Source organism: Oxyura jamaicensis, chromosome 1 (assembly GCF_011077185.1).
Source record: "Oxyura jamaicensis isolate SHBP4307 breed ruddy duck chromosome 1, BPBGC_Ojam_1.0, whole genome shotgun sequence".
NCBI classification, from domain to species: Eukaryota; Metazoa; Chordata; class Aves; order Anseriformes; family Anatidae; genus Oxyura; species Oxyura jamaicensis.
In genome coordinates this window covers 147,627,686-147,699,306 of record NC_048893.1, presented here as the reverse complement: position 1 = coordinate 147,699,306, position 71,621 = coordinate 147,627,686, and the positions used below count along the sequence as shown (strand labels likewise).

The 71,621-nt window shown below is 38.2% G+C and overlaps 2 protein-coding genes across 4 annotated transcripts; one reads left to right on the top strand and one right to left on the bottom strand.

Moving 5' to 3' along the window:
* Nucleotides 1-16,829: 16,829 nt before the first annotated feature.
* TPP2 (tripeptidyl peptidase 2) lies at nt 16,830-63,279 on the top strand. 3 transcript variants are annotated; one of them, XR_004748402.1, is made up of 31 exons: nt 16,830-17,035; nt 21,987-22,115; nt 22,606-22,701; nt 23,070-23,174; nt 23,836-23,960; nt 24,654-24,817; nt 25,858-26,012; nt 26,394-26,470; nt 26,989-27,116; nt 28,990-29,089; nt 30,809-30,957; nt 31,094-31,209; nt 32,743-32,911; nt 34,726-34,883; nt 35,274-35,350; nt 36,866-36,972; nt 37,740-37,894; nt 38,935-39,051; nt 40,311-40,411; nt 41,380-41,476; nt 41,743-41,880; nt 43,360-43,604; nt 43,803-43,881; nt 45,734-45,772; nt 50,849-51,000; nt 51,120-51,216; nt 52,141-52,271; nt 53,575-53,782; nt 59,636-59,726; nt 61,609-61,728; nt 62,347-63,279. XR_004748402.1 is itself a non-coding variant. In XM_035318433.1 (30 exons), exons 1-30 carry the CDS (start codon nt 16,874-16,876, stop codon nt 62,434-62,436), a joined length of 3,786 nt encoding a protein of 1,261 aa, XP_035174324.1. In that variant the 5' UTR covers nt 16,831-16,873; the 3' UTR covers nt 62,437-63,279. The 3 variants fall into 3 exon arrangements, 2 of the variants coding, with proteins under 2 accessions (XP_035174324.1, XP_035174334.1); XM_035318433.1 differs by lacking the exon at nt 59,636-59,726 and having other exon boundaries at nt 16,831-17,035; XM_035318443.1 differs by lacking the exons at nt 45,734-45,772; nt 59,636-59,726 and having other exon boundaries at nt 16,831-17,035.
* METTL21C (methyltransferase like 21C) lies at nt 63,229-70,768 on the bottom strand. The gene is made up of 5 exons (XM_035318526.1): nt 70,535-70,768; nt 67,015-67,175; nt 65,952-66,094; nt 64,295-64,412; nt 63,229-64,034 (listed from the first exon to the last, which is right to left on the bottom strand). Exons 2-5 carry the CDS (start codon nt 67,163-67,165, stop codon nt 63,640-63,642), a joined length of 807 nt encoding a protein of 268 aa, XP_035174417.1. The 5' UTR covers nt 67,166-67,175; nt 70,535-70,768; the 3' UTR covers nt 63,229-63,639.
* Between the last annotated feature and the right edge of the window lie 853 nt (nt 70,769-71,621).

The following is a 71,621-nucleotide window of genomic DNA, read 5'->3' as shown; positions in this document are numbered from 1 at the left end:
AATCCAGAAGACTTGTAAGTACACCGAAGTTTGAAGGAGCAGAACTTGAGGCCTGGCAAAAAGCACTTTCTCACAGCAGTCTGCTTCTCAATAAACGTTTGGGAAGCTCACTCTTTCCAATAGACTTGGTTCCTTTGAAAACCCTCCAGCCTGGTATGGTTTTGAATAGAGGTCTGGTGACCTGCAACATTTAACTTTGAAAAACTGTTGGTTTCTGTAGTTTCTTGGAGTCATGGAGGCACAAGTAAGCCATTTTACTTACCTTACTCTTCAGAGAGCCATGGAGATCCTCATGAGATGGATTATTCACCTCCTGCCTGTGTAAGTGTGCCTTCCTGTGAGCACAAATGTTTCATGATCCGTGAAATAGCTAGCAATATTTAAAATCAAACCTTTTATGCTTAATGAATATAAAGTGCCTAACTTTAGGTACCCAATATGAGTATGTAGAAATGTGCTTTTGTGCATAGCCTGTTGTAATTTCATGTTCTTTTTTACACTCTGCTATTGTTGTCGGTAATTTGGGGTAAAATCAAGGGAGAAGGGATGATAGGATTAATCAAACAAGCAAAGAAACTTCCCTGGAAGCACATTAAAGTCATTAGACACAATTTTATTTTATATAAACAATGAGCCAAGGGAACATGATGGGCAAGACTCTGAATACTGTTAACATCAGGACGATTGCCACTGATTTTAACATTATGTAAAGTTACCTAGGCTCCTGTGGGTGATGAGCACTGCCAACATTTTCATGCCTAATGTTGAAAGACAAGAAATTGAATTTTATATATGCAAGGCTGAATGAAAAGGAAGTATACCCGAAGTCTCAGGGTTAAGAAATGTGCACTTATAGCTGCTAATTCATTTTACGTCTTTTCTCAGAGAGCAGGCAAGCGGTGTGCCCACACAGGTTGCTGGCGGACTACACTTGACGAAGGAGTGTCATGCCTGCATGGTGCGAGCTGGAAGGCTGCCACGTGCCTATGCGTCAGCTTCGAGCCATGAGGCAGCAGGCAGAGATCTGAGCGTGTTTCTACCAGAAAGTGACAGTCCTCAGCCCCTCTAACACAGCCGGCTGGTGCCTTACATTTCTTTCTCAGCCTGTCCAACTCACAGCCCAGGTTTCACTGCTCCAGGTGATGAGCTCTGGATATTTTAAACATCCAGCAGTGCTTAAATAATTCATTCAAGCCTTTTAACACTGTTAACACTGATGGAAATTTGCCCTGGGTTGTGAATCACCTCAGTTCTAGTAGGGCTTCAGAGGGCCCAGTCTGCAAGACTGAGAAATGCTATAAGAAGTGCTGGGATTATATTTGTTTTCTTGCTGGCAGAAAAGGCAAAAAGTCTTGACCTGGTGACAGAGCAGACCTCACTGCGCACAAGGTTGGGAGATCTTCGATGTGACCCTTGAAAAAGCAGTTGTAAGTGAGCCCATAAAATGGAGAAAGGAATTACTGATGTTACCAATGGGAAAACAACAGTACCTCTTATTTTTGCCCACATTTCTGAATGGCAGTGGACACAGGAGCCTACATGATGTGGAAAGGAGAGACTCCTGCCTCTTTTGGGTATGGCTGTTCCAATGTAATGGCTGCCGGGACACAATTAAACCCTATGAAAGTCAGGGGTTTGGTTTTAGATGTTTTCTAAGAATACCAGCATAACAGTATCTAAAGCTGTGGCAAGATTTACCTGAAGAACTGATCTCTTTATATATTTATTTATGACAAAACTACCATAATGATTCATATTTCCAGCATGCTAATAATGGCTTTGCCATTTGATTGCATTCCATTTCATATTAAATATTAGTGTAATATTTAACAGGAACAAAAAACAACCACTTAGCATTATGCAAAAGCTGGAGACAAACATGGGTATTTCTCCTGAGAAAAAATGGTTCTAGGGTTGACAATTCTTCACTGGTAACATAACATAGTTTTAATATTTGATTTGCATTCCAGCTAGGCAAACTGAAATACAAGAAGATTATGAGATAAAGAAATGTAATAACACTGTATTTTAAAAATCTGACTAATGTCTATAAAGAAGTGACTCCCTGAGGACAGTAGACAATGTAAGTTCTCATATGCAAGAGTGCATAAAGAGGTAAATATTGCAAAAAATTATGAACAAACATTGATGTGAACAGGTATTATATTGCATTGTTTAAAGGACAAATTAAATGTTCAAAGAAGATATATTAAAAAAAAAAAAAAAAAAAAACTGCAGTTAAAACACTGGAGGGAAGAAGAAGGGAGAATTGGATCAAGCAGTCACTTCCAATTGAAAGAGCAAACAGGGTTTTTTTGGTGGAGAACCAGGAGAATTGCTTATTTTCCTGTAAGGGGCTTTGGCAGAGGTCTCAGAAGCCACGTTCTTGTATGTAATCAGTAACATCTCTAATACTCCATCACAATCTTCCTTTAACCATATGGCTACACAAATCTTAATTCTAAGGCAGGTAAGTCATCTGCATTTAGTTCTTTGAAAATTATTAAGATTTTTTGTATTAGATTAGTAGTTACTTGTCATGATGTTAATATCATATCCTATTTTTAAAACAAATTTATATTTTACAATTTCGTTACTTTTTTTTTCCTCTAATGCCACTTTATGGGGTCTTCAGTATTCACATAAGTAAAACACTTCAAAATTTTACTGAAGTAGGCTATATCTACAGAACTCCCTCTTCTAAACTTCATATTATCCATATTGCTTAAAATGATGAAATAAGAGCGGCCACATTGTCTCAGACTGGAGGTCCCTTCAGCCTGTATCGTGTCCTTGGCATGAACCAGAGGAGGATGGCCAAGGAAGTACCTAAGAGCAGGACAAACATGTAGGAAAGATCCTGCAGCTTAATTATGCTGTGTGCCAGGTTTTGTACTGCAAGTTAAAGAGGAGAACTGAATCTTATTCACCTTCAGCCTACACCTGTTTATAGAGTTCTGCCTTATCCCCTTCATTTCTCTTTCAGAGACTTCCAGTCACATTTTACTAAGAAATCTATGAACTTTCTCAAGCTTGTAGCTCTTCTCAGAACTTGTTCCAGTTCCAGTTTCTTATTTCTTCTGTCTGAACATTTTTTGCATTCTTCCCTTTTTGAGGTGAAGCAGATGAAACATGAAGCAGATGAAGCAGAACTGTATGTAGATGAACCATGGAGCTGGGCATAATGATATTCTATCTTATTCTCTGCTTCTTCTACTAAAAATTGTTGATATTTTACCTGTTTTTTGAACCCAGTCAGGCATTGATTTGATGTTTTCATCAATGTATCCACAATAATCCAAAATGGCATCTTTGGGTATATATATGTACATATAGATATATATGTATATTATATATAAAATATATGTGTTACAAAGCAATGGGTTTTCCACACATGTACATAGCTCCACAGTCTTCCCTTGCCTTCATTTTCCTGTATCATCTGAAAACCCTTATCTTGCCATTCATCTCTGTGACCCCCTTTTCAAGGCACATGCATGTGTCCCAGCACAGATGTGTGCAGGACTCACTTATGACTTCCTCCCATTTAAAAAGCTGAAAAATTATTTCTGTGCTGTGTTTCCTATTTCAACCAATTGCTTGAACATGAGCCACCAGCATCCACTGGTAACAGAGATGACCAACAGCATGCATGGGCAGAGCCAGGAGATCAGGGGCAGTGGCTATCCCCTCCTGCTCAGCACTCACTAGAATACATCTAGATACTGTGGGCAATCTGGGGCCCCCAGTACAGGCAGGATGTTGATAAAGCATGGCAAGTTCAGTGTAGGCTAAAGCTGGAGCTGTCACCCTTGAGGAGAGGCTGGGGCACCTCACGGCCACTTCAGTGCCAACGGGGATGTCATCAAGGAGATGGGAGCTTGACGCTCCAAAGCAGTGTATGGTATGGGAGGGTGAGGGACAATAGGCATAAATTTAATCTTGTATGAAGTTTCATCTTTTCTGTCAGCCAAAAACAGTTTAAAACCTGTGGATTGTCTGCACAGACTTAAAAATCAGTATGCTATGCCCATGTGTGAAGGTCTTTTCATGTTCACCAGCAATATCTCCTTTGTTTTTGAGGGTTCAAAAGTCTTGGATTACAATTCCGGACTTTTTATCACCTCACTTACACCTTCACTTTGTGGTTCCGCTTTCCTGATCATCCTTGTATTCCTCATAAATTCATGGGCAAGCATAAGTAGGGGACATTTTGGACTAGTTAACTGGACAGGATAGGTGTTAGGCATCCCACTGATGTGATATTGGAAAAAAATCTCTATATTTATTGAATTAGACCTATTTATAAATTAGATATAATGGTTATTTTGAAGGAAGAAAAGAAATCAGTAATCAAAAAGACATACTTTCTAATACCCCAGTGTTATCTGATCTGTAAAATATCTGAGTGTTAAATCAAAAAAATATCAAGTAGAACTTCAGTGCAAAGATCTACTTATTTATTTCTACTATCAATTTATATTTTCTAGAGAAAATGTATTCATTCTAATAAAAGGTCTAATTGTTAGACTTCAGAATGATGAATTCATTGCTCTGAAATTTCTAGGGTGTAATTTTTAAAATAAATAGTGAACATTCAATTTATAGAATTAAGGACAATGGTAGAAGATAGAGAGTTATCCCACACAACGTTTTCAAAGGACTACAATCATAGCAATGAATGATGCTTCAGCTGTGTTTACACAGAGCAACAGTCACATCTAGTGGCCACAAAGTTAATTATTTCTATATATTTTGCATGGCTAATCTAAAAGATTTTGTATATTAGCAGATGTTATTTTCTATTTAAATGGTATGCATCTTTATAAGATTTAAAATATCCATCTAAGAAAGATGCACATATCTGAGTACAAATACCTACTTTACAATTCTGAATTATGTTAGAGCAAAAATGCTACAATTGTAAGCGATGGAAGAAGCAATTCAGAAGGCATTTAAAGATGTTCATATAGGCAAAGTGAACTTGATTTTGCATGGGAGCAATGGGTGATGCTACTTATGAACCCACTCAAATAGGACAGATAAAACGGTCAGATATAAAGAAATATTAAAAAAATGGGGTTTAAAATCTTTGAAAGCAGGAGCACCACCCTGAGGCTTGTGGTATATGACAGCAAGCAAATATGTACAACGTTTTATTGTTTTAATCCTTCTGGGCACATAATAGCACATGGACAAAAACCTTTCCTCTCTTGGCAAGCCAGGATAAGTTGCTCTTCTGGTGGAGTACAGATATGCCTGGGAAAAGAGAGGAAACCTTTCCATAGATCAGACAGGAGTTATGTGGCTAAAACTCCAATGGACTTTTTCAAAGCATAACAAAGGCAGGAAGGATTCCACATGATCCAACAACAGAGCCGTACAGACAAGAAAGAAACAAGTTGAAATGCCTACTAGTGAGAGTCACCATCGCAGAAAGTGATGGGACTAAGTCCAGCCATGCAGATGGATGCAGTGTTAAATCTCATGCTCTTTCACCAAACTGAATGCAGTTTACCCTGCACACCACAGAAAATAACCTGCATGGTCAGGTCTCCTTCATAAGCCTGTACTGGGTTTACATAGCAAGGTTTTGGGGGGCTGCAGGGGCAGCCTCTGTGAGTACAGAGCCGTGTGGGAGCAGTGCTTGGAGAGCTGCTGCCTGTGGGCAGCCCCCTAAGGTCAGTTTGGGAAGGACGGCATCCCGTGGGAGGGACCCTGCGTGGAGCAGGGGCAGAGAGGGACCGTGAAGGAGCGGCGGGGATGAAGCATTAGGGACTGACCACAGCCTCTTTCCCTGTTCCCCTGTGCTGCTTTGGGGGAGGACATACAAGAGGGTGGAGGGGGGAAGGTGTTTTATTATACTTTTAGTTTTTCACTGCTCTAGTCTGTTATTAGTAGCGATAAAGTGCATGAGACTCCGTTATGCTGCCCATGGTGGTAACTGGTGAGTAACCTCCCTGTCCTTATCTCAACCCTTGGGCTTTTTTCATCGTAGTTTCTCCCCATTACCTTGAGGAGGGGGAGTGAGAGAGTGGTTGTGGTAGAGTTGAGGTAGCTGTCAGTGTGAAACCACCATAAGCCTCTGGACAGCCTTTCCAGGAAAGGCATGCAACATTCACCACTGTTCACATAATCATGAGTTTCATTCTTTTGGACTGCATTGCATTCCTTGAGGATGACTCTCCCAAATTTCGTCTGCCTTATGACAAACTGATCGATATCACCAAGAATGCAGTACATGTATATGACTTGGGGATTTGAGATAAAGGATTTGTGTAACACATCTAGACTCTTGTTCTTGTTCTAGGACTGCAAGTACTCCTGTAGTGTGTAGTTCAGTGTAAAACAGCCACACCACACTGGGAATGATATTCAGCTTTTCTGGGAACTGGAATGAAGCCACAAAAAGAACAGAAGGCAGTCAAACTCTTTCCATTGTTCCTGTGAGCTCTGGTTTGAGGGTATTATGTTTTCTAGCACATGAAATAAGTTCAAGGGAAGCAGGTCATTCCTGGGTCAGGCTTACTTTCTGGGTCAAAAGCAAAGAAAAAAGATCTGAATCACAGTGGCTATTAATAAGATCAATGTAACAGTAACATGAGATATGCCAATGTACATTTGTAGCATTGGCAGCATGAAACGTTACGCTTAGATTTGCCTAATTTACTCCGTTGTCTAGCTTCATTCAGTGATTACACAAAAGTCACAGTTGTCTGAAGTCGTAAATACAGCACTAGTTCAAACATTTCTTGATTTTTATTTTTTTACTTATCACATAAATGAGGAAAGGAAGCTTGTTCCTTTTAAGCTTGCATTGAGCTTGGTATGACATTTAAGAGAGTTTGCCCATCACTGGTGCAGTACATGGCACTAGCACAAGAAGTAGCAACAGCAGGCGTTGCACTGAGGTGCAGAAATATGTCCTGAAACACGTGACAGACCTATTGATTCCTGCAATCATTTCCATTTACTTATTTTGCAGCATGAAACTGTACAAAAGGATGAAGCCACATGGGAGACACACAAATAATACACAGGCAGACCCAGCACTTGTCAGTAGTTTTTATTATTTTGTCTGTAGTTCTTTCCTTTTTTCCATTTTAAGGCATTGCACTATGTTCATGATAAAGACATATTAGACAGAATACAGCCCGAGAGGTAATTTGTGAATGTCTGAAAATTTGAACACGTTCATAAATCACCAGTGCTGCCGAAAGCTGGCCCCTGAGCTTCTCACACAATGTTTGGTTGAATTCTAAAATTACAAAGCCATATTTTAAAAGCTCATTTTAAACTTTACCGCACGCAGATGGCATTAGTTGCAACAATACACAGAAAAAGAAAACTGCTTAATTTTTAGTAGATTTTTTTTTCTCCTGACCTTACTAACAGTGGGTATGTTTCTTCTTCTCAGTTACTCTATTCTCAGCTGGTTTTTAAGGTCAAGCCTTGGTTTCATAAGCTGCATTTTTCACTTAAGCTTTCAGGCTTTTTGTCCTTTAACGTAAGAGCTGTAAAGCTGCTGGCAGAGCCTTTGTGCTGTTTTTGTCTAGCATAGAGTTAATTTTCTTCATATAGGCTCATAAGGTGCTGTTTTGTATTTATGATGAAAATAGTATTGATAACACACTGATGTTTTAGGTGTTGCAGAGCAGTGCTTACACACAGCCAAGAACTTTTCAGCTTCCCGTGCTGCCTTGCCAGAGAGGGGGCTGAGGGCGCACCAGGAGCTGGGAGGGGACACAGCCAGAACAGCTGGCCCGGACTGGCCAGAGGGATGTCCCATACGAAATGGACGGCATCATGCTCAGCAATAAAACTAGGGGGGAGTTAGCTGGGGGGCTGTTATTGCTCATGGACTGGCTGGCCATCTGTTGACTAGTGGTGAGCAATTCTGTTCTGTATCACTTGTTTTTTTGCCTTTTTTTTTTAATTTATTTTTCTTGTTTAATTTCCTGTTAACTTGTCTTTATCTCAATCCACAAGTTGTCACACTTTCTGATTCTCTCCCTCTTTCTGATTCTCTCCCTCATCCCACTGTGGGGGAGTGAGCGAGCGGCTTTGTGGGGCTGAGCTGCCTGCCACATTAAATAAACCACAGCAGATACACGCTCAGCTGTGGGGTCCAGTGGCCAAACTAACCCTGGTGTATCTCAAATTCAAGATATTCTTTATCCCACCAGTAAGAAACATGAACAACTTTTAGTTCTGAATGTTTGCTGCCCTCAAGAGGAGAAGTTTAATAAATATATGATTTGTGATACTACTCTGTTAGAACTAATGACTGAGGGGTGTTTTTTATATTTTGCAAAACAAAAGTGCATCCCTGTCACTACATCACTGGCAGAATATGTCTTTTCTGAGTTTTCAGAATCTGAAACAAGTAGCTCTGGAGTTATTCTTATTTTTAAGCCAGATAAAAAGAAAATCCATATGCCATGTAGCTGAAACCCCACCACCACCACCATAGAGTTTCAAGTGGAGCCTAAATAGGCATGTGGAAGACAGATCCATGCAGGGTTACATAATAGGCAAGCCTCATCACATTTAGGAAATAACCTGAACTGAAAATAGTAAAAGGTTCAAAGAATATTCACAAACATCACTTATGTTTGTCCAAGCTACTTGATCAGATGGACATATTAGCCACTCCTAGGTTCTGAAATATATTCTTCAAGCATAGGCTAAGTAACCCAGGAAATGACCCTGAGGAGCTGTGTATTCACAGTCTTCTGGAAGGAGTTCTGTGCTCTTCAAAAAAATATATTTCCTGGAAGTACTCGATTTTTTTCCTGGAGATTCTTGGCATTTTGTTCTTTTAGCAGCATTCTACCAGTAGATTTCTAAATTTCTTTTGGATCCCTATTTAGTGACATCTTTGTTTTTCCAAGAAAATGGAAGAGCAATAAACAAAAAATGGAATTAGAGAGTAACTTAAGAAAAACAAGCAAACAAACAAAGGATTAGTTTGAAGATTTAAGCTCCTCTATTCATTTATTTACTGGAGACAGTGGCAGGTCTTACATTTTTTAGTTCATGGGGACCTCAGCAGAAAATGTTGTATCAGACATGTGCATCTGTAAATCATGGAGATTAAGTTAACAGTTCCATAAAAGTCAAGAACAGCGGAGTTTATGCTGCTCTTTGTCACCCACCAGAAAAGAGGGGGGAACAAAAAAAATCCATTACCTTGTACAGGACCTCATAGTTTTCTCCTATGCTTCCTTTTCTCTTATGCCATGACTTTCTTTATGTCCTTGAAGAGAGTCGGTGAAATCCCTGCTGAGGGCTACTAATTGTGTTCAGGCATTCATAACAAAAAATCTAGGGAAATTTCTTACAAGATGTTAAAAGTTGCTGCCTGCTGTGACTAGTTTGTATGAGGTTTGTAGTTGCCTCCATTTATAAATGGAGGTAAACTCCCACGGTGTATTTCTGCCACTGCATGTGGTAAAAAAAAAAAAAAAAAAAAAAAAAAAAAAAAAAAAAGATTTAAATAGGGGAATGGAAAGCACTGTCCTCAAGGTAAGAGCTGCTGCTATTTGGAGAGATTTCTCACAAGACACCCTTGTATTAAAGGAAATTCACTGTAACTTTTTTTACCTTGATGCAGTTCTCTTTTTATTTTCTTTCAACAAAATGAATTTGCTTTTCTTTTAAGCAAATTCCTCAGTCCTGACTACTGGAATCCAATAGCTACTCCCCATTTCCTATTCATGTAAGCCAAAGAAATACTTAGTGCTCAGATTTGTCCCTTATGGAGACAAAAGCTAGAACTTCAGAGTTCAGAATATCTACACTTTAGTTAAGGTTCATCTATAATAAAAAGCGCTGTCAATAATGTTGTAAACGTGGTTACAAGAAATTTTCTATATACTCTTTGTTGACATACTGCACGGTTTCTGTCTAAGAAAGTAGTTTCAGATGTCTCATGTATTTACTTCTAAATAAATAAAGCATTTATAAATCAGAATCTCCTGAGTTCCATCATAAGGCATATGAAAATATTTCATATATGTATGCAGACACATGATATATTTTTCAGTCTTTCCAAGACGGGGCTTTAGAGTTTAAGCAGTAATGGAAAAGCTTTGAAAACAGCTCGTAAGGATGTATGCTTTACATTTCAGCATAAATAAGCCTGAATTGCTATACTTAATTCTATAAAATTGTAACTTGCACAAGAGTATTTACCTTCATAATTTTGAAAGGAAACAAAGCTTTGGTGTCTTACAAAATCCAAATAATTAAAAGCATAAAAACACCCAAATGACTCTCATTTAACAGAGTATGTGCTGCTGCAATGCTGTCTGCTTGGGCAATCACCCTGTTAAAATAATATTCCTGTGATTGCAGAAATTTAATATAGCAGAAATCAATGTGAAACTACAGGGATAAAGACGACTTATGTCATACAAAACCAATTTGGGTCATTATGTTCATTATCTCAGAGACTTTACTCTCTTACACCCACACATTAACTTGCAGCAAAATGTGTGTGTCCTAGAGGTCTGGCCAATTCCACTTAGACATGACAGAGGGGACAAGGGACATCAATTCCTAACTACACCTCTTGGATTCCTCTTGCTGGCAATGGGTGTTGGACATCATTTTATACTCTTTAGGAGTTAGTTACCATGGCATCAAGTTTTGCCTGAGAATCTTGCTTACTTTAACAGAAACCTTAGGGAAGGTTGCTGCCCATGGTCTGTTTTCCTCATTTGGGTACCCTTGTGGCTACGGCCTTGCTGTAAATTTGCTGCCATCCTCCTGTTATGATTTCAAGTCTTCTGCAGAAGAGTCATCATGCTGTAGCCTTATCAGAGCTCAGGCCATCCGGTCCTGATGTAAACAACCCATTCCTTGGTGTTAACCTTATTGACTAATATTAGTCATGTCCCTAGTTATCAACATAAAATGTTCTTCAACATTTGGTTGGTATTGTTGCTTCTGGTGCTTTTAAATACATAAATTTCCATCATAATCCACTCTAATCTTTATATTTCAGCTACAAATCTCTACATAGTATGCAAGACCAAGCATGGGAAAAAGGCTTAATTCTGTTTCAAGGATCAGAGATACCTGAAAAATCAATCTGCATGCTCACCTCTAGGAAAATCAAATACATATTTATATCCACCAATTTCTTTGCTTAGTTCTGCAGTGAAGTTAAAGACCCTATAGCTCTCCTTGCATCTGTCCTACACTGATGAAGGCATGGTTCTCTCAGTTTCATTTATGTTCTTAAACAGAACATAATAATTTGGCTTTGAATGCTCTCTGGCTAGAAAACTGATCATGGATGCCACATTTGCTAGATCCTCATTATTCTGTGTTATACCATTACAAACCTCAGCCATAAGTAATTCTCTCTAATTCCTTGGAAGGTCTGTCTCATTCTTCACATGCGAGACAAAAAAATGCATGTCTAATTTTCTTAGGGAAGATAAATTTCAAGAAAGTCACTTTGAGATTGGAACACAACCTCCAATGATTTGGATAATTACTTGGAAGGAATGCTCGCTATAAGTGTCAACTGCCAGCTGTGCTTGGCTGAGGCCCCTCAAGCCTCTTTTGGCTGGAGGGGTGCCAGAGCCTAATATGCTCTGAAAAATTCTTTGAGATACTCCCCATTAGGAGAGCTTCATGTTTAATACCAAATTTCCTTATTTGTAGATATTTGATGTTACTTTGGATTTGGAATATTTCTGAGTGACACAGCAATGCACTGAAATCACGAACACAACATAGCAAATGCAATACATTGTTGAAACAACACAAATGTAATTGCCATTATATGGTCTCTATATGGTCATTATTACAACACCGGGCGTCCCTATCATGAAGGATGAATATGTGGGTTGAAACCAGATCAAGCCAGTTGCTGTCTTCAGAATTCATTTTGTTGGTTGTTCAGCTTTTATACTTTATAGGTTTGTCTGACTTGCCTACACCCTTCTCCACCCATGCTGTTTTTCTCTACTAATTATTTCAGGGAAGGATGTTTACACAACCCAAAAACCCACTGGTACAGCTGGATATCTAAAACAAAGGTAACTCTCAGCACCCTTCGTGCTGGGGTAAGTTCAGCTTTCTTTCTCACAATTGGTGGTCATTCCTTAAATTCATCCCTGAGCCCCTCACCCTTGCACATCTCTCCTGAGTCTTCTTCCATTGCAAGGGTTTGATGCCACAGGGTACAATTCTCTCCTTTCCTTCTTTTTAGCTAAAAAAAAAAAAAAAAAAAAAAAAAAAAAAAAAAATAGGCAAAAAAGACTCATTAGTTATAACGAAAATAAAAGGTCAGTATAGCATTTAGTTTTGCACCTCTGTTCTCAATTAAATGTTTAAAAAATCAAACAATCAAAAACCAACCATACCTATAATTTTGTACCAAAAGGCACCTTAGAGGACCACCAGGTGTTTGAGATTCAACTGAACATCAGTTGCAGATTTTTGCTGAGGCCAGTGTCTTGCCAAATGAACCCTATCTTAGTTTTTCAGCATTAATCAGTTATTTTAAGTCATGCTATTGAGAAAATATTTAAAGCAATATATGAACAGTTCTCCATATGAATATAATTTTAGACAACTTTTAACAACTTTGTGAATGAGAGCATGGCCTAAAACTATTAGCTGGGCCTCAAGAGTCTGTAACAAAGAACAATAAGAATTCATTAACTTTAGCTTCTGATAACTCTAGCAGGCATATCTGAAGTATGATTATGTGGGAGAGTAACAGCCAGCTGTTGTGACTAATGATCTCATCATTTAAGATGGATACAATAATATTATTATCTTATACTTATCAAGAAACAAACTTGGCAAACTGACACAATCAGGTAAATAATTTCATGAAGACAAAGCTGAGGATACATTTTCCAGGAAGGAAAGACTTGTTATCAGAAAGATTTGTTATCAAGACTGGAAGAGGGGTATGTGGGATATGTGTTTCTCTCTATGAAGAAAGTGTCAAAGTGCTCACTGTGTAGATCCGATACCTTTGTCCATCCCGAACTGTTCTGTACCAATCAAAGAACAGAGTACTAGGACTGAATCTTTTCTGACAATCTTTATGAAATAGATCAACCAGAAGACTTAGATAGGCTTGTAGATATCCAAGCACTTTGTGGAAGTCTCAGTATGGGACCTGGTAACCAAAATCTAAATCCCATAAACCTAGTTCCCTGCCAGGATGTGTGGCAGACCACATGCTAACAGCAAGGGCTCTCCATTCAGCATGTCTAACCTAGGAGTTCTGTGTGCTGAGGGACCATCTTCACTTTGCACCAGCACAACCATGCCAGAGGTGTCACAGGAACCTGTCCCAGCAGCTCCTGACTGCTTTTGTGAGATAGTTTTCAGCCAGATTAATTCCCTGATATATTCCACTGCAAAGCCACACCACCACAAGAGACTGGGGAAGCAGAATGAGAGCGAATGGCCACAGAAGGACCAAGAACCAGGTGGGAAACTGTTCCTTCTGGAAGATCCGTGTTGATTTGCACTTACATAGGACTCATGAGAGCCAGTGTAAAAGGAAGAGAGCCAAAATGAAATGACAGGAGTTAGGTACTCCTTGATCTCCACCTCTTACAAGGACCATCTATCCCCAGTGTAACTTTGGAATGAAATACCAAATACCAATGAGGAGGGACCTTTACTGAACACTTCAGTAATCAATGAACTCACTCAGAATATTGAAGTCCCTCCCTTGCCTAATGTGTTTTGATTAATAGCCTTTGCCCCTGGTCTAACTAGTAGGCTCATTCGTCCTTCCAACATGTTGCAACTGAGGCAAGGTTGAAAGAAGATATGAGTGGGTGAAATCTGTAACCAAGAGATCAAGGTAGTTGCTTGCAAGTCAATTTTAAGAGTTCTTGTGCTCAGCTCCAATTGATACTTTGCATAGAATAATTCAGTGTTAATTAGAGAAAGAATGAAAACCCCAGTACTCCTGCATCCATGTCAACGCCTGCACTAGCAAGATACTGGGTCATGTTGCCTCCTGTTCACTTTGGGATGCTTCCACGCAAAACAGAAAAGGCTGACTCAGAGAAAACCCTGCAGCAGCCGAGCTTTTTGTCTGCAAGCTCAGACAGAAGAGAGATCTGAATCCAAGCATCCAATTTCTGGGTGAAACTTCAGGCAGAAGACACAGCAAGTATCCTCAACATCCTTGTCTGAAACATGTTAAGGCTGCTCATTAAATCAAAGGAGACTGTCTCATTTCTGTGCCCTGGCAGGCATAGCACAAGCAAGGTAGAGAACTGCTCAGTGCTGTCGAGACTGAAGCAGCTTTGCTGACTCTCAGAAGCAGACACAGAAGCCCACCTGCTCGGGGGGGGGGGACGGGAGGGTGGCTTTAATGCTGCTGTCTGAATCAAACTATCCCATCACAGCAGGGAACCTGTAAACAACATCTTTGGCAGTGGTGGTACATTTTTGCCAAAGCACACAATAGACTCTGTACCCAGTAGTATTCAGAGAGCATGCTGTTACACATGCTTATCATCCTGTGACCTGGAAGCCACTCTCTGGATGGAAAATGTGCATGAAGTTTGAAATCCTCAGAGATGAAGCTGGATGGAGTACCACTTGCCTACAGAAATCAAGCTACCTGTAGCTGTTTATATGTTGTGAGGAGGCCTAAAACTTATTTCACAGTAGAAGAATAATTAGGGAAAATGAGCAGCCATGGCTTTCACTGCTTTCAAAGACATCTGCAAATCATGTGCAACTTTCAAAATCCGGGTCTTGGGATGTGGCAGCTGTTGCTTACTCTTCTGCTTTGGCTCACTCCCCAGATTCACATATAAACAGCTGAAATGGTTCCTAATATGGGGATATGAATCTATTTAACGCAGCAAACCCAGATGAACTGCTGTATAAACTTAGATCCCAAGAGAAGCTAAATCATTATTCTAATGACCAAACCATATTGTCTCAAGAAGCTTTGTGAAAAACTCTTGAGTTTTCAACATGGCAGGTTTACTTTCGCCTTTCCTTTTGCGGGACAGCAACGGTATTACTCATGGCAAAATAAAACTCCATTTATTACAATTCAGAATATTAGATACAGTAAGCTTAATCAATGTTGAGAGAGAGTATTATCCTTATAAAACAAATGTGCTGCAGACTTATTGTAAAAAGCCATAGAACCAAACCAAGCATTAGAAACTTGAGAAGCTCAGAATTAAATGTAACATTAAAAAAAAAAATTAAAAAAAAAAATCTTTTTTTTTTTTTTTCAGATCTGCAAAGGCTCAGTAAGATGCACAGCCTTAACCTTAACCCTGTATCACAACACATAGCATTTGTGTTAAAACATGGTTATGAGTTTTAAAGACTGTCAATTAAATCTGTTTTTCTTTCTTCTCTCTTGGTAGTGTTTCAATCTGTTAAAAGCTGTTTGGCACACCTTCCTCATATTCTGATTTTTCCTGTAGAACCTGCCCTACTACTTGGCAGTGCACACCACTGAGTTACAGCTATGTGTACAGTTAATGTGCCCAGTAATTAGATGATTTGTTTGTGATATAACTCTGAGATGAAGGCAATAGAACTGTGCAGAAATTTTCAGTTAGTAATAAATGTCTCTGAATGGCAACATACAGCTTGTGTATTGCACGTGATATGAAATATTTTGAGAATTTGATGTGCTTGGACGTCTCAAAATGTATTAGTAATTGGAAATATTTGACTTCTGATGATCTGAATGTGCTGCCAGAAATACAAGTATCTCCCATTGATTTGTATTAGCAATGACACACAGAAGGAAAACTAAACCCAAACAGGCAATAAATTAGATGTTACCCAAGTGAATAATGACATTGTCAGAATAATTGTCTCCCAAAGTAAGATCAGTGAGTGTTTTATGTAATCCAAAAAAATCTGAATATGGCTATCAGACACCAGCAGTATTCTAAGAAAAAGTCAATCATATGATATCTAGACATCAGAATTTAAAATTTTGACTTTTGATTGAAAGCCAAACAGGGAAGCAGATGGAGCTCCACCGCAAGTACATACAGTACAGCTTTGAATCTTGTATATATATATAAACATACAGATATATATAGTATGTATTTTTAAGGCAGTGCTTTTCGGGTTTATCTTGGTACTTTACGTGAATAAAAATTCTGTAGATTTCTAAGGCTGGAAGACCTTGATGAATTGGAAGACATTGCCAATGGTAGCCCAGAAAATAGGGAAAAAGCATAATATATATCACCGTTTGCTGGGAAAACCAAACCAAACCAAAACTCAGAAAAGCCCCAGTCCCCTTTTGCTTCATGGGGAGCACGACACCCAAATAAATCCTTTTTTCTCCTCAGTGTGACTCTGAGCAGAAACCTGCCTGGGGAAGGCAGATAATTGTGCCCTTGTGGCCTGTGGTAGCAGGTAAGCAGGCTGGGGCCAGGCTCTGCCAGCAGGACGGCTTTTCCCTTAGTTCTTTACAGGTTTGGTTTCTGTCACTCTGCAGTTGATTTTGTTTGTTGACAAGTTTATTAACAAGGAGGAAGGCTGGAAAGCGGCTTTAAAGACCCTCTTGGCAGCGGGCGTTTTACCTTGGCAACCCCACCAAAAATTTTATTTGGCGCTCACCACACCCTTTGGGTACTCAAGGGGGGTATGAAAAGATGGGGATCAAATAAATAAATAAATAAATAAATAAATAAATAAATAAATAAATAAATAAATAAATAAATAAATGAAACACAAAGCACCTCGACATCCTCTTTATTTACGACAGGCGGGAGCAGCCTCGGCCCCGCGCCCCGCTATCCCCGCGTCCCCTCAGTGGGGCGCATGCGCAGGGCTCGGCTCCGCCTCCCCGCCCCAGCGCGGCCCGGCCTGCCCTCGCGTGATGGCGGCCGCCGCCGAGGAGCCGTTCCCCTTCCACGGCCTCCTGCCCAAGAAGGAGACCGGCGCCGCCGCCTTCCTCGCCCGCTTCCCCGACTTCGACGGCCGGGGGGTGCTGCTGGCCGTGCTCGACACCGGCGTGGACCCGGGGGCGCCGGGCATGCAGGTAACGGCCGGCAGAGCGCCCTGAGTCACCGCCGGCAGCCGGGCAGGGCCGGGCCGCCCTCGGGGCCTCCGCGGCCGGCGGAGGATACGGCCGGGGTGGGCTGCTGGAAGGGGGAGGGGGTATTTTTTTATCATTTGTCTGTTAACGCTTCTTCATCGCGGAGTTTCACCGTGGGTTTTTATGTCACTGCTGCTCGTAGGTTTTTGTCAATGCGTTTCTGATCAGATGTGGCGAGGGAAGCCTCGAGAAATGGCCCGCACGCGACCCGATGGGTGTTAGGGCCTTTGTGTTAGCTGAGCGGCGTTGGTCTCTGCCCTTTGTTTGGCACGGGCACGGGTTTTGTCTCAGGTAACCTGGTGCAGGGACCTGGCCCTGGCACGGTGTTAGGCCAGCGTTCATAACTACCTCCTGATGAGCTTCTAGGGAGTAGCAGGATAAGTGAGGAGGGCATTTGGGGTGGAAGGTGGGACTGGGCAGCTGCTGTAACTTAGTTCAGTTAAGCTGGAATGAAGCTAGCCAAAAAGCAAAGGAGATACTCCCTGGTCTGTCCATGTCATTGATAAAAGGCAGTTTTGTAGGTATATATGTAAGTGGGATGTGCATAGTTCTGAAGTTAACACGTGAAAGCAGAATGCCTCAGGGGTTGTAAATAGGAGTGGTGAGCCAAAAAAGCATGAGTTTGTGGGCAACAATAAATAAATAATAAATAATAGTAAACTTATTGGGCAAAAATAATAATGCTTTACTTTGGCATGGATTAAAGAAAATAGGTATGGTCAAGACTGAAGTCATGAGGGTTCATAGTAATCCCTTAAAGTCTGAGGTTACCTGACTTCTGTATGTGGAAGATAAAATATTAGGGAGTGAAGTAAAAGATTTGTAGAGAACTTTAGAAAAAGAAATATGACTTCCAGAGGATGAAAGTGAATTTCAGGGGGTGTTAGGGAAGCACATAAAGAAGCTGTCTCTGTGCTCTTCCCACAGTGCCCACCTCGTGCAGGTGGTAGGATGCACCTTGCTAAACTACACAGTGTGGCAGCTTGTTGCACAGGGTGTGGGGAGATGCAGGCAGTGTATACTCTGAAACATAGCTCTGTAAATGTTGCTTCAGAAGGAGGATGTCCTCACTATGGTGAACTGGGCAATATACATTTTGCCTCCCCAGAATAAGACAGTATCTTGGGGTGAGACAGCATACTGCACAGTAGGAGCAGTCATGTGGTGACATGCAGTTTCCAGCCTCGAAATGCCTTTTCCTTCCTTCCCTCTTCTCTGCTGCTGCTTTTTCTTGCTGTCAGACTTACTGCTGGTCCTCAGTGTGGCATGGGGTTAGAGTGTGGAGAATTGAGTCATTTGTTTAAAGCAAAAAGAGGGCACTATACGCAGCAAGGTTAATAGGCATTAATTACATCTTTTAGTGGAAATTGCTGTCAATAATTAAAGGCCAAAATGAGCTACCCTGTTTTAAGTATAGTGGGGTTCTTAGTCAAAACAGAAACAAAGGTCATGTTTTGCTGCTCCACAGTGTCTCATTCTTAGGCAGCTTTCCTTTGCTTGTTATTTCATACTTTGGTTTGTCAACACCGATAATGTAAATGTGTGGCATGCAGTCAGTTGCTGAGGGACAGAATGATTTAGGGTCAGAGTATGACAGAGAAGCGCCTTTATGTTTATATTCTTACCTGGACATTAGCTGCTATACAGACATTAGTTACTGGGCTTAACAAACCTACTTGCATCAGCTGTATTTTTCTGTTGGTTTTCTTGCTTTGCTACGTAAAATGTTAATCCAACTTGTACTTATTTTCATTTCCTTTCTGAATGTCTTGTAGCAGGTGTCCTTAAGTAAACTTTCTCACCTAGACTTCCATTGCTTTGTGCTCTTCCTGTTGCCACCAACTCACAGTTAGTTTGTCGGCTTCTTTCATGCTGCTTTCTTCCCCTCTCAGCAGAATCTGTTTCCTAGCGTTATCTGCCAAATCGTGGCTCTTGATTCCTCATTAAGGCACAGTACCTGATGAAATTTTGTGTGGGCTCAGAAGTTTAATGGAGTGTTGTGGTTGTATGTGTTGTCTTTGTTCATCCCCCTCCTGTCATTTCCCTGTTGCTGCTGTTGCTTCTTGCTCTGTTTCATGGTAGATAAGTTCTATGGTTGGATAAAAGTATGCTCAAATGCATCTGGTTTTGCCTTTTTAATGCAGCATCATCACAAAGTATTCCTGTACTTTTCTTACACGTATCAGCTGCCAGGATTATACACATGCTTTATTTTCAAAGTGTTCAGTTTACTACTTCATGTGTTTTACAGAGTCAGAGCTAACGTGAAATCCTATTTTTGAAACTTCAATAAAAATGTATAAACAACAAAATCATTGTGTTACTAACAAGCAGATTTTCTTTCAAATGATTGTAGGAAAACCATGATAGTAAAAGTACAGTTGTGTTTTTTTATGGTTACATTATATAAAAAAATTAATTGCATAGAAATTTTCAGTTTTTTGAATTGTATTGCAAGATGTATTGAAACGTGCCTCCTGTCTGGAGTACATTCAGTACTTCAGGATTCTCTGATCAGACAAGGAAATTGATCAAGTTCACGTTGATTTAATTTTTTCCCTCGGAATTACAGGACCTGAAAAAACAGTTGAAATCTGAGGTTCGCTGTAGCATTGCTATTGGTGGGCAGTATGCCAAGCAGCAGCTCATGTCCGCAGAAGAACCCGTATCAGTTGCTTGCAGTGAATGACTGACTGGCTGGATCCCTGCCACTAGGAATTGAACCTTGGACCTTTGCAACTGAAATGCTCAGTTCTCTGTGGTTGACTGAAAGACTCCGATTTGTTGATTGTAATGGCACAAACACACGTGTGTGTTTGGACCTGCTATTCAGTGGGAAGGCAAAAAGCTGCGTAGTGTAGGAATTGCACATAGTCTTTCTGGAGTGGCTGCAAAACAATCTTCAAAACTAGCCAAGCTCACTACTGCATAAATCGGTGTTCAGACCACCTGTTGCGGTGTAACTTGTCTGTTTCACACACGTCACCTCGGATTATGTTTTCATTCCTGTTTTCTTGTGCTTTGATCGCTGAACAGCTTATTTTTCAACCTGCATCTCTAACTGAAGTGTCTGATTCGGGTAATCTCTTGCCCTTGCTTTATTAGTGGAGCAGCTCTTGACTTCTCTGTGAGTGGAGGCAGGCATCTGAAGGCATTAATTACAAACACAAGAAAATTATATTTTGTGTGAAAGCCTATGCACTGAATTGCCCAAGTACGTTTTCCCTGCTGCGTGATGCCTGTTCAGCAGATGTTTTAGCAGGTTAACATGTTTTTAGCGGTTTTCATAACTCAACATGAATTTCTACGAACAGACTAGCAGTGGTTGTTTCTGCAATGAGAGCTGTTCTGTTTGTTACCTTCTGGGAAACAGGAATCAATGCCATGTTTGCACTTGTTGCAGTTGTTTTCAATAGCTATTAGACCTGTTTTTTACTGGGGGAGGGGAACGGGCTAGGAGGCAATTGTTTGCTGTTTTATGTTGTTTTAAACCACGAGAGTTTGAGACTTTGGAGTACTCGTCCTTATTTGTTGAGGTGTGATAAAGCCTGATAATTGTCTTTTATTTTGACAGCAGGAGTGACTTATGAAATTATTTGATCATGCTGTTCATTTCTGGTGGCTGGAACCCACAATTCCAGAGCATGATTTGTGCAAAACTACCTGCCATGTGTGTTATGTGTAGGATCAAGATTATTCATGGAGCGTGAAAGAAAAAATACCAAATATTTAAACAGTAGAAAACAGCAAGTGGTGCCAGAGTTCTGAACGGGAATATTTTTTCTCTGCTTTTGGTACAGTTATTACATAGGAGATGTTTGATTTCTTTATCAATCTGTAATGTAAACCTGTAAAACTAGGTGCTTATGGCCAATTCCTGTTATCCTTCAAGCAGATACTTCTGCATATGGAACAGTTTATTTGCTGAGTAAACTGATATAATGGGTGAAGCATGTTATTTCAAGAAGATAGCATTGAGTATTTTTGCCAAATATGTAAGGGTCTTAGTCATATTCTTGGTAACTGTGTAGTAGGTTCCTCTAGTTGGATGGGGCTATAGGTATGTCAGTGGTTTCTTTATATTGCTGTATATCTTGTAAAAAAACTTGTTTGTCCTGTTAACTGTATTCATTCTCAAAATTCGTAGGAAGTCAAATGGTGTGTCATTCTTCAACATTTTGTGATTTTCCTTCACTTCTGAAGCTCCTTGTGTTGCTCCTGTTTGATCCATTTGATTCTTACCCCTCAAGTATCACTGCATCTGCCTGTGCTTGGGTAGACTTGGACTCTTCCCCAGTAGGCCTGTACCTGCCATAATGTCCATTAGGGCTAGTTTTCATTTAATTGGGGAAGGCTTTGAAGCTGCGTTCATAACCTCTGCCTAGCAAGTCAGCTCTCTCCTTTCTCCTCGTTCTGGTAAAACTATTCATTATACAGTATTAGGTATATATAGCTATAGCTCCTAGCACTCCAGGTTTATTAAAATGCAACACGCAATCCTTGTAACAGAAAAATAAGATGGTAGTTGGAGTTCCTGCTAGATTTATGCTCAGTTAAGACTCAAGCTTGTAACTACATGTAGTTCAGCACCTTTCATCTTGCTAAGTTTGTGCTGTCATTACTGTAAAACTTGGCTGGAGTAGTAGGATGAAAGCAATGTTGCCAATCACTGGAACATAAATGGTAGCTTTTGCAAATCAAGGGAAAATTTATAAGCCAGGAAGACAGTCGTGTTGCTGTTAGCTTGAGATTTAACTGCTGTTTTTAGGTCCTTCTGTTAAAGATTAGCTGGTTAATAAAGTTACTTGATATTTTTATTAACGAAATTAAATCTGGTTTGTATACTAGAGGCTAATTAACTGAGCTTTCAATTTTTCTGTGCTTACATTTTCAGATTACGACTGATGGGAAGCCCAAGATAGTTGATATAATTGATACAACAGGCAGTGGTGATGTAACTACATGTACCATTGTAGAACCTAAAGATGGGGAAATTATTGGTCTTTCTGGAAGATCCTTAAAGGTAAGAATTTGTGTGGTGGTACAGAGAGACATCTACCAGCCTTTCTCTGAATTTTACGTGGAATTGATTGTAGAAGTGAATCTGTTGGTGGTCTCTCTTCCTATTGTTATCAAGGATGCTTCTGGTCTGCTGAGGGCCTAAACTACACCAAGATGAGAAGTTAAACACTCAGAGGTTTGTCCCTGTCAAGCTGTTAGTAACTCTTGATGGCAGGGTGTTTCTCCTTGTTGATAGTACCTAGTGTTGACTGCCCTAGATCTCTACCTAAAATGTTGATACTGGGGCTGTGTTTTGAAAGTACAGTGGGCAGCTGATAAAGATGTTTCAACTGCTGTGCCACATTAATTGATGCTGATTTATGATGTACACATGTCTGTTCTGCTAAGCTCCCTTACACAGCAGTGGTTTGGTTGTTTGCTTGTTTGGTTGTTTTTTTTTGATGCCATTAGTTATCCTATTTCTGAATATACTTTTTTTTTTTTTTTGGTAGATTCCAGCAAACTGGGTAAACCCTTCAGGCAAATATCACATTGGCATAAAAAATGGTTATGACATTTATCCTAAAGCTCTTAAAGAGAGGATTCAGGTAAGAAAACACATTTTGCTTTTGGTATATAGTCATACTTCACCATTCTGATGTGGAAGTTTTTCTAGAAAACTACAGTATGTGCTTTGCTAACACACAGGCTGCTACCCAGAGGTTGAGAGGTGTTCTTTAACTGATTTCTGTGAAGTTTCAGTCACGTCAGGTGGTCAAGTGGTCCTCTTCAAATAGGTCCATTGAGGCAAAAAGTTTAGAAATTACTGATACCTGTTTTTCCTGTGTAGCAATTGTTTACTTCCTGTATTATACTGAGCCTTTTAGACATTGTGTCTCAAATCAGAACTTGCAAATGGCTTTGTAGTCTTTATACTTTGACATATGTATTGAGGAACACAGTTTTTGTATTACAGAAGGAACGCAAGGAAAAGCTCTGGGATCCTCTTCACAGGCTGGCTCTAGCAGAGGCCTGCAGGAAGCAAGAGGAATTTGATGCTGCTCATAGTTCTCCCTCCCAAGTTAGTATACTTATAAGTTTGTAAACTTGTTGTTCATGATTTGTTCCTGGTTGAGAGGATTCAAATATTTTTATTACAAGAGTGAAAGAAAGACACTTGTGATGATTTAAAAGTGCATCTTCTGACTTATTTTAAAAATGGATGGGTGGTTTGATTTGCCTAAAGTTGTTGACTTTCTAAACTTATTATCAAATATGAAAAGAGTATTAGTTCAAATACATAGTACCAGATTTTATTAAGTTTTATTTTTAATTCTAGATGGTAGCGTCAGGAAAAAAAAAGTTGTTCTTAAAGCTGGAATCTTCTAAACATCCTTTTTTTTGTAAACTAAATAGTTTTTCGTTGAAGTATCAGACATTCTTTCAGGCAGTTCCATATCATTTAACAATCTGTAGAAAAAATAATGGCATTAAATATGATAGTTAGAGACATCAGAAATAATTATACATGCCAAGCCAAGAATAAATATGCATTGTTGGAGACCATTGAGCTTCTAGATGTTTGTGACTTCTGTGATAGTCTTGCATTTTTGTTGAAGTAGTGGAACATATATATAATATTACAGTGATACGCCATATTCCTTTCTGATTTATACCTACATAGTAATGATTTTAGAAAGATTTTAGAAATATTCTTAACTGTGTTTTTATTGTCTTGTTAGGTAAATAAGCTAATAAAGGAGGAACTTCAAAATCAAGTGGAACTGTTGAATTCTTTTGAGAAAAAATATAGTGATCCTGGCCCGGTATATGATTGTTTAGTATGGAACGATGGTGAGACCTGGAGGTAAATATCATAACTTGTCTAAAATGTCTTGTTTCACATGTAAAGCAACAGATTGCATTAAGGAATGTGTTAATTTTTATATCTGTCTCAGGGCTTAAAATTTGCTTTAAAGTAACCCTTCTATATTATGATAGAGTTTTGATCTTAAATGAAGATGAGATAGTATTAAGCCTTACTAAAATCAATACAACACGATGTTTAAACTTGTGGGATTTTCCTCTGAGGCAAATAATAAAATTGCTTTGAGTATCCATTGGAAGTAGGAAATTAGTAATTTAAAAAGGCATAAATTTATCTGCACAATCTTCAGAATGTAATATGTCATCTTTCTTGATGATTAGTGTATCATACAAACCAGCAGCTAAGACTTAAAATATTTGTGTACTGGTACTGAACAGCTAGCTTTCCTAAAAATTCCTCAAAGGAAAAAAAAAAACATATGCTTGCTTCACAAAGAGATTTATTTTGAATTTAGTAGCATCTGAAAATCAGTTTATTTAGAGATCTTTGTTTCTGAATCAGTCTGTGAAAGGCTGGCTTTAAAATGATCCTTATGGGTCCCTCCAACTCAGGATATTCTGTGTAAGATACCATAAACGCAGGACCAGGCCTGTTCAAGCCTTTCCGTTGCTCCTGTGTGAAGACAGAATAACCAGGATTATAATAGCAGTTATCTTTTCTTGTTGTCAACAGAGCTTGCATAGATACAACTGAGAGTGGTGACTTAACCAGCTGTACAGTGTTGAGAACCTACAAAGAGGCTCAGGAATATGGATCTTTTGGAACATCTGAAATGTTAAATTATTCCGTGAATATATATGATGATGGAAACCTTCTTTCCATTGTGACAAGTGGAGGTAACTGAAAGTAATGTTAAGAAAACTTTGCTCCTGAGGAGATACTGTGAGAAGCAGCAATTTGTATTGGCTCCTGATTCTGATATTTGCGATGACTTAAGGTGGTTCATTAATACAGCACTACTAAGGAATTAAAAATCAGTATTCAGATTTCCTGTTGTAAACGCATACTAAAGTTGTTACTAAAGTTGCTCACACTTTTGTTTCTGAAATAGTCTTTTTATCCATATGTTTGTCTACATGGTGTATTTATAGTTAGTTACACTAAGATGTTCATGTATCTTACTGGTGTGTGCTTAAAGTAGTGAAACATGTTTCAAAGAAGTTGTTTTGTTTTGTTCTTAAATGTAGGGTGGTTACTGAATTTCATTGCTGTCTTTTGTGCTTTTATAATTTAAGAATCTTAATTAAAACATCTGTGATGTGCGCCTTAGCTTTTATTTTGGTTTATCTGAACTTTTTTTTGATGGCAGATGTCACTAGCTGTAGCTCCAACTGCTCTCATCCCATGTTTGTGCATTCTGTGTACAATCCCATTTTATTTTGGAAATATCCTGAGTAGTTAAGGTAGTATGGATGTATTTGATTTTAAAAACATTGTAATTTCTTAAGAAACTGTCTTATCTCAGCAGAACTATGGAAACAGTTCTGGTTTCTAAATAAGTGATGATGTTGTGAGATCCCTTTTTATAGTTTTATGTGTTTTTAATTCTAATTAGTTTTTTAATCCCTGCTATCTGGGTATTTTAGATGCAATTTTTGTAACTTTTGAGTTGGAAACGTTGAGCCTTTCAGGTAACTTCTGTTGGTGGAGTTAATTAGTTAATAGATCTTATCCTGCCTCCCCTCAAAAGCTGTTTTTGTTTTGCAAATTGCTGTTCTTTACTGGCCTCTTGTCTCTTAGGATAATGCAACTTTATTTAAATAAAAGTAATTTGTATTATAGTTCAGTAAATGAAAATGAATTGAGCAACAGTGTATTAAATTGGTATAAATAAAGTTTAATAAACATAGAATGCTATGGCTTCTTGTTTGCTCAGGAGCACATGGAACACATGTGGCTAGTATCGCAGCTGGGTACTTTCCAGAAGAACCAGAACGAAATGGTGTGGCTCCTGGAGCTCAGATTCTTGCAATCAAGATTGGTGATACAAGACTAAGTACTATGGAAACTGGCACTGGTCTAATAAGAGCTGTGGGTATTTAACTAGATAAATTGTTAATCTCTGCAGGTTAACTTAATTGTAGAATACTGTAGAACACTTTCTGCTTCAGTTGTTTATAGGTTGTGTTTTTTATTGTCCTATTTTATTACAAGTTTAAAAAAAATACATTTTCTGACATATCTTGAGACTAGTGTTTTAATATAGAAGGTTGTTCAAGGACTGGGTTTTTTGTTCTTTTTGGTTATAGGGAAAATGACTTTTTAATGTAATTTGCTTCAGTCAGTGTGCTTTGTGGAGTCAAAAGAAATAATTCCTTTTTCGTAGATCAGTTTAAGGAAATGTTCTTTGCTGTTCCATAACTGACTTATTCTAGACTAATATTATTTTCCTTTTTCTTTTTACTTTATCAGATGATAGAAGCAATAAAATACAAATGCGATCTTGTCAACTATAGCTATGGAGAGGCAACACATTGGCCAAATTCTGGGTAAGTGCTACAGTGGTTAGTATAAAGTGTGTTAACAATATGGAAGTGGAATTCCAAGTTTTGGCTTTGTGTAAATGTTCTATTGGTAAGAATGAATTGTACAGGCCCAATTGGTTTACTCTTTTAAATATCTTCAAAAATTAAGTAAACATACTGAAAGTGCTACGAATTTGTAATACAAGGAGTATTTTAGAATAGTAAAGAATTCTTTTAGTGGAAACACCACACAATCTGTGTTGTTTTTTTTGTTTGGTTTGTTGCCTTTTGTTTGTTTGGGTTTCGTATTTTAAACTTAATGTTGCTACATGATTGTTACTCCCTTTAAAAATAGAATATATTTTTTGTGGTAACTTCAGTACTGGAAGCAGCTTTGCCTGTTACGGGAAGCAGGCTGCATAATATTCCTCTGTGACTGGTCCTTCAGAGGTTCTGCTTAGGAATCGTGGCACTTCTCCTATGTAGGGGGGGAAGAAACCCATACTGTTGATTAATGACTTTTTTTTTTTCTCTTACTCTAGGAGAATTTGTGAAGTAATTAATGAAGCAGTGTGGAAACACAACGTAATCTATGTTTCAAGTGCAGGAAATAATGGCCCTTGCCTTTCTACAGTCGGATGTCCTGGTGGCACTACATCTAGTGTAATAGGTACTTTACCACCCCCACCACCCCCCACCCCCCAAAAAAATATATAGAAAACTGACAGGATTCAGCTTCTGTCTGGTCAAGCTGTGTACTTGTGTTACATGTTTGGGATCACAAATTGATTGCTATACTAAATCTAAAATATTTAAAATACTGGCCTAAAAGATTAATTTTAAGGGAGGCATTTACAGTATGGTTAGGTCTAGAAATTTAGATTAGATTATTTTCTTACACTTCAAGAACTTACCTATGCAGAAAACAGGTGGTGGAAGCAGATGATGTAGATTTGGTATGTCTCTGTATAACGTTTGGAAAAAAAATCTTTGTGGTCTGATCTATCTGAAGAGTACAGAGTGATTCTTTGTAACAGTCTAAGCACACCACTGGGACCTTTAGCTATTTGTAAATGTAACTTGTAAAACTTAGCAATTGGTAATGATTCTGATTTGTCTCCTGAAAAGTCTTGTAATACATCCTAGATTGTCAGAAATGCAGTTTTAGATGGTGTGTCTGCCTTCATCAGGTACCGTGGTATGCTTTCTTTCTATTTGGAGTGAAGTGTATCTTTCTATTTTGGTTATCAGATAACCCCATGAAATGATCTAGACAAATCCTTCCTGGGGAATAATTGTTTCAGTTGCAGTGCCACTTCTGTGACAGTCTATTATTGTTTTGGCTTTTAAAGACTTGGCTTTTCATATGGGCTAGTATGTGCTCTTGATATTTCAGTAGAATATTGAGGTATAAAACTTACCAAACCATGTAACTCTCAAGGGTAACTTCCCTGGTTGTAATTTTATATAAATCCTCTGGTGCAGCATTACTGCAGTACACGAGGTACTTGTTAAATCTCGCATGCAGGCAGTACAACATAGACTTGATGGGTTTGAGAGAGACTATTTCAGGTCATCTAGTAGAATTAATGCTCATTGCTTCCTAAAATCTGATTTGCAATTACTCTACCAGTGAGCCTGGACAGTTGGGAACTGCATTGACGTTGCTCTTACGCATGAACTCTGTCAATTCAGCTTCTTTGTTGTATCACTCCAGAGACTGGATTTCTTGATCTACATGGAGGTAGCTTGCTCCGTGTCCTTCATCTGGAGTGAACAAGATGAGCTCCTTTGAGGGGAAAACCAAAATATGATTGGCAGGATGGATTAATTCATGCATTGTGGATGTGGACCCTGTCAAATGTGGTTCAATTAGCCTGGTGTGGTTTTCTACCGTGGTGATAGTGCTTGAGTCATAACAAGAATGGAGTGTACAATTTGGAACAGTCCCCCTGAAAGGATGTAATGTGCTTACTTACCATTGTGTTTTAAGAGTAAAATTTAGCGGACTTTCAACTTACTCATTGACGTGCTCTAGGCTCTTCGGACTGATAAACAAGAATATAGTGATCATCTCATTGCCGTGGTGGTTGAGCTGTGTGGATGGGGCCATCTGTTTGATGTGGAGTGGCTCTGAACTGTGTGAACATGAACGAATTCATACAGATTGCTTTGAGGCAACCTTGTAGTTTTTAACAGTATAAACACAGCCAAAATTATTCTCCCCCTCCACCCCAAAAAGTGGGCGGGTATGTTAGTGATCTGTTGTGAAATAAATGCAGAAGGTGAATATATACTGTCTTAGTTTAGTAAAAATGAAACTTTGAAATTTCCATATTATGTAAGATTTTTTTATTGCACAGTATGACTATCAGCATGGCTTTTACACTTGCTTTGTAAAAAACATTTGGACTTAGTGAGATGCAAAAATGTGTGTTTGTCCATTTTAAACACTAAAAAAGTGTTTGGTAATAAACTTAAAACATTTTATTTTTGTTTTATTACAGTTTCAGCGTACATCTAAAATGATTTTTTTTTAATAGGTGTTGGTGCCTATGTGTCACCTGATATGATGGTTGCTGAATATTCTTTGAGAGAAAAACTACCAGCAAATCAATATACTTGGTCATCCAGAGGGCCCAGGTAGGTTATGCTAAAAGAAGAAATTCATTACTTTTGGGTTCAGATTAGGTTATTCAAAACCTAAAAATTGGTAATTAATACCAGAATGACAATATATATTTCCCACAGGAAGAGCTTAGGTAACCTGCTGTTCTTGGAAAGTCTTTACACGTAGGGGCAGCTGCGGTCAGTCTAATGCTTCGTCTCTGCCTCTCCTTCACAGTCACTCTCTGCCTCTGCTCCACGCGGGGTCCCTCCCACGGGATGCCGTCCTTCCCGAACTGAACCTGTGGGGGCTGCCTACAGGCAGCAGCTCTGCAAGAACTGCTCCCACATGGCTCCATACCACAGGGTCCATCCATCCCCCAGGAGCAAACTGCTCCAGCACAGGTCCCTCACGGGTGGCTGCTCCCCCCAGACCCCCTGCTCCTGCGTGGGCTCCTCTCCACGGGCTGCAGCTCCAGCCAGGGGCCTGCTCCTGCGGGGGCTCTCCATGGGCCGCAGCCTCCTCCAGGCCACGTCCACCTGCTCCACCGGGGGCTCCTCCACGGGCTGCAGTGTGGAGATCTGCTCCGTGTGGGACCCATGGGCTGCAGGGGGACAGCCTGCTCCACCAGGGGCCTCTCCACAGGCTACAGGGGAACTGCTGCTGCATGCCTGGAGCACCTCCTGCTGCACTGACCGTGGTCTCTGCAAGGCTGTTCCTTTTACACTTTCTCACTCCTCACTCTCCCAGCTGCTGTCACACAGTAAGTTTTTCCCAAAGTCCCAACCAGCATTGCTCCCTGGCTTGGCTCTGGCCAGCAGTGGGTCCCTTTTGGAGCTGGCTGGAGCTGGCTCTGATCTAACATGGGGCAGCTGCTGGGCTCTGCTTTCAGAGGTTGCCTCTTCTACCAAAGCCTTGCCAAAACCAGATAGAATGTCTCAGAAGAATTTGATAGTTACATGATAGCCAAAATAAGAAAAAGAATAACATTTCTTCATTGGTGTCTAGACTTTCCTGTTTTTCTTTTTACAGTACAAGTACTGTATCCTGTATTTTATGATTTAGCTTATAATATTGTTGAGTGAAAGATAAACATAACCTGAGGTTGGTCCTTGGTTTATTTGCTGTTTACATAGGAACTGCTTCCCTGTTTGCAGTGGTCTTTAAAGTTAGTCATTGTGGTGTTTTTGTATTTTTGCAAGAAAGAATATTGTTCCAAGAACATTATTTATAGTTGTCATGTTTCATGGAGGGAAGAGAGAAATGTACTCTCTCCAGCTGCAAGAGGGAGAAAGGCTTGTTACTGATATATAAAAAACACATTTTCTGTGTGTTGTCACTTTGCATTGTAAAATAGACAGAATGAGTGTATGTCAACTGAAAGGCCGAAATCTGACTGTAGAGGCCTTCTTGTGTAGGGTGGAACACAGGTGACTGAAGAGTTCCTAGAGCTTTGCTAGAGCAGGCTTTGGGAAGGGGGTCAGTCTGAGTAAGCACTAAGGGCTTTCAGTCAGATATGCTGTGCACTGCTTGGCTGGAAGAGTCATGATAGACAACCCGTAGTCTGCATAGGACTCATAAAATTTATCTAATTACGTTATATTACAGAATCATATTGAGAATACTATGTTTTAGTGAATTAAAGTACTTGAGAATGTTACCTAATGCTAAAATTATCTTAAATGCACAGATAACTTCAAGATAAAGTATTCAGAATAGATGTTTGGTTTTCAACAATTCTGTTTTTACCCTAGCACTGATGGAGCCCTTGGAGTAAGTATCAGTGCCCCTGGAGGTGCTATTGCTTCTGTTCCAAACTGGACTCTACGAGGAACACAACTCATGAATGGCACATCCATGTCTTCTCCCAATGCATGTGGAGGCATTGCATTAGTACTGTCAGGTAATAGGCTATAACTTTAAATACAGCTGCATAGTGTAAAAGAGATGATAGCTTTTTTTTTTTTTTTTTTGAGAAAAAGTATCTTACTTGCAAGCTTTTAATTCTTTTCCAGTAATAACCTTATTTTTAATTTCAGGACTCAAAGCTAATGATATTCATTACACTGTTCATTCTGTCAGAAGAGCCTTAGAAAACACTGCAGTGAAAGCTGAAAACATAGAAGTATTTGCACAAGGACATGGTATTATTCAGGTACTTGCCAACCAGAAAAAGTGGGGAGGGGGTTGAAAGGCCAGTGGAAAAGTGACTAAAAAAGTCAGTTTTCTAGATGAGCTCAGACAGCTTGCTCCCATCCTACTTGATTAGCAGATCTGATTCAGGGTGAAGAAGGGTGTGTAGTGGGAGGGGAGGAGGAATCAAACATTTCTCTCACTTCAGCATGCAGTTGGTTTCTCTAGAATATGTGTTAACTTGACGCATTCCTAGACTGACCAAAAGGGTGTGTGGACATAAAAGTAGGTTGTGGGTTTTTGTCACCCACATACAGATGTGGATGCCTAAATTGTCTTAATGTCTGAAAGTGTTTTTATGCTGTTGTCAGAGAGCTGAACTTGTTCTTTGTAGAAAAAAGCTGGATCTGTAAGTTCTGGGCGATGCAAATAGATACCCACGCTGGTTCACAAAGCAGTACAGCTGCAGTTTTGCAATGACCTTGCTGTGAGTGGGTCTGCAGAAAAGTCTGGGCATTCATGTGGTCTTTTAAGTAGCTTGGAAATCTGCAGTGTAAACCTTTTTATGATAAAGGCATTGTGAATGACACTGTCCCTGTGCATAAGCTGAGGCTCTTAAAGAGCTGCTGCTATGTTTGCCAGCAGTCACTTCCATCCTAACCAGACAGAGGTACTGAGATTTTTCTGTCATGCTTAATGATATTAAGAGCTAAACTCATGTTATTCTGATGCTAGAACCCAGTAGCTGATGCCTTCTAAATGTAACTGTAATGCTGAGTTTTGTACAGAAGGCAGCGTTTTGGTGGCCATATCAAATAAAAACATTGCCAAAGAAAAATGAAATGCAGCAGTTGTACCTTATGATTTACTAGTCTGTGGTAAAAGCATGTGTTAAAATGTGGTTAAAACTGTGACCTGGGAGACTGAGGCTCTACTGCATCTGCTTGTTTCAGAGGAGAGTTCCCTACTCTGATGAAGGTAGCTTGCTGAAGTATGAGAGTGTAAGATTTTTGGAGTCAGTAGAATAGAAAGCGAGATACAAGGGTGTCTTTTCAAAACAAAAAGATGACCTCATCTGAGTTTAAGAGAATGAACAATCAAATGCTTATATAAAACTTATATAGGCATCCCATTTTGCTTGTATGTTTAAGTGTTTAACTTACAGTACTGCATAAAAGGTTTAAATGCTTGACTAGTTTTTGCTCCATATATGAGAAGGGGCATTAAAGCGGTATTGTAGAATTGGACCTATGTCTTCAGAGTCATCTCTGGAAACATTTGCTGTGCATCTTCTGATGAATTTATTGCAAAGGGAATTTGTCATATTGTTCCTTTAAATATTCTTAACTGTTTCAGTGTTCCATATGGCAGTTGCATGCTGAAAGTTTTGTCTCATTTTGGTATTGAATATCATGTAAAATTAGTACGAGCCTAATAGGCAGTGTGTTAGTGGCAACTGCTACTAACTGCTTGTTGCTACACTTGATGAATGCTGTATGTGGAAGATAATATGCAATAAGATTGAAATGTGTTAATTTAGAATGTGTTCTAACAGGTTGATAAAGCCTATGACTACCTCATTCAGAATTCATCATTCACAAGTAACATAGGCTTTACTGTTACTGTTGGAAGCAATCGTGGAATCTACCTCAGAGACCCTGCCCAGATAGCTGCACCTTCTGATCACGGGGTTGGCATAGAGCCTGTCTTTCCTGAGAATACAGGTAGGAATGAGCTTGCTTTGTATGAGGAAAAAATGGATTGTAACCGTTAAACAAAAAAAGCTATGACAGCGAAGAGTGGTACAAGTCTTGTACTATAGAAGGAATAAATGCAATTCTAAATTTGTTGGTAAATAAAGGTAAGCAAGTAAACAACTTCCCCATTTAATTTTAGATATTTAATTGCAACACTCCTGTGTTTCTGGTGAGTCGGTTGCTTCAAGCTTCCTCTCACTGAGCATCTCTGCTCTAAAGAAGTTTGAACTGAAATTGTGGGGCACAGGAAAAATACAGAAAAATAATCAAATATCATTAATGTTTCCTGAAATTGTAGAACTTGGGAGATATTGTTGCAGATAAGTCTTGACAAAGAATGAAGAGTATTCTAAATAGGGAAGAAGTTACGTAATCTCTGGATATTTAAAGACCACAAATTCTAGCTTTGCATTTCATTCACTAGCTATTAGTGGATAAGCATAAATATACCTAAAGGTAATACAGGAATTAATACAGGTTTTAGTTATTTATTGATAGGGTAAGGAACTAGTGCCAGTCAAAATAGGTTTCACATCTTTTTTCCATAAACTGGTTTGCCGCGCTCTATTTTACTAAATAACAGCTGGGACTCACCTCCCTGAGAAATGGAGTTGTGTTGTATGCAAAAAATGAACCATGTGAGAGCTTGTTACTGAGGTTAATTCTTCTCCTAAAACCAGTGATCCAGAAGAAGGTTGGCATGTGACAGTGTGGTGAATTTATTTAGGAGAAGAGATAATGTGAATAAGACAGGTTACTGACTCAGAATACCATAGTTGTTTGATCTGTTGCATTGCAATCAGTAATTTTTTTAATTGACAATATGACAATATGAGAAATAAAATACTTATACTCTATAATGTGTAAATATACACATAATGCTCTTCTGTAGGAAGCAAACCTGAAAATGGAGTTAAATATTTGTAATGATTGACTGGCTTGCAGCATGCTATTGTTTTCCTTGTAGTTGTCCTTTTGGTCATTTCTGTGCTATCTGGTCTCTTGAAGGAGACTAAGTTTGAAAGGGTTTAGTAGGACATTAAGGAAGACTCATCTGCTCAGTTTGTCTGTTGAAGTTCTCTGATCTCTTGTTGCTTCTGAGGTACCTCTGAGGAAAGCACATCTGATAATAGAGAACTCTTTCTATCTCACAAAGATGAAATGAAGTTAAATATCTGAACATTAAGATAAGGTTAATTACATCTAGAAAACAGATACATTTTTTTTTTAAACATCATTAGTCTTCAGAGCAGGATAAAGCTGACTTTTATTTAGTGAAACATTTAAACTCCAGGGCTACGTGTTTTTAGAGAAGCTATGCTTTAACCCATGGTTGTTTTGACACAGAAGCTGATTAACAAAATCATCTAAATTGACTGTTTGCGAAGTCAGTCTAGATTATGATACTAACTCTTTTAATAAGCGTAAACCCTCACTCAGATGGCTCTGTAATGTAATTTGGTAATTAGTGTAACCTTCAGAATGAATGTAGTTGGTTTTCATTTTATTTCTGTGCATTAGGCAAGACTTTGCATCTATATAAGAATACTTATACCTGCTATGTTGCAGGCAACGGAAGCATTGCTTATTAGCTTACTGACGCTTTGGGGTTTGACTCTTTTTGTTAAGAGATGATCATCACTGTTCTTTTTTTGGAGAATCTAACTTCAGGGCACTAAGGAATTTGTTCAAAATGGGTACATTTTAATGGTAAATATTGTTACAGTAGAATATGAGTACATAACTTATTAATGAATTATTTTTAATTTGTTTCTTGGCAGATAACACTGAAAGAATATCTCTCCAGCTTCATTTAGCTTTAACTTCAAATGCACCATGGGTCCAGTGCCCTACTCATTTAGAGCTTATGAACCAGTGTCGACACATTAACATCCGTGTGGATCCACGTGGCCTGAGAGAAGGAGTGCATTATACAGAGGTATTGAAGTACTGGTATTCTCTCCAAGACCGTATGCCCTTCCATTTTCACATTGCCTCTATCAACTTTTTTTAGAAGTAATTTTAAGGAAATTAAAGCTTTATGCTTTACAGAACAGAAAATGCTGCCACACTCCGTATTATACAGGCTGAATCCAGGGTTCAGCAGCAGTTACTCTATACAACTTCGTGCAGCAGATATGAATATTTTAAGTATCTCTGTTTGAAAAGTAAAAGTATATACATGGAAATAAAAAAAAATATTAATTTGTTCTCTAGGTATATTTTAATCTTTGACAATTCAAAACACCCTGCAACTAAGTCAAGTAGTTCAATGTTGTCTTCTGTAATTTCGTTTTGATTTTAAGTTGGCTGCATTTTATTTTGTCAGGTGTGTGGATATGATATAGCAATGCCTAATGCAGGTCCTCTGTTCAGAGTTCCAATAACAGTTGTCATACCGACAAGGTCAGTAAATTCAAGCTTTACTTGCCTTTTTTTTTAAGTTTTGTGTACCCGGTTTACTTTTGTCATTTATTTCACCTTCTTCCTCTAGGAGTTCTTGAACTTACTACTAACACTGATAGGGAAGGGAGCAGAACTCTGGAAAGTTTCTTGCAACAGGCTTGGACAGCGGCAGCGTTCGCTTTTTGTGTTGGTCTTGGCAACCAGAAGGCAGCATGTTCTTGGTCACAATAGCAGCAGTTTTCTGGTCCATCAGAATAAAGATTTCTGACTTTTTCCAGAGTATATTCTTAGGTGTTCGTCAGCCGGAGATTGTTTTTTCACTTCTGGCCGGTGGACTAGAGTCTGTAAAGGCAGTGGATGTTATTTGTCAGGTGGAAATTGGGATGAACTTCCATCATAATCTTAATACTGAAAATTTAGGGTTTTTGTATGCTTAAGAGAAAGAGTAGGGGCAATTACTACATTTTGGACACTGAACAAATAGTTAGAAGCTGGAAAAACAAATATAAATTTATCTGAGGAGAAATTTAAAAACACTGAGACCTCGCTAGCTTGCTAACATGTCTCTGTGAAGCTGTGAGTGGGCAGTATTCTATTTAATAAGTTATTAAAATGAGTAATACTCTATACTCTGTAGAGTGTAGTAATATACACTACTCTGTGCTGGTGTGGCCTTGCCCCCAACTACTGTGTGAAGTTTTGGGTGCCACAATGTAAGAAAGACATGAAACCATTAGCATCCTAAGGAGGGCTGCAAAGATGGTGAAGGGTCCATAGGACAAGACACGTAGGGAGCAGCTGAGGTCCCTTGGTTTGTTCAGCCCAGAGCAGGCTGAGGGGAGGCCTCTTGGCAGCCTGCAGCTCCCTCTCAAGGGGAGCGGAGGGGCAGGTGCTGAGCTCTGCTCTCTGGGGACAGCAACAGGACCCAAGGGAATGGCATGGAGCTGGGACAGGGGAGGGTCAGGCTGGGGTTTAGGGAAAGGTTCTGCACCCAGAGGGTGGCTGGGCACGGGGACAGGCTCCCCAGGGCAGTGGTCACAGCACCAAGCCTGTCAGAGTTCAAGAAACATTTGGACAATCCTCTCACAGGACAATCCTCCTCACACATGGTGTGATTTTTGGGTGGTACTGTTGGGGACCCAGGAGTTGGACTCAATGATCCTTGTGGGTCCCTTACCTACTCGGGCTATTGTATGATTCTGTGAGTATCAATGATAGCCTCAAAAGGAGCCTCACCTAACGTTGACCACAGGTTCAGTTTTTCCTGCCTTTATAAATCTGTTTTGCTTTAAAAAAAAAAAAAAATTTTTTGGGGGGTTGGGAGGGGGATATTTCTGGCTTAGCAAATAGTGTGGTTAGGTAGAAGCAAATCTGCAGATCAAAATGTATGGAGCTGGGAACTGAATATCCTCAATTGTAGTCTGCTTTGAGAGTTCTTATTTAAAAATACCTTCTTAGAAAAATGAAATGCTTCACAGCTTGTTTGGTTACTGCTGTTTTCTTTTTGATGTACAGAGTAGATGAATCATCAAGCTATGACCTTGCGTATACAGATGTTCATTTTAAACCTGGTCAAATCCGAAGGCACTTCATTGATGTTCCCCAGGGAGCTACATGGGCTGGTAAGGAAAATGAGCGTATTGATTAAATAAGAAATCACATCTGTCACAGTTGACAAAGTTGTTCTGAAATCATTCCAATTTCTGCCTGAGTAAGAACTTAGGCATTTTGTCCATGAATATGTAAAACATTTATTTGATTCTAAGCTCTTACAGGAGTGATTTTTTGGGGGAGGGTTATCTCATGGTGTCTGTGATAGTGGAATACCATCTTCATCTTTTAGAAACTAGCAAATGCAATCTGAAATGACGGCCCATTACTGAAGGGATATCCCATGCTTATGGAGAAGTATTACTGTCTGATGTGTGCCTAGTTTCTAGCATTCATAGCCATAGCATTGAAAGGTGCCTTAACATAAGGTGATGGGCAAGGAGCTCATTATTCTGCAAGGAGAAAAAAGAATCTTTCTTTTGGAGTGAAGTTTACTGATAAAATTTATTAAAATTCAGCAGCAGTCTGTGCTGTACAGTTTTATAACTTGTACTACATGTTTAGTTTATACCATATAATTGAGTCACGTTTCTTTTAACTGATCTCTCTGAACTTAGTTTTCCTGAATCTGAAGGGGTCTTAGTAAATAACTGGTAGATTAACATAATTCACATATGAATACTTTGTATGTTATGAGGTACATACTTTGGTACTGCATAACTTCTAAAACTGTTAATATCTTGTGAATATAGTCCTTTGGTACTTTTCTGCTTAATCTCCATTTCCCATCTAAAATTCCTGGATGTTGAAGCAAAACTTTTTTTTCTTTTTCATCTAGAAGTGACAGTATGTTCATGTTCATCTGATGTGACTGCAAAGTTTGTGCTTCATGCTGTTCAGCTAGTGAAACAAAAAGCATATAGAAGTCATGAGTTCTATAAATTTTCATCCTTACCTGAAAAAGGATCAGTGACTGAAGCATTTCCTGTCTTAGTAAGTTATATTGGTGGGCTGGGAGGAGGAGAGTGTTGTGGGTTGTTGTTTGTTTGATGCTGATTAAGAAAAAAAGCCCAAGTCACACATTTCTTACAGTAGTGAATGTACCAGTTTTTTCATTTGAAAAGGTCTCTAACAGCTCCCTAGTGTTTTTTAATTATCCAGTGTGGCCATTCGTTCTCTTTTCAGTTTTAGTGCTTGTTTATACAGACTAGCTTTTCCCTTTCAAGCATGGCCTGTAACTTGTTGAAGAGAGAGCGTTCGGCATATGCTGAACTGTAGTGCTTAAGGTGATAACCTGAGAAATCGCCTCGATGTTGAGGTCAAGTAATACTGATTAGCTAACATTCTTATTGCTTAGATATAGTAGACTTATCTTGGATAATGCTAGTCCAAGAGTCTAAAACAAAAACAGGCTGTTCAGGTATGTGGATGATCAGGTTCACTGCTCGAGTTTGCCGTCCCTGCGCTGCTTAATTTAGAGGTGTAGCTCTAAAGCCTGGGAGGTCATGATTTCTGTTCAGTCCTGCACTCTATGTGAAAAAGTCAAGAGGGGGACACTAAGCTTTGGTAATCCCACTGACTGACTACAAATTAATTTATTATGTTTAAAACAATCAAAGAAACACTGCCAACAAAAAATCTCCCAAGCTTCACATCTTCTTGAGGTAGAGAGGGCTACCTCTTTTTCTGGTATGCATTGATGTAATCTGTAAACTAACTTGTCTGCCTAATTTGAGGGGTAGTAGAGGAAGATGTGACACAAAAGCTGTGTACCTTCCTCTGTAGTGTATACCCCTAGTACATTTAATTTCAATGGGGGTAATTGGACATACTCTTTTGTTAGAATTGTCTTGTATTTTATGGATCAAGTGTAATGTCTGGTTTGCTACCATACAAACCATAATTGGTGTAAATTGGGCATGATGGGGTCATCTTTGAGTCATATTCAATTTGTTGTTGTTTGTGCAGAGGGAGGCTGGGGTGAAATGAAAGAGAAGAGACTTTGTGTCTAACCTTGCATTTCTGTTACACAGGCTGGAAAAACCATTGAATTTTGTGTTGCTCGGTGGTGGGCAAGCCTTAGCGATGTTAGCATTAATTACACAATTTCTTTTCATGGTATACTTTGTGCTACTCCTCAGCTAAACATGGTAAGTTTTCCAGAGTGTTTATTTAAAATTATTCTGAAGTCCTCTGACAGATTTAAAAAAAAAAATAGCTTTTTTTCATTCTTGCCTCCGTATAACTAGACGAAAAGCATGGCTATACATGAGATTTTTGTGTTTTCTCTTAAAATTAGGTAAATAGGAGCTTAGTCCCACGCAAATGCCGGTTACCATTAGTTAGGAATTTTTATGCTTTTTCATTATAAATCACTGGGGAGAAAATTAGAAGAAAAAAAAAAAAAAACACCAGCAGAAAGGGCATACTAAAATGTTCTCCTTGCAACTATTGCAAATGTTTGTGTGAAGAAACTTTGCTGGGATCACAGTTCTTGAATTTGATTGTATAGACCACCACTGCTAAAGCACAATACTCTGAATAATATTTTCAGAATAAAATGTCATTAAAAGTTATTTTCCACTCTGATTGGTGTTGTATTGAGATGTGCCAAGTGGTTTGAGATTTGTTGTTTAGGGCAGTTAAAAGGTACAGTGGATGGGCAGTATCATGACTCCAAGGTTCTGTGATACCAAAGGACAGGAAAGCTACTAAAAACATCAGTATTGTGTTATTTACAGTACTTTGTCTTGCTGCTGTGTTGTTTGCTGTCTGGTGCAGCGTTTCTTTGCTTGACTTTGCCTCCCTTAAGAGAGGGGTGCTTTTTGAGAGCTGAGATGTACTACCTGCTGGAAAGAGCACCATACATATTCTCCTTGTACCTTCCTTTTTTTTTTTTTTTTTTAGATAAGGGTCAGAGCAAATTATATCTGTACCACATGGGAGGTTGAATGTATTCATGTTCTAAGAGCTGAGTAACTTGGGGGGGGGTAAAAAGGTTGTATTGTGCTAATGTACCAGGTCTTGAGTTAGTAGAGCAGGAAGAAGAGGCGGTGTTGGTGTCGTACATGACAGCCTTTTTACTAAAGCAGGTTCAAGCTCCTCCTATGCCAGCAGTATCAGACCACCTGAAAAGTGGGTAATCGATTTTTTTATTATTTTTTTTTCCCAAGACTATAACAGACTTTTGGTCCTATTGATAATGTGTTTGGTTTTTGTTGTTTTTTTTTATGTCCTAGTGAATCTGTTTTTGTAAAATAGAGATATGGTTGTGACACTTTCAGACTCACACTGTATTACTTCTAATGTAGATAAATAAAACTTGCATTATGTTTTCAAATGATATATTGAATGGTCCACATCTGATGTTACAGATGCATAAAAGCATAATTATGTATTTTTTCTTTAGCACGCTTCAGAAGGCATCGTACGATTTGATGTTCAGTCCATGCTGAAGTATGAAGATATTGCTCCATGCATAAATCTGAAAAGCTGGGTTCAAACTCTCAGGTACAGTTTCTGGGGAAGGTGGGAAAGCTATCAGAATGTGGCTAAAATAGTCACAAATTAACAGTAACAGAAAGAAATGCCATACAGTTTAAGACACACTTTTGAGTGTGTCTTTTAAAGTAGGGGGGTTGGGGAGTACTGAACAGCTGCTAATTAGGTGTCTGAATTTCAAGTGTTTGGAGGCAGGGTTACACTCAAAGAGCAGGTAGTATCTTAGAGAAATTTTGTTAATATCATTAAAGGTTGTCAGAATTGTATATATGAAATGTAGTCTTATATGTTGTATAGGCCACCTTAATTCTCCAGTTCCTTTATTTCCAAACCAGTGGTTTTCTTATTTTGTTGTTTTTTTGCTGATGTTCTTCGATGCTCATGATCTGAGATGTTTGTGCTTCTCTGAACAATAGCTTGTCCCAACTGTTTCGGAGTTTCTATGTAGGCAATATGCGTTAACATTTTTCCTTTGTGGTATTACTCTGATTTCTTGTATAAATTCTCTTTCGACATAAATATCTGTAGCAAACAATTATCAACCACTTACTCTGTCTTCTAATTACTATGGCATTGATCTTTCAATCTGTGGATAGATGTGCTGATTGCAACACAGATACAAGAGTTGTATAGCAACCTGTTTTTTTGTCTTAATCCTAAAGTCTCTGTTTTCCTATTTGTTTTGTAAGGCTTTTAATTTTGAGCTTAGATGTGTTTGCTGACTTCTGTTTATTTCTTTTTTTGGCAGTGTCCATAATGTTTCTAAGTCATCTTTTTGAACCGACATTCATTTTAACTGTAGAATTTATAGTGCTTAGGTAGTTAACATTTCTTAAAATACTGTTATCACATATGCTGTGCTATGTACTAATAGATGTACTTCAGAATCTATTTCTGCTTAAGCAATACAGATTTTGACAACAGATATGTTTCTTAATAGTGCCTTCTGTTTTTTTTTAATTTTATCTTAACTGCAGACCAGTGAGTGCAAAAATAAAACCTTTAGGATCCAGAGATATTTTACCAAATAACCGTCAACTGTATGAGATGATCTTGACCTATAACTTCCATCAGGTAAAGTTTATGCTTGTTGTTTTTTTCAAGTTGTTAGTAAACACATAGCATGCTTTCCAAAAGCAGGTTTTAACTTTACCTTTCTGTCAGAAATGAAGTCGAGATTTGAGCTCTAGACTCCCTACATTAGTAACTTTAACTTGGTTGCCTTTAGAAGCTAATGTGTCTTGAAGTGGCTTCAGGTCAGCTCTCTTCTTGAATGTGTGTAATAATTATACTTGTTTTATTCAATAGTGGATGAAGTATTTTTAACTTTCTTTTCATAGCCAAAGAGTGGAGAAGTGACTCCAAGCTGTCCACTTCTTTGTGAATTGTTGTATGAATCTGAATTTGACAGTCAGCTGTGGATTATTTTTGACCAGAACAAAAGACAGATGGGTTCAGGAGATGCCTATCCGCACCAGGTAACAGAGTTACATATTTATTTTACCTTTTGTTTTCTGCACGCTGTGAAAGCTTAATTTTTTTCTACCTTTCAAGCTGTTAGCTCCTAACAGTTCGATATGTAGTCATAACGTGCTCTTGTGAAGAGAGATGAACAAGTAAAGTCATTGTACCTTTCAGTGGTGATATATTTGTATGAAAAAAAAATAATTGACAGGGTTGTTGCCATGAAATAGAACACTACGAGTATTCTTCCATATTCCTCAGTTTGTCTTCTAAGCAGCCTTCTAAATGCTGAAGCTCAGTTAATTCGGTTGCTGTCTTTCAAAGGCCTTTTCAAAGGAAGGATTAGTCATACTGGAAGCATACAATAGATTGATTTTAAAGCATGACGTCTGAATCTTACAAAGTTCAGGAATTGCTTTATTTAAGTTAATATCCATTACCCCATATTTTTAAAGTGCTGTAAATTTTTTTTTAAAAAAAAAGTAGTCTGTTACCTGTACCTGGTGGACTACCACACTGTGCCTGTCTGGTGTTCTGCATCACAGAAGAATTCTGAAGTAATTAAAGATTTACTAATCCGGGAAGTAATATCAACAGGAAGCTTGATTCTAACCTAGAAGAAGGAGATTCCGGGAGAAGGCTAGTCTTGAACAACCATCCTTCTCAGGGATGCCTTTTGTATTATAGCATCAGCAGCAGAAACATCTTAAAGGAAGTTTAGCATGCTAGCACTAAAAATACCCACAAGGTGACTTTTTAAATTAGTAGAAGTTAAAGAACATTTTCATAACTAAGAATCTGTGGACTTCTTGTTTTGTAAATAGAGATGATGTTAACTGCCTATTCTTAACTGCATGTATGAAAAGCTCTTGTAGAATCAGGTCAAAGAGCCTGCTAGCTCTTCAAACTGCAGCCTTAGACCATCATAGGAATGTTGGATCCCTCAGTGTGAAACTGGTATAGAATCATATAGAATGGTTTGGGTTAATAGGGAACTTAAAGATCAATTAGTTCCAGCCTTCCTGCCATGAGCAGGGACACCTCCCACTATATCAGATTGCTCAAAGCCCTGTAATATTAGAGATGGTAGGAAATACACTGTGGTGTCAACCACACAACACCCTAAGTTGCATAGTTAACTTGAAAATGTATCAAGGCAAATCTGCAAGAGGTTTTGAGTTGAAAGTTTGATAATGTAGCAAGTTGTCTGATTTCTATTTGAGCAGGTAATGCAGTATTATAGTAGGAACAAATGATATCATCCTATTTTGTGGTCTGCAAGCTATTATTTTTTTTAGTAGATCCAAAATGCTTCAGCTGCTCTTGTCTTGATAGCGCTCCATTTACAGGAGGTTCCAAAACTAAGCTATCTAGCATATTTTAAATGGTTAGAGCTATTTGGATCAAGATAAACATGACAGTTTTATTTCAGGGTTTCTGTGTGCATGGTGAAATATTTAATCTTGACATTTACAATATCTTCTTTCTTTCAGTATTCTGTGAAACTGGAAAAAGGAGATTACACTATTCGGTTACAAATTCGTCATGAACAGAACAATGAACTGGATCGCATCAAAGACCTTCCATTTATTGTTTCTCACAGGTTGTCTAGTACCTTGAGCTTAGATATTTATGAAAACCATAGCCTTGCTCTCTTAGGGAAGAAGAAATCCAACAGTTTGACATTACCACCAAAACACAGTCAGCCATTCTTTGTTACGTCTCTGCCTGATGACAAGTAAGTTAACTGAGGTCATGTTTTCTTGTCTACATCTAACCAATTGCCTCTATACCTAACTAAAATTACGCTGTGTCAGCCTGTCTAGGCTCGGTCTAGGCTCTTGTCTTGCTCTTTGACTGTCTGGATTCTTTATTGTAACCCCAATGGAACGTTAATGGGCCTGGTTTTAACACTGAGTTTTCTTTCTTTGAACAGAATACCAAAAGGAGCAGGACCAGGATGTTATCTTGCAGGAGCTCTTACATTGTCTAAAACAGAACTTGGAAAGAAAGCTGTGAGTATTTTAAATGGATGATGGCCTCTTTATGAAACTTCGGAAGTGGGTAAATGGCATGCCAAGGAAGCACTGTATTTTATGGTTTAAGTTCTTGAAAGCACAATAGTTTAGTGACATAACACATTTTAGAAGCAGTTGGTTCGTTATAAAGTCAGAATAACTTCTTAGTTTTGTGTTCACCTTACAATTTCAAGTTAATTGCACCTTCTGATTTTTAAATTCTGACTCCTTGGCTCTGAATCCCTATATTTCTAGAAGCAACTGTTTTTTTTTTTGATGTAGCAGTCTTTGAGAGTGGTTTTGTTCAGTTGCCTAATTAGTAGCATTTTTCAATGAAAAATGTACATGTGTTTTGTGCATGTTGGTTCTCTAATGAACAGCTATACTCTCCCTTGCATGCATACAGTTTTCAGCAAAAATATAAGTGCTTCCTTAACACCTACATGTTACTTTTAGAAATGAGGAGGCATTTTGCTGACTCAAATGCTTAGGCAGATTTTCTTACCTGCTGCACACTGATGTTGTCAACCACTAATGTGACTGTATGCTCCAACATAATGACATAAAATCTCTGTATGTCACAGTGGAAAAAAGCAATCGTTCTTTTTTTGCTCATAATGCAGCGTCCTGTAAAAAAAAAAAAACTGTTAACTTGAATGAATCCATAGTGCAACAATGCTTATAATAACCAGGTCACTTGTGTATCTAGTGCTAAGGTATCTAAAATTCCCTCAGCTCTTCAGATGCTTTCAAATAGTTGGCAAAACTGAGAATAAACTTGAATCAATGCTGGTGATTAGCTGGTATTTAGAAGTAATCCATCTGTGTCCATATTTCACTATTTGGAGGTGGGCGCATGCTGTTAGATCTTGTTGAGTAGACAAGTTTAGTTATTCAGTCTGATTTGGTTGCAGGTAGAACTTTTGGGGAGAATTGCATGTATTAATCTTAGGTATAACTGCAAGTTAGATAATGTCTGCTAAGTATGAATGAATGAGGGGTTAAAAATATAGTGTAGTGCTTTAAAATTAGGTTTAGATTTCTTGTGATTCCTGCAAAGTTGGAAGTATACTTTTATGAAATCCACGTTAAATCCATTATAGTAGTGTAGTATAATTTACCTAACTTGAATTCTGTGCTTCCTTGAACTATTGGTTGTAATTGTTTTCTATCTTATTTTAAAACTAGATAAAGTGTTTTTATACAGTGTTTCCTGGGATGGAAAGTAGGAAGTAGTAGGTGTTGCCTATCAAATTTAATTTCTTGATGAAGAATATGAAACAGCTTACATTGAGAGAAATTCTAGCTGAGGCCTGTCGTGTGTCATACTCCAAGGCTTTACTGTTATGACCATATTTCTCTGGAAAAAAGGATGATACCAGTTAACATCAGATTCTTTCCACTGCCTTTAGTAAATCTATAGTGTGCCAGCAGGCAAAAAGAAAGGAATAGATAGCAATGTTCTCTTTAGTTCAGCAAGTAGGATGCAATTTGAGGGAAAATACACCTAATTTATGTATATTTATTAAGAAATAGAGAACAATGCCACTAAACAGTCAAAATCTGAAACCTGTACTTTAGAAGTGAATTTCTGTAACTTCATTCATTTAAGCTAAGTGGTTAACAACACTTGCTTGTCTTACAGGAATAACAGACTATACAAAACAATGCATTGTTTCATTAATTTTAAAAAGAAAGAGCATGCTTTAAGAGCGTGTTTGGTCATAGATTTGACTTAACAATTTAAAAATATGTAGGTTGAAAGTATAACTATAATTGTACAGAAAAGGTGTCTCCATCCTGTGTGGTGTGTGCATGTTTTCTTACAGTATGTTATTCTAACTCCCAGGGGCAGTCTGCAGCAAAGCGACAAGGAAAATTTAAAAAGGTACTGAATGTTAGTTTTTGAAAAAGATTTAATTAAGTCTTTTTGCATATGACTTAAAGAATTTGTCTACCAGGATTGATTGATAATTTCTCTCCCTCATCTACCTCCTTAGTCCTGGGTTATTTGCTTCAGCACCTTAAATACATCTACTGGTAGAATGGCAAAACACTACTGTAATACAAGGCTAACTGAGAGGCATGTGAGCATCTGAATAGTTCTGCAATAAGTGCATGTGATGACTAGTGGTCTGTAATGATTATTTCTGTGAGATACTCAGGAATCTTCAGTATTTGTAGTCAAGATTTTCAGTGGCAAGTGTTTCTGCCTGCTGTGTTGTGTCTGCAGGTTGGGAACTGAACACAAACCTAACACTTTACATAGAACCGAATACTGAACAATATACCAAAACAGCTGTTTACAATGGCTTTGGTACAGTCATGGAAAAAATATTCCAATAAGCAATTTTTCTTAAGAGGATTGGAGTTGACTGAAAAGTCTCTCAGTTCGAGATTTAGATGCATTGGAATGTAGCTTAAGTTGGTTTGTACACTGATGTAGCAGGTAGTAGAATTCAGGAAGAAAATGTGAGTAAGATATATTTCAGGGAGGTGGAGCGAGGAGTGATTAACACAGCAGTGTTTAGTTTTGTTCTTTCTCATACTTTTACATTAGGTAGTACAATGTTTTCTCAGCAGACAAAACGCTGCTTGTCTTTTTTTATATAAAGATCTACTTTAACAATCTACCTTTTATAGAACTAGTGTTAGGGTGTTTTTTCTTGTTCTGTTCTTCTGAAGTTGTGAAGCTATTTGCATTCTTTTGTTTGCATGGTACTGTCTTGTGGAGTTCAGGATTCTTGTTAGAAATAAGGTGTGAGAACCATGAATGCCACAATTGATTGCAGTAATTTGTTGTTTTTTTGTTGTTGTTGTATTTTTTCTTGTTAAAAAATGTTTCTTTGAGCTGGAAAACTGAGCCTGTTAACTTAATCTGGTATTGGTGTTAACAGCTGTGAGGGAATGCGATTAGGCTTTACAAGAAGGATTTTAACGTGCATTGATGTACATTGCTGCAATTTTATTTTAATATGCATCTGAAAATTATGAAGATGAGTTTTGGAAAGGTGATTTAAAAACCCATGTGAACGCCTGGTTTCCAGTGGATAGGATATAAAGAATTCACTAAGTAGATCTGTAAAAAGGTGGTTAATCTCAAATTATAATTTAATTTCTTTAACAGACATTAAATAGATCCAGGAAGCTACATGTTCTGTTTTATTGTTTGTTTTTTTGCTTTTAGAGCAGAGATTTATGTTCAGATCTGAGTAGCGTACCCACCCAAGTCAAAATAAAAACTGTTCCTTTTCTGGATGCTTCCACCTATTATTTACAGGAGGCATCAGCATACGGGCAGTGAATACATAACAGCATGCAGTGTTTCAGTGCATTGATCCATGAGAGCTCTATGAATGAATAGGGTTTTTTTTTTCCAAGAATACAAGTCTGTGGGCTTCCGAGTTGACAAGTTTTGAGTGTTTCCCTGCCCTGTCACTACTAAGTGTATGTGCAGCACAGATATTTTTCCATGCTCAAAAACCTGTTTCTGTATTTCTTACGTGGCCTGGCCAGTCAAAAGGGTACATGTAGATTTTTATTTTATTTTTCAGGGATAAATCCAGGCCCTCTTGTAGGATTAGGAATGCTTATTGACAAATCTCATTAATTTATGCGTAGTCCTGTTCTGATACCAGTGACTATTCTGCAGAAATGGTTTTGATTTTGGGGTGTGGGGTGTGTTAGCTTGCCCCTAAGTGTATGATACCACCAAAAAGCCAGGGTGGGCATTTCTTGCAGTTGGAAAGTGCTTCTGTTTTGCATGAAAGCAGATGTTTTCCTTTGAACTGGTCCCCACTGAAATAGAGAGAACCCCCGTCTTGGCATGGGAAGCTGATTTACCACTGTAAGTGTGCTTGTTTTCTAATAGAGCAGCACGTGGTAAACAGCCATGTGGGGAAAAAGCAATGGTTGTGTACCTTACTTCTTTCACAGCCTAACTTCTGTCATGCAGTTACAATCTGATTCTTCCCTTGTCTCCAGCTTTTGTCCTGAACGTGGTCAGAATGGAAACAGAGAATTGACTTTTTCTGGTCTGTAGGAAGCAATTTTTTGTTACCTTACATAATGCAACTTTTGAACAACAATATCATAGGATCACAAAATTATTTGGGTCAGAAGGGACCTTTAAAGCCATCCAGTTCCATTCCCCCTGCCGTGGGCAGGGACACCTCCCACCAGACCAGGTTGCCCAAAGCCCCATCCAGCCTGGCTCTAAGCACTTCCAGGGATGGGGCATCCACAGCTTCTCTGGGCAACTTGTGCCAGGGCCTCACCATCCTCATAGGAAAAAATTTCTTCCTTATATCTAATCTAAACCTACCCTTTTAGTTTAAAGCCATTCTTCCTTGACCTATCACTACATTTCCTGACAAAGAGCCTCTCCCCTGCTTTTTTTAGGTCCTCTTTAAACACTGGAAAGCCGCTGTAAGGTCTCCCTGGATCCTTCTCTTCTCCAGGCTGAACAACCCCAGTTCCCTCAGCCTCTCTTCCTAGGAGAGATGCTCCAGCCCTTTGATCATCTTTGTGGCCCTCCTCTGGACTCATGCTATACTTCCATGTCCTACTTGTGCTGGGGGCCCCAGAGCTAAATGCAGTGCTCCAGGTGGGGTCTCAGGAGTGCAGAGCAGAGGGGCAGAATCTCCTCCCTTGCACTGCTGGCTAAGGGACAGAGCTTGTACAACTTTCTCCCTACTTTGCCATCCTTTCCTGTATAGTTATAGATAAATGGCAGTGGAAGCCTAATATCTGAAGTCAAATGTAAGAAGAAGTATGTTAGATGACTTCTTTCAGCATTAGATGTTATTCCTGTCTAACCAGGAGGCCTTCAAAAATACAGTGAAATGAATGTATCTGATCAAATTTTGTGTCAACCTGGCTGGTGACTTTAAGGAACTTCATCAATTTTCAGTTAAACAAGAATACCGCCGTGAAAATAAGTGATGTTATGCACACTGCTTGCATCTTAAAGTAGATAAAAATTCCTTACACACTTTCAGCTGTGTGTATGCAGACGACATATGCATGGTATTCATTAAAAGGAAAATGAGACCACCGATGCGTTTCTTCAGGGAGTTTTTTGCTATGCTTAGTTACTCACTGGAATGCTTTGAAATGCAAACAGCAGTATTTTTAGGGCTTTTGCACATGAAGTACCATATGTCAAAGCATCAGACAGAAGTCTAAATTTAAATCTTTAAATTTAATGGTTAATTATTAGTGTGGCTCTCTGGAGTACCTTGTAGATGTTCTGTGCATACAGTTTTTAGTTCTAGTTAAAAGGAAATTCTGAGACTTACCAAATTGTGCACGGAGCACAATGACCAAAGCATGTATCATGCATACTTCCAAAGTTGCCTTCAAGTAATCTTTCCAGAGTATAATATGCTTGCTCACTGCCGTTCTGTCTGGAGCTCATGTGAAGAGTTGCCTTCCTTCTCCTTAAGCTCTGATGAGCCTTTCTGTAAAGGCAAGGACAGTGTCTGGGATGTTCAGGTAACTCAGGGGCTGCAGAGTTTTCATATAGGCAAGGCTTGAGAATGGGCAGGCCATTTAGATACATGTTGCCAACTGCCATCAAAGAGAACTTTAAGGAAGGAAATCCTGAAATATTAGAAGAATATTTCTAGGAAGGCAGGTTTCTTTCTTAGGAAAACGTTAATCTCAGCATAGGATCTATCTTAAAAAAGACACTGTAAATTACTGATTCAGATTTTCTGACTGAACTAACTTCCAAACCTTTTTAAATGTCTATGTTTGCTTTAATGAAGTACATTGTTTCTACCTTTCTAATCACTTTAGCCCCTGTACCAATGGATCCTGACTTTTGTACCCTCTGCTACGTGCTTTTGCCTTCATGACATGTTTTGTCATGCACTGGCCTAGGTACTGCTGAGGTCATGTTTAGGTGTATTGCCTGGTCATGCACATCATACTTGAATTGTTTGTATGCAGGGTAGTTCCTGTGAAAACTACCCTTTAATGTGTACTAGTCGTCTAAACTAGGTTAAAAAAAAAAAAAAATATGTAAATGTTACTTTTGTGCTTTAGCTGTAATTACATATTAAGTAATTGGAAGGATTGTCTTGGGGGGGGAATACTGTCACTTGGTCTTACCAGGAGTTTTCAGTAAACCCTAGCAAGCTGCTGGTCTGTTTGGACTGTCATTCAGATAAAATTGAAGAAGTGTGGTGCTTAAGTCTATCTCAGGAAGTGGGCTTCAGAGCATGGTCTAAGTTCAATTAGGATTTTCATTTTAACAGCTGTAGCTGATTTTCATGTGATATTTATTAACTAGTGTAGCATGAGCTCAAACTATAGTGATATTTCATTGCTAGCATGTGGAGTTTTCAAAAATAAAATCTTGCTGTTGTCTGCTTAGTATGAGCACAGTGACAGGTGAAACTGGAAAGAAAGTCTGTAGCATCAAACTGGGAAACAGTTGACTGTGGATGCACCAGCTATTCAGCAGGCACAACAGGGAAGAAATACTCTCTCAGAAGGAATAAATTTGTGTATCCTATGGTTCGTGTTTATGTTACTGCAGTATTTTTAGAATACAGTGACCTTAATTTGTTTGTTTATTACCCCATTTGTAGGACAGAATCTCTGACTCCTTTGCCTTTTAACCAAACTATTTGCTTTCTTTAAAAACAAAAAATTAAACTTCCAATTCCCTAACTTATATTATGTAAAATTATCTGAATACAAAAATGTCAAATTTGTTCGGTATTAAGCTTTATTTGTCTTATACCAAGTGTGCTGTTCTGATACTTACATCCTCATATTGTTTTTTTAAAGTTAAAGCAGTTTCTGAATTCTTAGTGACATAAACCTTTGCTCTCGGAATCCTTACTCACTGTATGTTTACCTCAGAGTAGTTCCTTGCTATGATTTAGCTTTTCTATCACATCGGAAAGCATGCTATATCCTTCTCAGTATGTGCCTCTTTTTCCACCTCCAGGATGTCCTTACAGTTCATTATCATCTGATACCATCACCATCAAAGAGTAAAAATGGCAGCAAAGAAAAAGAAAGAGAACAGGAAAAAGAAAAAGATGTAAAAGAAGAATTTGCTGAAGCTTTACGAGATCTAAAAATACAATGGATGACCAAGTATGTCTGCTGTCATTACTACACAACCTTGAAGCAGCTATACAAAGAAACTGTACATTTAATTCTAGGATAAAAACTCCAGAATCTGTACTTTCATGCTCTGTACTTCTCTCTTCTAGGCTGGATACCCCTGACATGTACAATGAGTTGAAAGAAGCCTTTCCTAATCATCTTCCTCTGTATGTTGCAAGACTTCATCAGCTGGATTCTGAAAAGGTTATTTAACATTACCAGTCTTTGTTTGTCTCACTGCATCTGTTTTGCCTAAACAACTGAATCTTTCTTCCCACGTGTTTGGTCTTGAAGTGACTGCTGTAGCTGTACTTAGTATAATAAAGCAGAAATTTCTAATTAGACTGGCAGTAATATAATAAACTACCTCCCTAACGTGAATTCCTTAACCCTGCAGTAGAATGAAAGCCTTCGTAAAGTATGTTTGCTTATCAGTTCAACATATGAAAAACATACAAACATGAGAAAGTAGCTTCTTTACTGCTTCAGGCTACAACAGTATTAATCTGAACAGTGGTACCTGAGACAAGCACACTTCCCGTTGTGCTCCTTCACTGAATTGGTAATTTCCCGAAGAAGAATCGCCCAGACAACTGGGAACAGTAACCCTTCGAAACAGCACAGTTGTTAAGTCCATCCTATGTCACTGTTGCCAAACATGAGAACCATGAACTATTAAACAAAAATCTACATATATCTTCTGTTCATCTGGAAGATAAACAGCTTCATCTGTATGTCAGTAGTTTTTAGTCAGATTTTTTTTTCTGTTTATTTGATTCTGATTTTGCATTTCTTTCTGAAATGAATAACTGCTACCATTATTTATTAAGAGGATTAATTTGTACTGGAAGGGCTTTTTCTTCCTGTAAAAACTACGTCTTGCATATAAGTACCTCGTATTTTACAATCTATTTTCAGTAAAATGTTGTACATGTGTGTGAAATCTTGATAATGCAGACTTCTCATCAGGAGTTTCTGCATGAAAAGTTGGGAAAAAAAAAAGTAGAAAAGTTCATATTGAATCACTTCATGTTATTTCTGTGTGCCTTTGCAATTATCCTAGTGGTAGTAAAATCAATCTAGTAGTATGATTTCATATTGCTAAATACATTTTTATCCTTCATTTAGGAACGTATGAAAAGACTGGATGAAATTGTTGAAGCTGCAAATACTGTCATCTCTCATATTGATCAGACAGCATTAGCAGTTTATTTTGCCATGAAGACTGATCCCAGACCTGATGCAACTACTATAAAAAAGTACCTACCCAGTAAATAATTTTCTTGCATCCTATTTTTCTAATCTGTGTACCTTGTCTTTGCTGTTAAGAATTTGAATGACTATAACATTACTAAATGACTTGAGTTTGGTTTTTTTAGGCACAGGTAGTTTCAAGTTTGCTTGCAAGAAGTTTTCATTCTTTATTATATTTCAAGAATGCAGGAACACTGAAGCCTGCAAATTTTTGCTTTGAAATGTTAAATAAACAAAGGTGCTTTCAGGATGTAAATAAGACCAAAAAAATTGGATAGTAAGTTTGTATAAAGTTAAATCTCAAATCAAGAGGGAATACTAGGACCTCGCTGTGGAGGTGTGTGTTTGGAATGCTAGCTGCCTTTTCATAGTACCTTGCAACCTTTCGGCTGTGGATTAGAGGGCAAAATTGACAGCAGTTTTAGAAATAACTACTTGCCAAAGATTTCATTTGTGAAAGGCATGGTGACCACGCTTGTGCTTATGAGTATTTTGGGGAATTTTTAGTTTAGTTTTGGATATGTTCTTCTGAATTACCGGTATACATCCGTAGGAAGACAGTAATTGGAACATGACACTGTAGTCTGGAGAATAACTGGTGGATTTTGTAGTGCGTATTGAGGTGTTGTTTTAGTCACAAATACAAGAGCAACAGATTTGAAGATAAGTCCCTTAAAGGAGGAGGTGCACATTTGTTTGTTATTTTAGATAAAATACAGATTTCAGTTGTAAAATGGGTCTATCTGTTCTAACTTTCCTGAATATTTGCATATAATTCTAGAGTTGCTGATACAAAAATGAAGTTATGCCATAATACATTTCATTCTAAACATTTCTCGGGAGGTTGACCCATTAGATCATGTGGTTGAATCTAACTTCTGAAATTGAACACCAAATGCAGTGGTGCTTTAAATGCATGCAATTCCTTTGAAGTCAGCAGAATTGTATCTGCTTATGTTAGTGCTGGATTTGACTCCGTTTATAATGCCAAGAACTGTAAAGCTGTATTTCTAGATGCTGGCTTACTCAGTTTTCATATCCCAAGTTAGCCTTGCCTTAAGACACCAAAGATGTTTCAGACTTGAGAGAACAATTGAACTTGTGCAATGCAGATTATCTCTAATTTTTTTTTTCCAATTATTTTTATTGATGGTAAATAGCTTTATTTTTTTAATGGTCTGTGTGTTTATATTCATTTTGTGTGTGCTAACTGCTGATAACAGTTAAAGTCATTTAAAGTGATTCTATTCTTAATGATGTATCTGTGAAAAGTCCTTAATATTTTTTCTTGCTGTTTTTTTTTCCTAGTGAAATGGAAAAACAGAAGAGTACTTTAGTGGACGCACTTTGTCGAAAAGGAAGTGCACTGGCTGACCAGCTTCTTCATCTGCAGGCCCAAGATGGGGCTGCTTCCAGTGATACTGAAGGCAAAGATGAAGATCATGAGAGCTGCTCAGAAGCCTTGACAGAAACATTCTGGGAAACAACAAAATGGACTGATCTTTTTGACAGTAAGGTAAGAGAATAGAGCAGACTTTTGCTTTTGCATGTTGTATATTTAGATGATCTCTCCCAGAATTATGCACCACCTTTGTGGCACAACCTCATAAATTCCTCTCTTCTACTTTTTTCATGCTGTCCCCATAAGTTGTGCTTCCTTAATGACCTTTTTCCACAGAGGTTTTGTGAAGCCTATTAGAACCGTGCTAAGAGATGTCTCTCCACGTGTTAATGTAGAAGTTAAGGGAAGGGTGTAGAATGGTACCAGAGTTCCATGAAAAAAGGTGCTTGTTCTATTGAATTGCTTCTTTCTGTACCTTTCAGGCAATAGTTTTGGTTAACCTCTGAACTGTTCTAGCTGTATGCAAGTGTGCAGCATCCCTACTCTGTTTTCTGCATTCTGTAGCCTCTTCTGCACTATGGACGAGAAGTTTTGTGTTTTGCTGTTAGTAATGTCTGTAGAGGTAAACGAAGAAACCCTGTAAAATGATTACACTTAAATTGATTAACACAAAATTCCCTGTTATTTCAAGGTTCCTAATCCTGAGACTTAAGTGTGCCTGCTTCATTCAAAACAGCTATTCCAAAAGAAAAATCCCCTGAGGCATTATAGTGGCATTATAGTTGTACAGTTTTTAATTTACTGAGTTGGTTTTGTGTGTTTAATGGTTGAGTTATTCTGTATTATTTAATTAGTTACTGCGTGTAACTCTAAGTATGGCTGTGTTAGTGGAAGATGAAGTGACAAATGTATTTATTTATGTTTCATTTAAATTACCAAAGCACTTCAGATAGTTAAAAAAGAAAAAAAATTACTAAATTTCCTTGATAGTAAAGACTCTTCCTGGTTAAGAACTTGTGTTTGAACTGGAGGCCTGAACAAGAAGGTTGATGGTGTCTACCCTCACTTCTTTCAGTGTGTATATTCTTGTACACATACATCTTTTAAGCATTCATCTTCTAATTTTTGATCAATTATGGTATCCTTTGTTAGCAGATTTTATGATTTAATCATGTTGTGTGTGGCATGATTTTCCTGCTGCCTATCTTTAAATGCAATATTGTGTTCCAGTATAGTGAAACCTGTCCTACTTTCATCTTTTGGTTGTAAACATGATGGGAATATTTTCAGTGGAAAAACTGTCAGTATAGCCATCCTGTTGGAAGCTGATCAAGAAAATTATTTTGGTCTGGAATGAGTAATTCTGGCTTGAATTGGACAGATTAGGTATTTGAATCTCTCTCTTGGGTTCATGTCTAAGTGCATGTTCAGGTGTTGCTCTGAAAATGGATGCTTCTTTATGATTAAATTAAAACTAAAAGGCCAACTTTTTTTTAACCTTGTAGTAGCATTTCATATATAAATTACTTCTGTCATATTATGCCATGTGTGTTTGCTTTTTCCTCTTGGTATTACCAGTCAAATTGAAATCTAAACTGACTGGGGATACTTCTAGTGCAGAAATATTCTAGAGTACTCAGGGTATTTTGAACCTGGTGGCTTCTGAATGTGGAGAAAATGAGTCTATCATGCTACTCCTAATGACGCAGGAGCTACGTTGTATGCTCTTCTGCAGCCTGTCTTGCACCCATACGTAGCCTCACTTACTCTACCCATCTGGCCCATTTACAGTTTGTCTTCTATCGTCTCACACTGCTCAACAAATTGCCCTGTATCAACACAGTTGTGATTACTAGTGTGAGTAGTATTATGAGGGCCACAGAGATGATTAGGGGACTGGAGTTTCTGCAGTGCTTTCTTTGTGCTTTCTGTGATCTATAAGCCTGCGTGTTGGTCAGTAATTATGCAGTGATAGTTTTGCTATCAATCTAATCTTTCAAAAGACCATGTGATACGGTCTCTCCTGTGGTAATCAGTAATTCAGTAATTCTAACCTAAGCAGTAGCTACAGATAAACAAAAGTCTGAAGGGAAAGAAATACATGCTGCTGTGTAGTAAAGTGTTCGTGTGATTATTGGAACTGAGACTTAATCTTTCACACTTTTACTTTCATATTTTCTCTTTCTGGAAACTCTGAAAAGGATGAGGAGTGAAAATAGTGTGAAAATACTTAGGTCTTAGTGGGATTGAGAACCTTGCTTTGAAAGAAGGTAATAGTGTGCTGTAATAATTTTCCCTACCAACAGATTTGGAAGAAATGACTAAGGCTGGAGTCAGGGAAGTTATTTTCAATAAAGAAAAGGTTTTTCTTTCTCTTTTATTGTGTTTTAGAAATTCAATGCTTGCTGCTTATCATATTCTTTCACTTCCATTGCTAACAGGTGTCGTGTTCATCTAGTGGTTTTCTTGAGATGTAGCTGTAGTTAGCAGTTATGCAGTTCAAACCAGATGTTTCAGCTGTTAGCAGTGTGGTTTCCAGCCAGTGAAGGAGTGTTGTTTATGTAGTCATTCAAAAACATAAGCGTATGATGAGTATCCAATTATGCTTTTTTAAGAATCACTATTAATGTCCAAGACTACAGAATTGTATTATGGTATGGCTTGACACAAAAAAGCATATGGGGGAAAAAACTCAATTATATTCCCTCTATCTTTTGTTTTAAACTCTGAGAATAGCAAAACCTGTGTGTCATGAGCTGTTGCTTTTCTTCAAAAAATGAATTCAACACTTCATAGTTCCTCCATTCTACCCACTTCTGCCAGACTGCATCTGATGTTCAAGCTGTCTTGTCAGTATTCATTTATTTTTATCATGACTGACAAGTTTCAAAAGTGGGGTTATACTTAAAACTTTCTCAGCCTTCTGCTGGAACAAACATAAGTGTCTTCAGTCACACAGACAGACCAATAGAATGCTTTAAATGTCTCCAGTGGCATTTGGTCTTCCTCCTTTGTAACTTTTTATCTACATAGAATAAGCAGTCTTGTAAGCTCAGTGTTGCATGCAATATTCTGCTTTACTTCTGGAGTATTTTGCTATTTTAAAAACAAATTAAGCTGCTTAGTGCAAATAAGTTTATTTTGAAGACTGGTAGTGGAAAATTTGAAGCTTTGAAAACTTAAGAGGAACCTTACTGTTCATGTAGCTTGCATCCTTTGAGGAGGGGAGTTTAAGAACAGTGTTGAGGACTTAATTTTGTCAAGTAATATTTAAGGCTTCAAAACACTTTCTAAGATGGTTAGAATACTTACCAGGTATTGTTGCTTGAGTAAGGGCAATAGCATCCATTCTGTTGATGAAGATCTTCAGTCCAGCTGACCTGTGCTTGGCAATACTTACCTTAATATTAACCAAGAAAATGATTGTAATAGTTTTTCTGTAGTGATACTCTGGGCAGATGTAGGCAGGAGTGATTAAAAAAAGTGTTGTGGCTTGGCTGTATTGCCTAGCCTTGGATAACTGCCTTGCCTTTTGATGAACTGAAGTTTGCAAGAAGGAAAGGTAAAGTTTGAAGTAATGATGTAGGATCAGGAATAGGTCTTGTATAAATGCTCTTCAAATGGAGGAGTCCCCAAAAGGCAGCCAAGTTATTCTAATGTATGAGGTTGGAACTGAAAATGTGAAGCTCTTTACTGTAAATGAACATGGCTTTGGGTCATTGATGATCAGAAGACAGAACAACTGGGTGAGAACAAATAGAAAAGAAGCACTAGAGTTACTGCAGCGCTGATTCAAGTGTTTGAATGGCTTTAGATAGAAATACTGCATTGAGAGAAACATGGTGCTTTTACTTCAAAGCATCACTTAAGTCAGAGTTCATCCAGATGAAAATAATTACAAAGCTAAGTAAATTTCTGAAAACCAAAAGAGAACGTTTTCTTTTATGTTGTTTCTAAAGGTGAGTTGAGAATGTCATCACACACAGATGTTTCTGCTCACCCTCTAGTAAATCAAGTGCTACTAATCATTTCACCTTTCTTCTGCTATTGAAGCATGTATTACCACAGGGCATTAAGTTCCTTTAATTTCCTATTTTTCCATTGAAGTGTCACGTTTGTCATCATTATAGCAAGTAAGTAAGGAAGCTGCTGCTGACTCTTGATAGTAAGTACATTGTTCACACTTTCAGCTATCCTAGTTAGATCACTTGTCTCTGAAGCTTAATTTTAAATGACACAGGAAAGAAAATACTTAAGTACTCTGTGCACAAAAGCATTTCAAATACACACTACTTGAAGCATATTGATTCAGCCAGTATCTGTTTGATTATGCTACGCATTTATGATATTGCTTTAGGTGTTTTTAGTATTAGAATATAAATTCTGCAATTTTTCTTCTACACAGAACATAATTTCAAAATTTGTTGGCCCAAATCCCCAGTTTTAACTGCTACAGGAGAGTAGTAGGATTTGCCTGTTTGTTACTGGGACTGACTCATGTATTGAATTTAATGCCTGTTAACCTTTAAATTAGATGTTTGGGGATAAGGAAAAAGTCATGTTTAAAAATAAGTAAATAAATAAAATACCCATACCTTTCCATCCTGCCTTTTAAACATCTTTAGCCTGGAGTGTTTTTCATATTACTGTCAGGTGCAGCTGTCTCTTCCAACTGATCATGCTAAGTCACTGTCAAAAGCTTGTTGCTGTATACTCAATTTCCATGAACTCCCTTCCCTCTCTACAAAATGAGTCAATTTTTGTATGAATATTGCTTTTATTTGTAATGAGCCATTTGATAGAGCAGAGGGTCAGCAAAGGTAGCCAAGAAACCTTAGTTTATTGCCACAGATGTATATGAACCTGAAGAAACTTAATCGCTGGTAATAAGCATGACAACTTCAATACTCTTACAAGCTGTTGTGTTGTGTGTTATGTATAGGTTATATTGTGTAACCTAGCATTGTAATTATTTGTAAATATAGGTACATTTTAATGAACAGTTCAAATAACGAAGTAACTGATTATATAAGTCTATTTTCCTTTTCCTATGTATTGGTATGAAGGTACAGATGGTTTTATTAGGTAGTTTAGTATTGATGAACTTAAAAGATACTGTTTTCTAAAGAGCATTTTCAGGCTTTAAAATACTTCAGCCCTGCAGGTGTCTTGAGATCGCTTCAGAACTTTATTATCCAAAATACACATCTCTATGTAACCATCAGCAACTTAGGCAAGTAATGAGGAGCTCAGTATCCAACTACTTTTGCAGGTGGGGCATTTGGTATGCTTATTACAGACCACTAGCTTGGGGAATGTAGTATTTAAGTGAGTCCCCCAAATCCATTATTCTAGAAGTGCACATTGTTGTTGTTTTTTTTATTATTTTTACCCTTTGTTTATAGCTCTTTGGCCAATTTCTGGTCCGTGTCCCTTGTTCTAGAAAAGCTGGCCTTATATTTACTGAAATTATGAAATAATACCAAATACTGAGAATTCATTCCTACTCTTTCATGTAGCAACTACTTTTGTATATTATAAATTTATTCGCTGTTGTTATACGTGCTGATAGCAGCTGTATGTTGTATCTTAATAGCACTGCAGTTTACATTTTGCTTACACATATCAAGGAATCATAATCTCCCTTACTGTGGTACTATAAAGCTTGCAATATTTTAATGACAAGGCTTACCTTAACCAATACATGCACTAGTTATAAAGTTATTTTTACCTATTTTTTTCTTGTAAATCTGTACTGATTTTAAAGCATCTATTACGTTATTCTTAACTTCTGAAGTGCTAACAAACTTCTAGTAGTTTTGCTTAACTTGCTTACAGCTGACTTTTTTTTTTTTATCAAGCACTAAGAAATTATGATCTTTTATCAAAAGGTCTTGGAGCATTGTTTTAAACTTTTGGTCCAGCAGAAGTTTTTTTGTTTTTCGTGTAGAAATACCCGAACTTTTATTTGGCCAGAGCCAAGGGTGTTTCGTAAAATGCTTTGTTTTCTTGCCACAAAAACTCTAGGAAGCCCTGTTACGAAAGAAATGCTGTCAAGTGGCTTTCCTCCTGCCTTTATCACTGATGTTCAATAGCCATTCAAAACTTACAGGGTCAGGTAAGAGCTTTCTTAATAGAGCAGTGACATTATTTTTGGTTAGCCTCTAATATGTTATAATTGCTGAGAGCTCCAATGCATCTTTCACTTGATTTTGGTTTATTTGTTTGTTTCTGTTTTTGTTTTGTGGTTCTCTCATCTTTTCAGAAGGGATTTTCTTTCGTTGTTTAGTTTAACCAATTGAGTCTGCTAATGGATCCACTGAGCAGTTATTCAGAAGTGTTTGCTGATGTGTTTTGCTTTAGGAAAATATCCAAAATAATTGGATTGCGAACACAGCATGCAAAATACTTTTCCAATAGTGATATTTGGAAAATCTGTATGTGAATGGTGCTGTAAGCTCATTGTTGCATATATGTCTGTGCTTTAACTAGTAAGAATTGTATTTAAAAGCTGTTGCAGCTTAAGTGAATACTTAACAGAACAAAATAAGAAGACAGAAGAAGAACAAGCAACTCTGAGTGCTTGGCATATACTTCAGAGCTTGAAAATTACACCTTTTCTTTCATGATAATTAAGCGTGTTACTTCTTCTTCTAGTTCAGTCTTTTAAGCCCAGATCCCGCAAAGAATTGTGTGTGCAATTAACATTCAGTATAAGTGTTCTGGTAGCTAAAATTGGGAAGGGTCTTCAGTCCTTACAGGGTAGGGATGTCAGATTCCTTAACGTTTATATTGCTGGAAAACAAGTATTTTGTATTACAATACAAAAATGTACATATCTTTTTAAATCCTTGAAGTGTTTCTGGTAGCTTTTCAATTCTGTGCTTTAAGTATACGTCGTTGGGAAAATGTGACTTTTATTGGAGGAGTCTGAGAGGAAAGGGAAAACTATTGTACGAAGTGAGGGGAAATGAATAGTAAACTCTTAATACCAGATTTCATAAAAACTTTGCTAACAACACTAATACTATATTCTCCAACTTCGGTGCTGTCACTATTTGAGGAAAAAAATAATAAAATCTACTTACTCTGAGTGTCCCAAAGGAAATATACGAAGCTGTGCTTAATTTAGCACTAATTCTTAGTGTTGTAAGTGGTGAAGTAGTATGAACTATCTGGCAACACTGTGAACACCTTGTTTGAGTGGTCAGAACCTGATTTATTTCACATTAACTCTGAAGTAGACACATTCATTTGTATGTGCTGGTTATACCATTGACAGGTAATGTAAACCCTCTTTGAAGTTTGTATCAAGAGGAAACGTTCTTATAATCTGTTCTTAATATAGAAACGTTCTTATAATCTGTTCTTAATATAGTGTCAATATTGAGGAGTTGACCAAAATCTGAGGCTTGTCGTCATGCTTACCTGTCTTCATTGCTTGTTTATAACTGTGCATACCTGTGTGTGTGTGTGTATGTATATATATGTGTATTTATATATACACACATATATACTCATACATATATACATACGTATATCATTAAGTATATATGTTCATACTTGTTTCTGCAGTAAGTTCATTTCCTAGGAATCAAAACTCTCAATTGGGTCTTTGTTTCTGTGGGTCAAAGATACACCTGACTGGTTCTTGATTATTATTTTTAATTATTTTATACCGTACAGTTGCCTCTAGCAAATGAAAGTCCAAAGAAGCTAGAAATGTGGTGAATAAAAAAATTGAATAATGAAATCTGTATTGCATAAGATATTCTAAAGTTGGATGTGTTCAGGAAGTCAGAATAGTCTCTAGGAAGTTTTTGTTTATAACTACTACTGGGAATCATCTGTTTTCCTGCAAAGAAAAATGCAAACTATTCTGTGCCTATGTTTTACTTTAAGTCACTTCTGCTGTCTGAGCAAAATCTGCTGTTTTTTTGCTAAGCCTTGTAGGATTCAAATATTAAAATACCTAAATCGTGTTTGTTTTCACATTTTAGGTTTTAACTTTTGCCTATAAGCATGCATTGGTAAACAAAATGTATGGCAGAGGTCTCAAGTTTGCAACAAAACTTGCAGAAGAAAAGCCAACGAAAGACAACTTGAAGAACTGCATTCAGGTAAGGTTTATCTAGTAAAATAATGGGCCATCTTAATACTGAGTAAATATTTAAAAGTCAGAGAGCTGTAATCCCTTTTGTTTTTACACTGTATAACTCGCCAAGCTTTTAACACTTCAGCTTCATTCAGATTTTTGTGGTTTGGCCCAATTTTTTGGTTCCTTTTAGAATATCTCATTTGTGAGTAACTATCACTTTTAGCAGATTTACCTTCTGGAACTTACTGTGGGACGTAAAAAATGTTGAGATAACTTAGCAAAAAAAGTATGTATATTTAACTCCTATTATGTTGCTTTTTAACCACTGCTGTTGTCAGTAATATTATGCACAAATAATGCTAGTAGAATATAGCTGAGTGCGTAAGTAAGAGGAGTTACAATAACTGCTACAAAATTTTGTCCTACAAAATACTTGTGCGTTAAATTGAAAGACTGTAGATCGTGTGGAATGGTTTTCTTTTTCCCCCTTCAGGGTTAAGTAATTCAAAAATCTCCAGGTCTCCAGTCTTATCTTTCTGATTGTAAATTTTTTAAGTAAGATGTTGATGTCAGTGTAGTGTTTGTTGGAAGGGTTTAAATAAATCCATCTCACTTTTTTTTAATGTTTGTTTTTCTTCAGCTAATGAAGTTACTTGGGTGGACTCATTGTGCAACTTTCACTGAAAACTGGCTTCCTGTCATGTATCCACCAGATTATTGTGTATTCTAGAAAAGTGACAATTGTAAACCTAAAGCGGTTCTATACGGGCAGGATATGAAAAGATAAGTTTGACTTTCTATTGGAACGCATGTTTTCATTGCTGAATGCTGATTATTAAATTGTGTGTATTTATCAGTAAAGGCACCTGGGTACAGCTTAATACCTGTTAACCTAACTCCAGTCATCAGGGAGTTTCCTTATTGTGCATCCCATTGCTGGCAATGGATGTGCCAGAACTGCCAACACGAAGGATTTGGAATTTGGAATCAGGCTGAAAAAGCTTACTGCATGCACGTTAGGTTCTTAACTGTTAATTTTAACTGCAAACCTGTAAAAGCTCTGTATTTTTTACAGTAAAATGAATTTTAATGTTTGATCTTAATTTCATTTCCAATTGTATGAAGGCCTTAAAGCTACTTCAGGAGTAGCTAAAAACTTATTTATTAGACTAAAGTAATGGGACATCATTACCTGTATTGTTTGCAAGAGTTTACATTTGTGGGTTTTTTGTTTGTTTTTTAAGAAAAATTCAACCTCTCAAACTGTTACAACATGTAACTAAGAATTGCTGATTCATAGGTGCTCTTGTAAATTTTCATTTTGGGGTGATTTCAGGCAAACTCAAAAATCCACGTGAAGCTGAGTATCAGGACAGGCTGATACGTGTATAAAAGTGCCAGACAGTTAAAATCTTAATCAGGTATTGTAAAGCTATACATATATGTTTAATAATGTTAAAAGTGTAAGACAACAGAATAAATGTGCAAGACTGAAAATCAAAAAACACCATGTGCATTCTGATACTTTAAAAGATTATTTTATAATTAATAAAAACAAATAATGAAGCTAAAAGTTGTATTGGTTTCTCCAAGAGTACATGAGTTGCTGAAACAGAAATTCACCATTCAAACTGCAGAAGTTCAGTGCAGCTGAGAAGATCAATGCTTTCTGCTAATGCCTTTCTACTAACTTACTACTACTAACATTGTTCTTTCAGTGGAGTGAAATTGGTCTGTTTGAACAAAATCATGTGTGTGAACCTAAGACAAATGACTATCATTGTCTTGCCCATTTTTTTTGTAACTCATAATGCAAAACTCAGATACAACTACAGCTTTACAGACATAAATGCACAGAGGGTGCACCGTAATTCTCTACACATTCCAAACTGCAAGGTGCTGACAATAAATCAAAATTGGTGATTGTTTTTCTTCAATTCTCTCTTACTGTGGCTTTAAGCAGCTTGACATTTGATTCTGGAAATTCTGCTAGGATGGTTGTATCAAGTATACTGCTAAGTTTTTCCAAAAACTCATAGTCTGTACTGAATCTGAATTTATTTGCCCATAGTAATACTGTCCCTGGCTGACAAAAATACACCATTGTTGCTAGCAGGGGATCCAGAGCTGTATGGTGGTATACAACATCACTTGCCAGTAGGAAATCATAATGGTAAGTTGATGAAGGGAAGTCTTCATTGAGGCCTTCTCCCCATACCAGTTTCCTCACTTCAGGTTTGTGGATATTCATATTTTGTATATTACTTGAAATATTAAATGAGAGATTTTCAAGAACTTCAGGCAAATCAGTTGCTGTGACATAAGCTCCTAAAGAAAATATTAATTTGATTTAATTCAAAGGTAGATAGTTGAACATATAGATAGATAACTTTATCTGTATAACTTCCCTCAGCATTAACTAAGGTAGTTACTTTATTTACAAAACAGTATTTGACAACGACATTCACTTTTTAAAAAGCGGTGCCAAACAGTCTTAATTTCAACTGTTGCTTCATTGCTTTAAACCGACAGGAGCAGATCTAGGTTACCTTTCATAAGAAATCCAAAGGAAATAGGAAGTTACTAACCTAAGATGCAGGCCACAATGGAAACTAAGCCTGTTCCAGCGCCAATTTCCAAAACTTGCTTGTCTTTGAGGTTGAATCGTTCTTGATTTGATTCCAGATATTGAGATAAAGCCAGTGCCTAAAATAACAGTATCACGTATCCGTTAAGCTGCACAACATTTGATTTTTTTTATGCTGTTTTTTATACAGTGGAAAACATCGAAGGCTGTAATATAAAGATAATATGGAAAGAAACATTGTGTCCTGTTCTTTATATTAATCCAATCAAACAGTTCCTTTTTAGTTTCAGATTTTGTGACGTATGGATTTGCTGCACACATCTGTACACTTCAGGATTCTTCTCACAGCTCAAGACAAGTAGAGTTCAGGTGTGAACTGTACACAGAACAGCAAATGAGGTTCAACAATATGCACAAAACCATGTTATGGTTTATAATACTGTTATATTTTACTATCTTAAAATAGATTAGGGCTTTGGCAGAGATTTTTGGAACTCTTTTGCAAAGGAATTGTTTAAAAAATATATATTATCCACTCAACACTTGTATTGATGATACTGTAAATTTCAAAGACAATTTACTGCTGCATAGGAGAAGAGAAATAGTGCTTAACAGGTGTCTGTAAAAAAAAATAAAAAATAAACTGCCAATTTATTTGCTAATCATAAATAATATAAACAGATGCCAAAGAAACTAACTTGCCCTTTTGCTTCTTTTCTTTGAAGTGATGTTACTGTTTCAGCTACTGTGCTTTTCATAATACAACACTGCCTGCCTGCTTTGGGAATGCTGACAACTAATGAATCACCAGGCCACTTTGTGCCACTCTTGGTTTTCTTGGAAAGTTTTACCATCCGCATTCTGACACCTGATTAATTTGAGAATTGATGCTCTGACATAACCAAAATAAGCTACTGTTTCACTTATCCATATGCTTCTTTTTTATTTCGAAATTCTGACATTTTTTTTGTGAGCTTTTTCAATAAATGCCGATCTGGAAAATTCCAAAATCCTAATTTTCATGTCTCCATCAGTTAACCCTCTGTTCCCATTAAATAACACGTTTCTGAGTCTGCATAAAATTCTGTTTTTCAGAGCAGGGAGAGCAAAAACTGGAGCACACCCATTTGCAAGTATGGTTATCTATATTGCAAAGGAGTTTTCCAGACTGTTCTTTAAAAGAAACATATTTGTTTTAAACTCCTTTATTTAATCTCTCACAATTTTCTTCCTTATTTTCCTTTTTGTAATGGTGATTGTTTGCATATCAGCAGTGAGTGACTGGAAACATGGAAGAAGCTTGAACACTTCTATCCATCTGTTTCCAAACATTTTTTTTTTAATATCTGCATCCAGTTAACAAATAGAAAGATTTGTGTTGGTTTTTGTTTTTGTTTTTGTTTTTTTTCTCCCTTTCCACTTAAAGGTGCACACTTTAAACAGAATTTACCATTTGTTCATTTACATGCCACAGTTGCTTTGGTCCAAACGATATTTAAATCAGCCATAAGGCAAAGCTTTCTGCTGAAGTCACAGCTTGGTTCTGCACAAGGAAGCCTCTGCTGTCATCTAAAGAAACTTCCTTAAGATTTGTATGCCATTGTCATGACTGACTTTTCTGTCATGTCAACCTTCTGGATGCTGTGTGGAATACTTACCCCGGGCCATACCACTGCTCCAAAGTGTTCTATGGATTCCTGGATGACAATCTGGTGCCCTGCGTAAGTGTAGTGCTCTTTGTCAAAGTAGTGGGAAACTCTAGGAACCCAGTTCTGCAGTATTTGAAGAATTACTGGTGAATCTATGAGAGAGAAGATGAAATTTGTATTTTGTATGCATGTGTTTTTATGCAGCAGATATGAACACCAAATTTTTGCCTTTTTTTTTTTTTGTCTTTTTATACTAATACCCTTAATTAACTTGATAGGCCTGCTAGAGGAAGAGGATGACCAACAGAGATCTAGAACGCTAAGCTTCTTTTAACAAAAAGTAAAACATTTCCACTTTAGGTTTTACACCTTACATTGAAGAAATTGCAGCATTTTTTAGTGGCTATAATTTTTTAACCATATGTCCACAAAAGAAGGGGTGCGAGATACACTTTTAAAGTATGAAATATATGATACTGTTCAGTAAACGTCAGTACTACAGTTGTGTTAGCATGTCTCATCAGAGCATGTAGGCTAGTAAGGTGGATTTTCAGGAGAGCTCAGCTTAACTGCTCCACCTGCTCTCATCAAAAACAAGGACACTGTTCTCAATGACTGTGCTGCTGTTGGAAGCCTATTAGCAGGATGCGCTTAGATGATACAAATTTAACTTTGGCTGCAAATAAAGTTTGCTTTGGCTTGCATGGATTTTAATCAGTGGCAGCCTGGAATCCATGGTAGGTGTTCAAGCAGATTAGCCAGTGTTGAAATTTTGTAATACTGCAGCTTCAATAGTGCCAGCCCAATTAACGCACGTTACAATCATCTCTCTGATGTTAATTGAGAAGTAATACTTAGATTTCTAAATAAAATCCAGGGACCTTTTAAAATACATTTCTTAATTATGAGATAGAGTACTTCTTTCTAGATTTGGTGTGATAACAGGGGGAAGTGGAAAAATAGACTTCAAAATGGAAAGTGACGATAACACGTACTATTTCAGGACTAAGGAAAATAAACCTATGAGATCCTAGCATGCCATAGTAGTAGCAGTATTTAAAGTGGATTAAACCTGAGTTGGATTCTGTTGCTGATGATTCACAAGTGGAGCTGCAAGTGCAGTTCTCAGAGTCATACTGCTCTTCACAGGCTTCTTGCTCTGTTTGGCAGTCCATTACTGTTTGTATTTTGTTGGGGAGCGGTGGCTGCTGTGCGGAGATCATGGCACAAGAGCTGAAATAGAGAGGGGAGGGAAAAGCTTGAGGGCACTCCGTATACTATAGAAGGGAGAAGAAAGTGAGAAGTTTAGGTGGTTTTTTGTTCTGTTTTGTTTTTATGGCACAATTAGGGGCAGAGCACCATGATGAGAGGTGGCATCCCCATCGGGAGGAGATTTCTGTAAGCACTTTCTGGTAATGCCGTCAGAGTTTTCATTTTGTCATACAAACAACAATTTATCATAATGTCACTAAATTTATACCACTAATCAGTCTGAACAGTGAGCTCCTTGCACACTGAGCTCTTTGGTGTTCATACAGGTTGAAGCAACAGCTGAAAAAGGTGCACTGCCTTTCAGTGTGCAAGACTTTTTTTCAGTGTCATTTCCTATGCCTCAGGACTCGGCATTCCTGTGATAAAACTGGTTAATTTGCTGCAGCCAGTGCTCTCGGTTTTGCCTCCGTGTTACCTTTGCCTTGCTGCCTTCACCTGCAGAACAGCTAATTGAATTGCCTTGAGATGCAGTGAACTGCAGAGTGCACAGATTGCAGTCAGGACATAATTGCAGTGAAAAGATTGGAAGAGTGAGCTGCTTCAGAGAACAGCACGTGTGCCACGTGGCTCTGCATCTCCAGTGGACGTGGGCAGCACCCAGCATTGTAAGGAACTGCTTGATACCAGCTAGTGAGTGGGAGCGGGGATGGATCTGAATCTGCCTGCGGAGAAACAAAACTGCTGATGAAAACGTTTTGCTTAATGTGAGTTTTAATCAGTGACACACATACATATACATAAATGAAACTGGATCTTGATTTCCTCTGGCCAGAGGCTGTACAAATTCACCCTTCCCATGTATCGTGATGGTTGGAGCGTGCTGAGTTTTTATCCATGCCTGGCCTTTGCCCAGTCTCGAGAAGGCATGATTGCACGATCGCTCCACCACATGTCCTGCAGACAGGGTTGTGTAATTTGGGTTGCATCACACCACAGGAGGCTCCTCTGGATATCTTGTCCAGAAGGGGGAGAGGTTTGGCAGGGTCCCGGAGGCTCAGCAGTGCCTGCAGGTAGTTTTTTAAGGGGCAGAGTGACTGCTGACTTGTGTGGGTACTTTATTTGCACACATGATACTGACACCATTGCAGTTTTACTGATACCTGATATATTCCTTATTGCTACTCTGTTTATTCACAAGGACAAGATTCGTGTTCTCACTCCTGTAGCACTGCATTTGCTCAAAAGTTGTGACAGTGATTCTGTACTGTTTAAAAAAGCAGAATGCTTTAAAGCAACTTGATTTTTTACAGATATATGGGGGGGGGAGAGGGGGTTGTTTTTTGTTTGTTTGTTTGTTTCCCTCAGAGGGCTTCTAGCTAGCTAGCAACAAGTTCTGGCTGCACATCTTTTGTATATAATTCAAGATGTGTTGGAGGTAGGCAGAATGGAGACTGAAGATAATGCTGCAGCTACAGCATTCCCTGGCATTTGAGTGCATGCATCAATGTGTTTGTATTTTTTTCTTCCCACTTTTGATAATGTGCCTCCTTAGAAAACATCACTGGTTTCTGTGCAGTCTCACTTTTCAAAAGTAAACTGCCTGTTCTCAGTAATGCATTTTTTTTTTGGTATCTGGAGCTAGAATAAAATCTGATCGTGTTTTAATGTTAAAGAAAATTTCTGGGAAACTATATTAATGCTTATGTAGTTGGCAAGGTACAAAATAAAAATAGAAGCATCTGTAATAACTGGTGATTGCTGTGGCCAGGAGAAAAACTAACTTGAAGACAGTCTTCTGAATATTTCACACAAACACTGATGAGCCTGGAATGGTCCTTAAGTTCTTAGAGGACAATTCTGGGCGAAAAGGATTATTCACTCTGCGTCTATACATCACTTACCACAATGGGCTTTGTTTTATGGCTGGACTTCTAGATGTTATAGTATTTACATCTTTTCATAGGTGTAGCTTTTGGAAATAGAAAGTTACTCTTTTATACAGCCTGCTGCCATAACTATTAATGACACATTTCATGAACTGAAGTAAAAATTTGTTATTTTCTTTTTAGCTACAAACTCTGTGTAGTCTGGATTAGTGTCTTGGGCTTAGTGATGAGCAGCTCTGTGTTATTATTTTAAATGACAAACTACCTGAAGACAACTCAGTGTTGCGTAAGCTCATTGCACATAGGTGATGTCTACATCATTACACGCCCTGTGTGTAAGATGGTCAAGTTGCTGCTGTGTGACAAACTGACATTTCGTACTATTCTGACAATTTTCTGATCCATATTTCACTGAAAATGATACATCTTACAAAATAATAATAATAATAATGCTAAGCAAAATCTATCCCCTTAGAAACTGTTGGCACTCTCTGATTAACAGCCAATTTCCTTGCAAAGTAATTCTGAAGGGAAATCATCTAAGCTTTTAGTTTCCAAGGTATTTAAACTAGTAGTGGCTTCATACATGGACTTTAACTGTCATGAACAGAATGGCTTACAAAATCACATTTGGTTTCTTCAGAACGTGAGGAAGAGAACAATTGACAAAATTATGTCTATTTATCAATGTTACATAAAATTAACAAGGTAGTAAAATACTAAAGGGTGAGCTGAACAATGAATATAAACCTTACAGTTATAGCTTATCCCTTATACGAATAAACTTCCTGCCTCTTAACCTTCATTGCTTGGAAAGAGCTTTATAAATCTGACTACATGGAGGACAAAAGGAAGAAAAAGAAGGTTACTGAGCAATACCGTGTCACTTCAGCTGTGAACACAGCATGGCTGAAACATTTATTTCTTTCACAAAGTTATACAGCACTGTCCATTTTAGTCTGAATTATTTGGCAAAAGCCACTTCCATCTGCTCAAATGGGAAGTGCAGTTGCACTGCGTTCGTTGTGAGTTAGGGCTTAGCATGCCGTGCACAAACATCAGTGTTTCCTTGGGTTCATGCAATATCCTCATGTTCTCATGCACTGGATAATATATATGTGTATATACACACACATATATGTAGTGTCACACATATATAACAAATATAGTGTCTCACACATATATATAACATATATATAGTGTGTTTGCATATATATATATATATATATATAAATGCTAGGAAATAAATATCAGTGCTAGGAACATCATTATAAACCTGTACCATAGGTGAGCCCACAAGGTAAATGCATCCAAGTACTGAAAAACAGCACTGAATGTCAGTCCTGATTAAATTGCAGCAATGGGGTGTGCCTGAGTGTGTTGGCTCGCCCAGCTCACTGCAGTCGAGGAGTACAGCGAGCCGTGTTCCCCGTGTTAGTCAGCAGGAAAAAAAACACGCTGCGGACAGGGTTAGTTGGCCAGCGGCACGGTTACCTGCTGCGATGGAGAGCGACGAAGGTTCCTGCGGGAGGATGCCCGCTCCAGAGGTTTTTATAGGGGCATGCACCTGGAAGGGATTGCCCTGTGCCAGCCGGGGGGATGGCGGGCTATTTACAGCAACACTACCAGGCACTTACTGCCTCATACTAAACTCTTTTCCAGCTGCAGCATGAAATGCTCCTGGACTTTGCGCTCTGAAGCTGTCCAGCCTCGGGAATGAAACCTCAGCCTCCTCCGACCTCTTGCTCCATGTTTCCAGTCTGCTCCTCATGCTGGCGTTATGATCCGCAGTCCTGACCCAAGTGAGCTGCTGAACATGGGCAAAGTAGTGTGGTAGTAGCAGTGGCTGCTTGGCGGTAGCCCAAGCACGGCGAAAAGTTCACGGGGCTGTGAGGCTGCTCCTGCCAGGGGCTCTGTGTTTCCATGTGGTCTGCGTAAGCCAAACGTGTATTCCTTTATATGCTTCAAGAATGGGAAGGTTATGTGCATTTACCGCTCCGCTGCGCTTCTGCCCTCCCCTCTTCTTGGAACAGAGTTACTAGGAAGAAATGGAATTGGAGTAGAAAAGTTTGTGGAGAGCTGCGGAACTCGCGAGGCTGGAAGACAGCCCCTGGATGAATGACTGAGGGTGGGCAGTACGAATGAGAGAGGCGGGTGGCAAAGCAAACTGAGCTCAGCATGCAAGGATTTGCATCTTCGGGTGAACAGCTGGTAAATTTGGGTAAAGTTCTCCTCGGGAGTGACCCAGAATGAGCCTTTCCCCGCTTGGGCCTGTGCATTTCCCACCTCAGCCACGGGATGTCTCCAGCAGTCACACCAAGTGTGTGGAACACTTCGATGTTCACTCCGATGCTCCCTGGTCCTTTTTCTCAGAAATCTAATATTTGAAATGTTATTTTTTGTTTTGATCCCTGAGACCGAGCATTAACTTTATTAGACTAACTCTGTGAGGTACTGAGTCTATTTAACTGCTGTGTCTGTTCTTCGAGCGTCTCACGCAGCCCCCTGACTTTACAAGCCATGGAAAAAAGTGGTCCTGAGCTAGGAACTGGAAGGAAACTGGAAGGAAAAAGGCAAGTAC

What these genes read in the sequence shown, in the direction of transcription:
- TPP2 (XM_035318433.1), top strand. Translation starts at nt 16,874, where the DNA reads ATGGCGGCCGCCGCCGAGGAGCCGTTCCCCTTCCACGGCCTCCTGCCC. An exon ending in GCACTGGTCTAATAAGAGCT is followed by an intron (nt 26,013 to 26,393) that starts GTGGGTATTTAA and finishes TTACTTTATCAG; the next exon opens with ATGATAGAAGCAATAAAATA. An exon ending in AGCTGGGTTCAAACTCTCAG is followed by an intron (nt 40,412 to 41,379) that starts GTACAGTTTCTG and finishes TCTTAACTGCAG; the next exon opens with ACCAGTGAGTGCAAAAATAA.
- METTL21C (XM_035318526.1), bottom strand. Translation starts at nt 67,165, where the DNA reads ATGATCTCCGCACAGCAGCCACCGCTCCCCAACAAAATACAAACAGTA. An exon ending in GAGCAGTGGTATGGCCCGGG is followed by an intron (nt 64,413 to 65,951) that starts GTAAGTATTCCA and finishes CTGTTATTTTAG; the next exon opens with GCACTGGCTTTATCTCAATA. An exon ending in CATTGTGGCCTGCATCTTAG is followed by an intron (nt 64,035 to 64,294) that starts GTTAGTAACTTC and finishes TATTTTCTTTAG; the next exon opens with GAGCTTATGTCACAGCAACT.